General features: G+C 42.1%; 1 long non-coding RNA gene, 1 other non-coding gene and 2 pseudogenes across 3 annotated transcripts; all 4 read left to right on the top strand.

The window, feature by feature from the left end:
• The first annotated feature begins 3,932 nt into the window (after nt 1-3,932).
• On the top strand, nt 3,933-5,059 carry LOC122905420 (annotated as a pseudogene).
• Nucleotides 5,060-19,214: 14,155 nt separating this feature from the next.
• On the top strand, nt 19,215-22,448 carry LOC122904065. 2 transcript variants are annotated; one of them, XR_006384139.1, is made up of 3 exons: nt 19,215-19,231; nt 21,023-21,056; nt 21,669-22,052. It is a non-coding gene; the product is annotated as an uncharacterized LOC122904065 (long non-coding RNA). The 2 variants fall into 2 exon arrangements; XR_006384140.1 differs by lacking the exon at nt 19,215-19,231 and adding an exon at nt 22,300-22,448 and having other exon boundaries at nt 19,254-21,056; nt 21,669-21,721.
• On the top strand, nt 21,113-21,183 carry LOC122905799. Its single transcript, XR_006384472.1, has one exon. It is a non-coding gene; the product is annotated as a small nucleolar RNA SNORD93 (small nucleolar RNA).
• An 8,935-nt stretch (nt 22,449-31,383) lies between the features above and the next one.
• Nucleotides 31,384-31,500, top strand: LOC122905683 (annotated as a pseudogene).
• Nucleotides 31,501-72,089: the final 40,589 nt, after the last annotated feature.

Consider the following 72,089-nt stretch of genomic DNA (forward strand, 5'->3'; position numbering starts at 1 on the left):
GAAATATGGGTCATCAAAAAACATCAGACAGCACAACCAGGCATTCTAGAAGAACAGGACCATTCCTTTGAATATCTATCTCCACATTAGTAAAAATGGGAAGAGTAATTATCATTATGGACCGAACTGTACATAATGTCCACCCCACCCCAGCAAATTCCAATGTTGAAGCCTCAGCCCTAGCGAAGGGGTTTGGAGGTAAGGCTTTTAACGATGTAATTAAAGTCTGGGCTCCTCGTCTGATAGGGCTGGTGTCCTTCTAAGAGGAAAAGATGCCAGAGCGCTCTCTCCACGTGCAAGTGTAGTGGAAAGGCCACATGAGGACATAGAGAGAAAGGAGCTACTGGTAAACCAGGAAGAAAGGCCTCACCTATTTGACCCTTGATCTGGGATGTGGAGCCTCCAGAACTATGAGAAAATAAATGTCTGTTGTTTTAGCTGCCCAGTCTGTGCAAATGGTATGGCAGCCTGAACGGATTAATACACTACCTAATTGGGTTGTGTATGAGAAAAATTAAATCAGATAGTATAAATGTATTAATTAAGTACCATGTATTGGGTTCCTCCCCATGCCAGGCATTTCACAGACCTCCTTTGTAGTCTTGCAAAACTCCCCCTCCCATACTGCCTGGTACATAGTTGGTTTGTGGAATTTCAAATCTTAATATCAAAGTCTTATTCACATCACATTTATAAGCCATAATTGTTTTTTATATACTTTCCATATATTTTTTCCATATATTTTTCTGGCATATTGAGTACAGACAGTGTACAGTAACCCCTGCTATGGATAATTATGTGTGGAGAAACAGGAAAATAAGGTATAGCCCTCCATTTAAGACTTTATGATCTAGTTAGACTAAGACAAAAATATTAACAAGTTACTTGTCCATGTGGCTAATTTTTGGAAAAAGAATAACATTGAGTCAAGATTAAATATAAGGACCCAGGGACCACAGCTCTGCACTTGAATCCTGGCTCTATCCCCTGGCTGTGTGATCACCTCTTGTCTCTTATCTCATTTGCAAAAGAGGGTCGCAAGAGTGTCCACCTTAGTCAGTTATTGCAAAGATAATATGAGAGACAAGATAGCTGAAATACAGTGTCTAGTGAAGATTTCATTAAAAAATAAGCTACTGAGGAGGCTGGGTGGCTCAGTTGGTTAAACATCTGCCTTTGGCTCAAATCATGATCCCAGGGTCCTGGGATCAAGCCCAGCATTGGGCTCCCTGCTCAGCAGGGAGTCTGCTTCTCCCTCTGCCTCTGCCTGCTGCCCTGCCTATTTGTTCTCTCTCTCTCTCTCTCTGTCAAATGAATAAGAATAAAAACTTTAAAAATAAAATATAAGCTATTACTGTTTGTTTTTTGTTTACTTCCTCATTCATACTGGCTTCAGATTCAAAGATCCATCTTCTCTAGAAGCTTTTTTTCTCCAACTCTAAGGCCTCCTATGAGGAGCCTCATGAGAACTGGCTGCACCTACAACATGGGCAGCCCTAAAGTGGGCAAGGGACACATGGATGCAACACGCCGTAGAGCGCAAGCTCCTGGAGGAATATGTTGTACATTGCATCTCCATTAAATCTAAATACAGTGCTTTGTAATGAAGGGAAACTAACAAACATCTCTTGCTATGAAGAGAAGAATGTAGGCGAGAAGTTACGCAGCTCCGAGCTGCGACCTGCCAGGATTTGAATCCAACTCTGTCACTAACTCAAAATGAGAACCTCAAGAACCAGTTGACAACATATCAGAAAAGCTAATTAATTCACCATGGTTACCAGGAAAATAGGGCCTGTTTTCCAAAATGCAGCCAAATATATGAGCCAAAATGAAAAAGAAAAACCATTTTTTATCATGTATCTTGTCTTCCAGAAACGTTATATTTAAAAATATATCCATATTTGGGGCACCTGGGTGGCTCAGTCAATTAAGTCACTGACTCTTGATTTCAGCTCAAGTCATAATCTCAGGGTTGTGATATCCAGCCCCTGCAATGGGCTCCATGTTCAGCATGGAGTCTGCTTGAGATTCTCTCTCACTTCCTGAGTTCTCTCTCTCTCTCCCTAAAATAAATACATAAATCTTTAAAAAAAAAAAACAGAATTAAAAAAAAAAAAGAAAAGAAGCATCACTAGGCCATCCCCTTAGTGTAAGACTCTGCCTGGAAAAGGGGATTTCAGAAAACTTACATACTTAGACACTGTCCTCAAAGACTTCATAATCTTATTTGCAAATGGAGTATGCATCCTCTTGATAAGATAAGAGAGTATGGGTTAAGAGCAAAATGTGGGGGTGCCTGGGTGGCTCAATTGTTAAGCATCTGCCTTGGGCTCAGGTCATGATCCCAGGGTCCTGGGATTGAGCCCCACATAGGGCTCCCTGCTCAGTGGGAAGCCTGCTTCTCCCTCTCCCACTCCCCCTGCTTGTGCTCCCTCTCTTGCTGTGTCTCTCTCTGTCAAATAAAAAAATAAAATCTTAAAAAAAAAAAAAGGAAAATGTGTAGGGAAGACAAAACATTGTTATAGGAATTTGGAAGAGAGAGAAATCCCAGAAGGCCTGGACTATTGGGGGACAATGCACCAGAAGTGAGCCAGAGCTGATTTCTGATGGCTAGGGAGCAGGAAGAGAAGAATAAAGAAATGCCAGAAAGTGCATGATTATGAGGAGAGAAAATGAAACACAGTAGGTGAAACAGAAAGCTTTAGGCAGGAAATAATGAGACCAAGTTATAAAAAGAACCTAAATGTCAAGTTAAGAAGTTTGGATTTTAGCCAAAGAGTAGCTGAAAAGCTGCTAAGCATTATAGAGGGGAAAAAAATTACAAGGTAAAACCATTTTATTTTTAGGGTTTTTTTTTAATTTCCTTTATTTTGTCGCAAAGGAAATAAATTCACACAGTCTAAATTTGAAAGGTACAGATTTGAAGGTACAAAAGGTCTCCCTCCCACTTCTGTCTGCCCATTTTAATCCCTGGAGGCAAACCAATGTTATACCAGTTTCATATATATCCTTCCAGAGAAATCTGTGCACTTGGAGGCAAAGACACACAGCTCCTCCCCTCCCCTTTTTTGTAGAAGGGATGCATACACACTTATCTACCTTGTGTTTTTCTTTTATTTTTTAAGTATTTTATTTATTTATTTGTCAGAGATAGAGAGAGAGCATAAGCAGGGACAGCAGCAGGCAGAGGGAGAAGCAGGCTCCCCGCTGAGCTAGGAGCCCAATGTGGGACTCGATCTCAGGACCCTGGGACCATGGCCTGAGCTGAAGGCAGATGCTTAACTGACTGAGCCACCCAGGAATCCTTACCTTGTGTTTATAATTTAAAAATGTAACTTAAAGATTATTTTGTATGAATATACAAAAATATTTCTCAATCCCTTTTTAAAAATAGATGGATTGGTATCAAAGAACACACATTCAAATCCTCTACCTTTTGGGCACCTTACTACCTACCCAGTTCCTCCTGGAGGCAACACAATGTGTCTGATTTTACATATAACCCTTAAGAGATATTCTAGGTATTTGGAAGCAAATAAATACATACACATCCTTCCCCTCTCTTTTAAAATAAACAGAATACACTATACTATACTATACTATACACTTACTATCTCAGATATTTAAAACTATTTCTTAGAGATCCAAATGAAGTATCTATATGAATTGATAGCATTGTTCCAATGTCAATTTATATAAAGCTATCATTTACAGTTATGTATAATGCTATCATTGGGGAAACTGGGTGAAGAGAGAGTTCCTGGCACACAGGAACTTTCTGTATAATTTTTGAAACGTTTTGTAGTCTTAAATTATGTCAAAATGAGAAGTATTAAGAATATTCCTGAGATACGTTCACTAGATAACTCCCTTCTGTCTGTGGACGCTGCCAAGTAAGCATGGTTAAACTCTCCACTCCCACCGCTATCATGTCTAAGTCAGAGTCTCCCAAAGAGCCTGAACAGATGCAGAAGCTCTTTATCAGAGGTCTGAGCTTTGAAACAACCGAAGAGAGTCTGAGGAGCCATTCTGAGCAATGGGGAACATTTATGGACTGTGTGGTAATGAGAGATCCAAACACCAAGCGCTCCAGCCACACAAGGTGGATGGAAGAGTTGTGGAACCAAAGAGGGCTGTCTCAAGAGAAGATTCTCAAAGACCTGGTGTCCACTTAACTGTGAAAAAGATTTTTGTTGGTGGCATGAAAGACATAGAAGACCACTACCTAAGAGATGATTTTGAACAGTATGGGAAAATGGAAAGGATTGAGATCATGACTGACAGAGGCAATGGCAAGAAGAGAGGCCTTACTTTTGTAACACTTGATGACCATGACTCTGTAGATAAGACTGTTATTCAAAAATACTTGGGTGGCTCAGTCAGTAGAGCTGCGGACTCTTGGTTTTTGGCTCAGTTCACGATCTCAGGATCTCATAGGCCTCCACCCTGAGTGTAGAGCCTGCTTAAGAATCTGTTTCCCTCTGCCCTTCTCCCCCACCACTCCTGAGTGCTCTCTCTCCGTCTCTTTCTCTCTCGCAAAAAACAAAACAAAACACCATACTGTGAGTGGTCACAACTGTGAAGTAAGGAAAGCCCTATTTACACAAGAGATGGCTAGTGCTTCATACAGCCAAAGAGGTCAAAGTGGTTGTGGAATTTTTGAGACATCTCTGCAGATGGTTTTTGGTGGGAATGACAACTTTGGTCATGGAGGATACTTCAGTGGGCGGGGTGGCCCTGGGTAAGGTGGTGGTGGCTATGGCAGCCGTGGGAATGGCTACCACGGATTTGGTAATGATGGAAGCAACTCTGGAGGTGGCAGAAGCTGTCATGACTTTGGCAGTTACAACTATAAACTTCAAATTTTGGACCCATGAGAGGAGGAAAGTTTGGAGGCAGGAGCTTGGGCCCCTGTGGTGGTGGAGTCCAATACCTTGTTCACACCATGGAACCAGGATGGCTCAGGCAATTCCAGCAAAGCAGTAGTGACAGCAGTGACAGGTTTTCATTGCTGTCAGGAAGCAAAGCTAAGCAGGACAAGAGAGCCAGAGAGTGACAGGGAAGCTCCAGGTTACAGCAGATTTGTGACCTCAGCCAAGTACAATGCCAGCTGGGCCTCAATGCTGCAAAGAAGACATGTTTCAGACAATACTCATGTGTACAGGCAAAAACCTCGAGGACTGGATTTGTGACTAATTGTATAACAGGTTATCCTAGTTTCTGTTCTGTGCAAAGTGTAAAGCATTCCAACAAAGGGTTTTAAGGTAAGTTTTTATTTTTTTTTTGCACCCATGCTGTTGATTGATAAATATAATAGTCTGATCATGAGGCTGAATAAATGTCTTAAAAAATATTTCATAGTGATCATTGCATATCAGTACACAAATAACTTTCCTTTTTATAGAGGCATAGTAGCATTTTTTTAAAGACTTTATTTATTTATTTGACAGAGATCACAAGCAGTCAGAGAAGCAGGCAGAGAGAGAGATGAGGAAGCAGGCTCCCTGCTGAGCAGAGAGCCCGATGCGGGGGCTCGATCCCAGGATCCTGGGATCATGACCTGAGCTGAAGGCAGAGGCTTTAACCCACTGAGCCACCCACGCACCCCAGCATAGTAGCATTTTAATAATTTATTTTACTTGTCTCTAGGAAGGCTAAATATTTCAGATAAAATTACCAAAAAAAGTGTCCATCTGAGTGTGTGCAGTTCTTGGCTCCATGGTTAAGAGGGATCTATATACCCTATGTAACCATGATAAAGATTCTCTGGGAAAGGCCCAGCCAGCCAATGAGGAGCACCCAGCTCTCATCCTAGTCCTAGTGGTTTGACCTTGAGCAGGTCCCTTAATCCTCAGGTCTTGGCTCTCTTATCTGCAACATTGGGATTACCTGCCCCCGGTTACCTCCCAATTATCTTGAGGGCGAGATGAGATAATAGATGGGCCCCTACTTACTTAAGTCGAACCCACTGTGCAGATAAAAGGTTTGGCAAGTACAACTATTACTTACAGCCCATATCATAAACCTTTGTCTATAGTCAGAAGGAATTCTCTCATGGCTGATTCAATCTCTGAGTATCAAACAAAGCTGCATCCTAAGTCACCTTATTTTTCATTTAAGACAGAATGACTTCCTGGGCTCTTCTGTTTTCTAATCCAGTCATTAATCATGGGCAGAAGGTGACCCACACAGGAATAACAAGAAGGGACAGAATGCCAGGACAAGAACTGAGTGGGGAACACTCATCGTAAGCCCAGAGGAGAGCTGCAGCAGGTCCACGATGGTGGGAAAGGGCATAATGGAGAAAAAAAACAGTGCTCAAGAGCCATTCAGGGCCTAAGAAGCAACTTGGTTGCCTAGCAATACCAAATGGTCCTCTGGAGTTAGTGTCTTGGAGAGGACACTTGCTAAGAACTGTGCAGGTTCTGAAATTAGTTCTGAAGTTAGTCTTTCATGAATGCTGGCAAAAAGTCAGGAGATCTTTGGGTCAGAAACCAAACTTTTATTTATTATATGTGGCAAAAGAAGTAGCCAGAGCCTTGTGTTGGTTTGCAGGGGTTCCCTATGCCCCCCAAACTTCATACTGATGACACAATAGACCCATCTAGGATGCCTGTACATCTTATGGGAGAGGGAGGCTGAGCTGGGGAAATCACTGTTATTACATGAGCAGAAGCAAGCTTGGTCTTCATCTGGGAGAGGGCATTACATCCTTCCTCAAGGCTCCTTGCTATAAACATAGCCCTGAATGGCTGCGGTGAAGAGCCATTGGGGCCATGCATTCTTGGCGTACTCAGAACATGCAGAGATGCTCAATGCTATGCAGTCTGTCTCTCTCAACAGCACTTTTAAAGTAGGAGGGAAACTTTAGACAAGGCTGATTCACAAATGAGGCTGAACTATATCAGAGGGAAAGCAATTCCAAGAAGTCCAAAAGTAAGGAGCTGGAAAGAGCACGTAAGTCAAGGGCCAAAGAGAGACTGAAGACAGGGATGTGGGATTTATCTACGGTAGAAGTCTAAGAAAAGAGAAAACCTGTGAGGGAGACAAGATGGAGAGCTAATGTGCCCAGAAAAGCAGTTGGGAAAAGTGCCTGATCAATAGAGTAGGACAAGATGGTAGAGGCGGGCAGGTGGTGCCGAAAGTCAGGCAAGGACAAAGACCAGTGCAGTGTGAAAGTCGAGTCAGCACGCTCACACTCAGATGTCCAGGGAAGTTCTGCCAGCTCCAGCCCCACGTCAGGCGAGGAGCCCCTCCTGCACACTCCCGTAGCACCCTCGGCACCCCCAAAGGCCACCCCACCGTGGCACCTCTCCGTGGCTGGCATTCAGTGCAAGCACTTAGAAATAATGAGTGAGTTATTCATGGGCTAGTCTGTTTCCGGTGGCATTATGTGGCCCATTATGACAGATTCTGCAGATAAATCAATGGAAGACGAGGACGAGGAACAAAGGCAAGTCACTAGAAAATTGGCAAGTCATGGGACAAATCTGAAGGCAGACTTGTCCAATTAAAGGTATACAGAGCACATCTCCAGCAACTGGCTGAGGGCCAGGAATAGCCAAGACAATGTGCTGTTATTCTCTGTGACCCCCTGTCCCACCTTCTCCCTTGTATGTGGCTACAGACAGCGAGGCAGAGGCATCCACACTGCCTCAAAGAGAAGCAGGATTGTTACAGCTGAAATGAAAAGACATGGAAACAATTTCATCTTTTAATAAAATGTCCACCAGTGACCTTATGAATTAAAATTTTAAGGGTGGAGAGGAGGGTAGAAGCAAGGTACAGAGCTCACACCAAAGCAGTGGCATCTGGGAGAGAGAAAAGGAGGAAGAGGCCCCTGCTTCCCAAAGATCTGGGGGAGTACATGGAGTAGGAAAGGAGGTCAGAGATGGGGGCATAGAAACCTGATTTGGAGAGAAGAGGGCCTGCTCCAAGGCTCCAGGTTGGGGGAGTCATATCAGGATATCTCCATGCTCCCACCTTTTCACCTCAGGGTCTTTGCATTTACATTGCCTCTGGCTGATTTCCCACGGCTCAGCCTCTCACTACCTTCACATCTCCTCAGGAATATCAGCCTCTCATAGCTGACATTTCTATCTAAAATACTAACTCAACGCCAATCTCTCTGATTTTACTTACTTTCCTAAAGCATACAGTACACATCAGGGGATACTGACCACCAGAATTCCTATGATTTTCTTTTCCTGATGAAAATGGTAAGAGAAAGAAACAAAAAGGTTAAACGTTCTGCCATATCTCTTACACCCTTTGCTCTCTTCTAAGGAATTTTGTAAGCTTGCTACAGGGTTATGTTTCCACTGGAAGGTAGAAGTTCCCCTTTCAGGACCTCAGATGAAGAAAGAAAAGCTGAAATTAGATGTCACTGCAGACAGTAACTTGGGTTTTAAAAGACAAGGCTGGGTCACCTCGTCCTTTTGCAAACAGTGGCCAAATCACATCCACAGACCTACCCCACGGAAGACCCTCTGTTAGCCGCTCCTGAGAAAGGGGTCTGATGGAGAGCAGCGATTCTCCACTGTCCAGACTTTTGAAACCAAAGTGACCTCAGCAAAGGGCAAAGAATCAGTGTGGTTAACATCTTATTAAATAACCATTACTCTGATTTCTAATGGAAGTAGTTCACCGTAGGAAGTATGTATAATCCCTCAGGGGGGAAAAAAAAAAACACATTTTTAATTGCAGAGAATTTTAATTCATGAGGCCATTAGTGGAAATTTTTTTTAAAAGATGAAATTTATTCTCTCCCAGAGAGAATCCCTCTCTTTACTGCCTTTTAAAAAGAGCCAATTAATGAATGATTTTTTTAAAAATCTGGCAAGGAGAAGAGATGTTCCCTATCTCTGGCCACATGAACCTAAACACCAAGCCAGCATCTACAGATCAGCCTATGCCCTTGGGAGCACAGGGATGGAAAAATCAATGTAATCATTCTTTTCTGTGCTGTGGGGGTGAGAGTCTTCTGTCAACAGGGGCTTGATGGATGCCCGTGGTTTTCCCCAGCAGAAGAAAATCCACTTATACCTCAATAATTTGCTGAGCCATTCCAAATTTTCACATAGGAACACATCATTGGTGCCCCATGTTCACTCCTGACCAGAATCAGGACCCTTAATACCCAAAAGGGTGGAGCCTAACACTTCACTCAGGTGGGATAAATAGTCAAACCCTCCTGGGCTGATTACAAACTCCTACTTTATTTTTTTAAATATTTATTTATTTATTTTGGGGGGGTGTAGAAGAAAGAGAGTCTTAAGCAGATGCCGCATTGAGCTCAGTGCCTGCACGTGGAGCCCCATGTAGGGCTGGATTTCACAACCCTAAAATTGAGTACGGGACAGGCAGGGCTAGGTAGGCAGAGACAGATAGAGGGCTATGAGTTCAGGCTCACAGAAATCCCAAAAATGCAGAGGTGTAAGGAAACCAGAGATAAGAGAATACACCAGACCACCCTGCCCCTAGGTGTCTGGGTGGGGTGGGGGAGGGTCTTATTTATGACAATCTCCTGTGGTCAACAGTACATAAACATACCCTAAAAAGAAGTAAGCCATTAAAGATGTTATCACCAGCCCTGCATACACAAAGGAGCTGTCAGTCAATAAATTAAAAAGATTTAAGTTCCCTGGTTAGCTTTCAATAAAAGACCAACCCTAAAAGCCCTCAGTGGCAACCCTACTGGGACCCCTCTCCCTCCTGATAGCTTTTTTTTCTGTACTCTTGCTTAGTAAAAATCCAATGGCTTTACTCACTCTCCTTTGTCCGGAAGATTCATTCTTCAACTCCATGAGACAAGAACCCAGCTCTTCCGCTCCAAAGTCATGTCCTGAGCCCAAACCAAGCCTGCACCCAACTGCCTGTGCCACCCAGGAGCCCAAAAATTACATCCAAGTCATCGAGAACAAAGTCGTGCAGAGGGGAGCGCCAGGCCCTGAGGAAGCAGCCCAAGGAAAGCCTGCACAAAGAAGACTGAGGAATGATTAAAGGATTCGTCACAGTTCAAAGTTGGTTCAAATTCAGTGATTCCTTGGATTCTGAGCCTCTTAGCAAAAAGGAAGCTCTTTTCCATAAGCAGCGACTCTTGCCACTAATGGGGTGACCTGGGGCATATTCGGAACAAAGCCTCCAGCCCATAATGCGGTAGCTAGGATGTTCTGAGGGCACAGGGGTCGGTGCCACCAAGCCAAGGGGGGAGAGCTAGCGCGCCCAGAACCAAATCTCTCTCTAGTTTGATCCAGAAGACAGAAAGCAGCTAGAGACCATGGCAGGGAGGAAAGATGGCATGGTTGGGAAAATGGGGGCTGATAAGCAGTGAGAGCTGCTCGTTGTCCTCTGCCTTCCCTCCCTGATACACAGGCGCAGATGTGCACGAGCAAAGTGTGATACTCTGAGCACTACGCACCCACCTCCCTCGCAGTAGGACAGAACAGTGCTCACGCTGTGTGAGGAAATGTTAGGAGTTATTTGGACCATGAGATAGTCAGGGCCAGGGTGCCCAACAAGGACAGCTAAGATCAAAGAACACTGACATCCTGTTTTGCAGCTTAAACAAGCCCGCACTAGCATTCTGTTTTGCAGCCTTTGCAGAAATGACTTCTGCAAAACGTCCTAAAATAAGACAACCACAAAGCATTTGTCCCTATCCGGGGCAAAGGGCAGTTAAGACATCAGCCCCCAGATGTCAGCAAAAAAGACCATCAGCACATAGACATTAGCCCAATAGGTAGACAGATACATGACCAAAGCCCTGATTGGCACAACTCAGCACACCCTGACTGCTTAAGATAGTTCCACAAAGGAGCTCATAGAAACCCCTAAACTTAGAAACTCCAGTGGTAGCCCTCTTAAGTGGTCCCCTGCCTCTCTGGAGCCCCTGCCTCTCTGAGAGCTTTGTACTATCACTCAATAAACTTTGCTCTGCTGCCCACCACTCTTCGCCTGGTCTACCTCTTCATTCTTCCTAGTGGCATGACCAAGAACTGTGGGCACTAAAAGCTGAGAAATGCTGTAACAGAAAGAGTAGGGCTCAGCAGGAGGGGGTGGGACTTCCCCAACCCCAGGCTGCCCAGCCAGCTAGCAAGACCCAGGGAAGGGTAATTTGGAGATAGAAAAATTCATTAACCTCTAAAACCTAGTTCTTGCCTTCCTAGGAGAACCATAAGCAGGGTAAATAATCTTGAGGGTGACATATATCTTAATGGAGAGAGTGTGATAGGGTGGTAATATTTGGGGGAATATATTGTGTTTTTCTCTTTTTTGTTTCTTTTTTTTTTAAGATTTTATTTATGTATTTGACAGACGGAGATCACAAGTAGGCAGAGAGAGGAGGAAGCAGACTCCCTGCTGAGCAGAGAGCCCGACATGGGGCTCGATTCCGGAACCCTGAGATCATGACCTGAGCCGAAGGCAGAGACTTCAACACACTGAGACACCCAGGCACCTCCTCTTTTTTGTTTCTTGATATGTTCGTTTATTCATTCATCCAAAAAGAGGTAATTAAGTGTCTCTCTGTTCCATGGGGATCTAGAGATAGAGAGATAAAAAAGACAGGCAAGGCTCTGGCCTGCCCAGACTTTACTTCCTAATAGGAAAGGCAGTTGGTAAAACAGCCACGAATACTTCCTTGGTGCCTTCCGTGTGTCAGGCCCTCCATTTAGGAACTCATGTGTTTCTCACAATGTTCCCATTGTAGCATATGTAGTATAGATATAGTATGCTACTATTATCCTCCCCATTTTACAAATTAGGAGAGGGAGGCATCAGTGGGCTGAGTAACCTGCCGGGTGTGCACAGCTAAGAGTAACAAAACCAGGATTTGAACACAGGAAGGTTTTAGAGTCCATGATCTTAATCGATACAGAATGGCACATATCTGGGCTGGGGGGATAGAGATAGACAGAACTAGAGAAGGCTGTAACCATTCACATTCCCAGGGGATGGGAGACTCCTAAGTAAGTAATCTGGAAAGGGACTTAATGTTTTAGTAGAGAAAGCCAGTCAGTCAAGAGCCAGGTAGAGGGGCACAAGAGTACATGCTATGAAGAAAGCAGTGGGGCAGGCATGGGTTGGCAGGCTGCCCAGGGCAGGTGGCGTTGGCATCACCCAGGGCAGGTTCCCAAGGCCTGCCCAAGCCAAAAGCAAGTGTGTGCATGAGTGACTAGGCCCCAGGTTTCAGCCACAAACCCCAGAGAAGAGCCAGGACTGGAGCAGTCACATTTCAGCCGTCACTGTCCCAACACAGCTCCCACCACGGCAAAGACCAGCTGCACTGAGTCATCCTCAGTGCAGGATCAGCCTGTCTTCCCTCTGGTGCCCTAAGTACCTCCCATGTACCCTCACCAGATGCCATAAAGAAGGGAAGGGAAGGGGAGCAGGAACCCCAAAGACTGGGCCCTTTACAAAAACAGACTAAACGTTTACCTCCAATGTCTATTTAAATGATGGAACCTGAATAAATTTACCTGACTTACTAAGCATAAAGCCCTCTGGGCACCTTAGGCCCTATCTAGCAGCACGCACAGATGTTGGTGATGTCACTGCTTGCCGTAAAGGCTACATCTGGTGCGCAGAGAAGAAAGGACGAAGGGTGATCACAAGAGAAGCTAAACAGATCCTGTCACTTCCCTTCAAGGCGGAACAGTTCCGGCTGCACAGATGGTTAGTTACATCGAGGGCTAGGAATAAAACGCATGTATTAGATGCATCTCTGGAGAGAACAAAAGGATTATTCATTGTTTCATTATAATTTTTTGGAAAGCTATAAACGTGATTTAGGAGGAGCCATTTGCGGTATTGCTGCATGCAATTACCCAGCACAAATTTGGACGAACCCGGCAGCTATTTCCAGACTTCCTAATGTGGGTCATGAACACACGTTCATCAAAATGGACAATGCGACTGAGTGGCTTCCCATATTCATCATTGTTTCTCTGAAAGGCATTTATTAGCAACTGCCTGCATGAGGTTCAGGCAGCCGGGGTTTTATATACAGAAATTAAGCAGTCATAGTCCCTACCCTCTTGAAATCTACGCTTGCCAATGCTAATTTGAGCAATCACCTAAAAATACAACGAAACGAGACTCATCTGCAATTATTCTCTGTCCCACATGCTCCTGTTCTGTGGCTCTTTCTCACTGTCCACTTGGGGATTCTGTACCTGCTGTTCTTGCTACCTAAAACTCCATCTGGGTTAAAGTAGGAACATGGAACATCAGGTTGGGGCTATACTCTTTTGGGACTGAATACTGGGAAGATTGCTTTTCTTGTGCAAAAGAGGCTCACACTGTTGAATACCTACACAGTTTCCATTATTCTGCCATACCCAGCTTTTTTTTTTTTTTTTTTTAATGCGTTTCCTACTATCATTTGCAGCTAGAGGAGGGCATGTAACACATTTCTGGCCAATGAGATGTAAGTGGAAATCACCACACAGGGCTTGTGGGAAAGTACTTTTTTAAAGAGCTATTTTGTTGGCCTTTGCCTTTGCCTTCTCCCCTTCCAGTCGTCTTGCCTGGAAAGGGGGTGAAATGCTGGATGTGCAGGAGCCATCTTGTGACAACAAGGTGTCATTCAGAAGGGCCAAAGTCACAGCCTAAGGATGCTAAACAGATACATAGAAAGAAATGAGGTCTCTTTGCACCAGTTTGAATTGATATGTGAGGAAAATAAGACTGCCATAAAGTTGACCCCTAGAACCCTAACTGGTTCTAAGCATTGTGCAGGTGAGGTTGTATAAGTTAGGGCATCACTGTGACTAAAGCTCCCTTTTTGATAGTATTTTCTTCCTTTTTTGAGCACTGGCAGTTCTCTGGGGAATTTGGAGCAACGTTAGCACAGGCGGAGTTTTGCCCGAGTTCAATCTTGAGCATCAAACAACAATTTTGTGAGGGTCTAAGATGCACATATTAGAAGAACAACAAACAAGAAAGAAAAGGAGGCTAGAGTAGTGTAAAGAACAGACAGAGTAAGGAGGAGAGGCTCGAAGGGTGGAGGAAGGAGGGGCAGCAGCACTCTGCCGGGTCGGGAAAGGCCTCCCTTCTAGGGGGTGCAGTCACTGGGAGGACCACCATAACCACCTACCACAGGCTGGGGAACTTCAACAACAGAAATGTATTTTCTCACAGTTCTGGAAGGTCCTTGAAAGTCCAAGATCAAAGTGCCATCAGGGTTGATTTCCAGTAAGGCTATAGACAATGTCTTCTTGGTGTGTCCTCCCAAAGCCTTGCCTCTGTTCATGGAGACTTAAAGAGAGAAAGGGAGACAGGGAGATCTGGTGACTTCTCCTCTTCTTATAAGGACACTAGTCCTTTTGGATTAGGGCCTCATCCTCATGGCTTCATTTAACTCATTTATCTCCCTAAAGGCGTTACCTGCAAATATAGTCACACTGGGGATCTGAGCTTCAACATGGATCTTAGCGGGACACAATTCAGCTATGACAAGCGGCTTATGAACAGAATCAGAAGGAAGAGACAGTGAAGGCAAACTGAAGCTTGGAGGAAGAGCATTTGAGGTGGGGAACAGCAAGCACTAAGCTGTGTGGCAGAGAACGCTGGCATGGCCGAGGGGCAGCAGGGAGATCAGCCCAACTGTGCAAGTGAACAAGGGGGAGATTGCCTGGGAGAAGGACGGGGAAGAAATGGAGGCCACATCCTGGATAGTCTTGTAGATCGTTAAAAAACCTGGCCTTCACACTGAGAGAAAGGAGGAGCCACTCAAGAGGTCTGAGCAGAGGAGCAACATGATCTTACTAATGTTTTAAAGAGTTCTCTCTGGTCATTGTGCGGAAATGGACTCTAAGTGCTGAGATGGAAGCAAAACATCAGTTAGAAGGCTGTTAAAATAATCAGGAGAGAGATGATGGTGCTTGGACTTGTGTAGTTGAGAAGTGGGCAGATCTGGGATTTATAAAGGGAGAGATGATGGGATCTGCTATCGATCAACAAAGGTGCAAGAGAAGAGAGGAGTTTGGAACACCTCCAAGATTTTTGCCATAGGCACTGGAAGAATAAAATTGCTATGTACTCAAGTAGATTAATGGTGAGAAACTCAATTTTGAGGGGTAAGATATCAAGAGTTGAGTTTCAGGTAAGTTAATTTCAAGACACCTTTTAGAAACCCAAGTGCGGGGCATCTGGATGGCTCAGTTGGCTGAGCACCTGACTCCTGATTTTGGATCAGGTCATGGTCTCAGGACTGCAAGACTGAGTGTCATGTCAGGCTCCTGATCCTGTCTGGATGCCCTACAATTTATTTATCCATTCATCTGTTGAAAGACATCTCAGTTGCTTCCAGGCCTTGGCAATTAGGAATAAAGTTATTCATATTAAAGTTTTTGTGGACATAAGTTTTCAACTCCTTTCAAGGATCATGATTGTATCATGTGGTAAGAGTATGTTTAGTTTTGTAAGGAGCTGCTAAACTGTCTTTCAAAATGGCTATGCTGTTTTGCATTCCGACCAGTAGCGAAGGAGAATTCCTGATGTTCTACATCCTCACCAACATTGGGTATTATCACCATCTGAAATTTAGCCATTCCAGTAGATATATAATGGCTTCTCCTTGTATTAATTTGCAATTCCCTAATGACATATGCCACATGCCAACCCCTAATTTTTGCTGTATCCTATTCAATGGAAGAAATTCACTAGGTCCAGTCCACACTGAAGAGGAAGGTACTATACGAGGTCATGGATAGCAGGAGATGTGGCCACTGGGGACCATCTCAGGGGCTGACCACCATAATTAAACTAAGAAATGAGGGGAGGAGAGGAATTAAAGACAAATACAGACACTTTGGAGGAGTTTTATTATTAAAGAGAAGCAAAGAACTGAGAAGTTATTTGTAGAAGTATGTGGAGTCAATGTTTTCCTTTTCTTTGTTTTGCAACAAACCAGATCATTCTTACCAATAAAGGTGACACTTTGGGGGCGCCTGGGTGGCTCAGTGGGTTAAGCCACTGCCTTCGGCTCAGGTCATGATCTCAGGATCCTGGGATCGACTCCCGCATCGGGCTCTCTGCTCGGCGGGGAGCCTGCTTCCTCCTCTCTCTCTCTCTGCCTGCCTCTCTGCCTGCTTATGATCTCTCTCTGTCAAATAAATAAATAAAATTAAAAAAAAAAAGGTGACACTTTGGATATATTGCTATATAACCAAATAAAATTCTATTTTATATCTTTATTCATATACTTCCTAGAAGTATGGTGAAAATTGCTACAGTTTGTAAATAAGAACCCTGAAAGGAAATTTTTTTCTTTTCAAGATTTTATTTATTTATTTGAGAGACAGAGAGTATGAGAGAGAGAAAGAGAGAGAGCATCAGAAGGGGGAGGGTCAGAGGGAAAAGCAGACTCCTGCTGAGCAGGGAGCCAGATGCAGGGACTCTATCCTCGGACTCCAGGATCATGACCAACTGCGACATGCAGGCACCTGGGAATTTTTTTTTTTTTTTTTAAGATTTTATGTATGGGATGCCTGGGTGGCTCAATCGGTTAAGCATCTACCTTTGGCTTGGGCCATGATCTTAGGGTCCTGGGATTGAGTCCTGCATTGGGCTCTTTGCTCAGCAGGGAGTCTGTTTCTCCCGCTGCCTGCCACTCTCCCTGCTTGCTCTTGCTCTCTCTCTCTCTCTCTCTCTTTCTCGCTGGCTCTGATAAAGATTTTATTTATTTGTCAGAGCAAATGAGAGGTGTCCCGAAAGAGGATTTTTTAAAATCATCTGTTTTGTACCCACATGGGGATCAGAAAGAAGCACATCCACACCCCAGTGCTCCCAGGACACATACAGGTTCACCTTCTAATTGCCAAAATCAGCCACACAAGTTTATTTAGGCAGATGAAACCAATAGACTTCAGCATGGGCAGACATTCTCTCTTGGCTTGAAAACAAGTTACAGCTGCTTGGAAAAGGCAGGCTGCTGGGCAGAGACCTGCAAGTGCCAAATGGCCCAATGACCAATTAAATTGTTACGGAACTGGAGTGATCATTTAAATCATGACAAATGTCTGCAGTTCCTTTAGCTTCTGACTCTCCACTACAACAACACAATAAAATATGCACTCAACACAGAGACAAAGTAAATGAATGGGCCAATTAATTCATGAAAGCAAATGCCCTAGATCTGTGTCTGATGTCAGTTCATTGAGAACAAATGAGTCTTAGGATCTCCTGGGTATAGGGACTGGGCAACAGCAGGGTTTGGAGGAAGGTGATAAACAAAGTTCTTTCTTTCCCTTCCACATCCAAAACCAACACAGAGGTAAAACACAAAATGGAAATTGAAGTGTTCCCTTTACTACTGGTAACACTGTATCCTCGGTGTTCAGTCTGTTCTAGTCCCATCCCAGTCTAGACCATGAGTCGCCATAGCCTTACACTGATCCTGTGCAGTGAGGGAAGCAAGAGAACAGGAATCCTTAGTTTATAGCCTTCCAGTGGATTTGCTCTTCTTTGAGGAAGATGAGCCATTGGCTGATCATCTACATCATCCACCATGATGTACTTGGGGGCCAAAAATTTTAAATGAGTAAAATGCAGAATCATGTTTTTGCAGTTAATGAGAAATACTATTTCATTTAGTTAGGACTATGGGGAAACCACAGAGATAAAGGTAATGACACTTACAATGTACCCAACTGCGTACTGAACCAAGAAAACCCTCAATGGCTTCCATGTGGTCCCTTCTTCCCTCCCATCCCCCTCTCATCAGAGAAGATAATCTTAGCCTCTTCTATTGAGAAGAGGGGGCAGGTGGAGAATGGACGGTCACAAGCCTACCTTGGATTGCATACTCTCAAAATTCATGTTAGCATTAGATTTTATTGAAATTCTTTCCTCTTCTAGAAGGCCATGGGGAAATGGTGGGCAGAGGCATTATCTAGCAGAAGTTCCTTCACAGAGAAACGTGGCGGGGGGGGCAGGGTAAAGTTCCCCACTAGCAGCGGCAAAACTAGCCAGAGAAATGACCAACACCTGCTGAGGCCCCAGGATGCCTTCTTTGCAGGTGTGTGAGAGGTAGACCAAGAAAGGAAATCCAGCAGGTTTTTTCAAGTCCTTACCATGCCCCAAGGCCTCAGCCAGGTACTGCAGGGATAAATTCACACTCAAGGTGACCCAGGAAAGTTACAGCCTGGGATAAGTCCCCATCACTGCCACCATTATGAGCCTCTGAGACTTTGATAGCATGAATACTCAACTACGTTGGGGGGTAAATGGTGAGTATCTTTTTCTGCAGTCATTTTATCCTTACCAAACATATTTCAGGCACTATATTGAGTTCTGGGAGCCAGCAGAGAAGGAAACAGAGTCCTCATGGAGCTTATATTCCACCACCATGACAACTCTGCTTTTGGGGAACACCCTAAGGTTGGTTCTACTCCACCAGAGAAAATTCTAGCTGATCTATAAATTACCTTCTACTCTAGAATTCCACTTTAATACTCTCCACCTCTGATTTTTACCTCTCCGCTACTTGATGTGCCGTGAGCTTCCTGCTGGTGATTCTAGATTCACTGCAGGTACCCCTCCTCTAAGGAGCCTTCCCTGACCCTTTAGCTGGCTGGGCTCAGTGGTTCCTGCTGTGCCCTTGGCACACTGTGTGGTCTTCCATCGCCCAGGAGAACGGCACTTTCCATTCCTTGAGGGCAGGTGCAGTTTCTCATACCACTTTATTCCCCCAGCACCAATCACATTGCCTGGGACAGTCGGCACTCAGAAAATACTTATCACGCTAAACACTCCCTCCAACCAAAATAATCTCAAGTGTCCCAGTTTCTAGGAAGCTCCAAATCTCAAAATTCCAAAAGCAGGTTAAGGACAAGGCTGGAGAGAGCGGCTCCTGGGCAGCCGTGCTTCTGTGGCTTGCAGACCACCCTGAGGGAAGGCATGGAATACTTTGGTGGTGGGAGGGGTGGTGTATGTACCTAACATTATCTGATGCCAGGAATTTCATCTAAAATACCCCGAGGTAGATGCCACCACACCGAGAGGTGTTCCGGCAGGTGTGCCCCAGAGTCTGCAGGCTCCTAGCCCCGGGCGCCGGCAGGGGGAGTGCGAGAGCTACCGGGCGCCCCCAGCGGGGCGGGTACAGGGCCGGGAGGGGCGCTCGGGTAACTTTTTGGTTGGTTGCCGCAGGGTGCCCCATCGCCCAGACTGCTTTTAAACTTGGTCTCTCCGACGCCCTCTCTTTTCCGCCGCGGCGCGCGACTCGGTAAGTACCGTAAGACCGGCTCGACGCCGAAACAGACCACGTGGGGGTCTCTGGTGGCACTTACTAGACGCTTCCCTCCTTGTCCCCGTGCTCGCCCCGTCCGGGTGTCCGTGACCCCGGTTCGGCCTCAGCTAGGCGCCCCTTGGGAAAGACCCCCCGCCCCCGATCCCGGGGAAGGAACCCCCGGGGGGGGCACCACCTCTTAGGTGGGCACGTCCTCGGGGATCCGGGGACCCTAGTCCCCGGGAAGCGCCCTCGTGGCGCCTAAATACACCCCCCCCCCAGTCCCCGCACGTCTCGTGTTTGTGGCCCCGACGCTCAAGGGCTCCAGGCCACAGAAGCTTCAACCTCCTATTTCAACGAAAAGAGAACTATCGGAGAACGCAGCTGGGGGCCGGGGGCCGCCGAGCCTGCTGGGTATCCGCGTTGCCGCTGCACTCGGGACTCCAGTCTGCCGGCTCTTGGCAATGACCCCTGACACTGCCAGTTTGGAGAGTGAGCGAGATGGTGGATCTGAGCGCTTGAGGTTTCCGTGCAGAGCAGCGTGGTTACAGTGCCAGCCACAAACCGAGGGGACGGCAGCCGCTCACTACAGACGCCTTTGCCTTGCCACTTTGCAGGGTAGTTGGGCTTTTCCAAAGGTCTGGGATGAGTCTTGCCAAAGCTGGTAACTGCTGTGAGCCCTCTTCAAGGAGCCTACAGTGTTCTCCCCCAAAGTCATGGTTTTCTGTCCTGGGGGAAAAAAATCTGAACCATTGGGGTTCTGATCTGTGTCCACTAAGACATTGGCACACCTTGCTGTAGAAAGGGTTAGTCTCCGAATTTTGTAGAGATCTAAATTTAGAGTTGAATGAAGAACTCCTTGTAGATATCCTAGGTATCACTTAGGAATCTCCCCTTGAAATATGAGGCTTGTGAGGTTCACATGTTTGTCCTAGAGTTATGAAAGGCTTTAGCACTTATTAGAAAATAATTCAATTTTACTGATTAGGAAACCCAGTGGGACATCCATTTTATCATGCTTTTAGAGGAGGGTGGGTAGTTTTGCAAGCTGTGCTGTAGGGACCCTTTTGCTGCCATATATACGAGTCCAAAGCACATGGCCAGGGTTCCCTGCCCTGCATCCCCCCATCTGGTGACTAGCACTGCCACACCAGCAAATACAGTGGTCAGGCTTTGTTTTACAATTGCTTTATATGTTGGGGCTTCCTCTTGAGCCAACATTTCAACATTTCCATCTGAGACAGAAACATGGGCCCAGAGAGCCAGGCAGCATGACAAGGAAGCAGCAGCTTGAGCCAGTGTCTATTTAAGGATTGTGGAAACTGAACAGGAGCTGGAAACTTCTCAACTTGCTAGCTCTCTGCCTCTGGGTAAACAAGTTCCAGGCTTCCTTTGGTTTTTAAATCTGTTTGGAGTTTGTTTCAATGTCTCCTATACAAACTGTTGCCAGTAGTATTTACTTTTTTTCTAAAATTGCTACTATTCCAGGCTAATATAACAAAGAGATCAAGCTGTCACTGCCATGAATTCTGTGGAATCCCAGATGATAGGAACTTAATTCACTGTTCATTTTACTCCTGGCTGAATGTTACCACGGAGGTTCCCAAGTGTGAGGAAATTTTGGAGGATGTCACCTTTTTACAGAAATTCTATTCAAAAGGAAGCTTTTTCTTCATCAAATGTAGCTAGTAGATAACTACAATTAAAGACACTCTACAAAACAAAAAGCCCCAACCCATAAAAAGGGACATGATATTCCTAATGTTGTTGTTCTCACTTTTCTCCCAGGCTCAGTCCAGTTCAAGATGTTGACAAACTTCAGGTATGGACCAAATGGAGAGAATTTGGCTTGAGTTATTAAGTGCTGAATGGAATTCTTGGCCAAGGATGAGAACCCTAATCTGATTAGATATGCTTCTCTGATGGGTTAAAGGATTTACCTGAGGCCAACAAAATAGGACTTGGTTACGGTTACATGATCACATCCCTTCTCCCTGCTGAAAGTATGTTTTAATTAGAAAGGGAGAAAGCCTCTAGTATATAGGCAATACTTTATTATGCCAAGAAAGGTTATTTTTTAAGTGGATTTTTAAGTATTTGGAAGGCAGCTATGCTCACCACTATACCACCAACGCATGGATTTTTAAGTATTTGACATTTAATCTTTGAAAGTATCTTTTCCAGTGGTGGCCATTTTGCATTAGAGTCTTCCAGAAGGTTGAGGTAGATTGTTAGCTTTAGTAAAATAGGGTTTGAGTTAAGCATGCACTTTTATATCAGAACATTGCTGACTGGACAACATATAGTATGTTGGGGAGTTCTATTTACTTACTTGAAAATTTTTCTAAGCATGATCTAGAAACCACTGGTTATTTCTTACTAGCACATTTAGTACTTGCTGCTCTAACTACCTGCTGTGATACTTCTTTTACAGGGCTGCTGCCTGAAGGAAGCTTTTCACGTAGATAATGTGTATTTGCACATGGGGTAATTTATATATATATATATGTTTTTCCTACCTTTGTCCCTTTCATGGTAGCAGCAGAGGTGAATTTTGAGCAGGTGCCAAATAGCTTTAAGAACATCTACCTGTCCCATAGAGAATTTCATAGAATATAGTTCCATGTCTACCAGCCAACTATCCCCAGCCTAAAGCTTGACACCACTATCTTGACAAGTTTGTCAGTTGTGCTTTATAATTTGCAAAGCTTATTTTTAAATCTCATTCTTTTGACAGTCCTGAAGATACATTTCAAAGTACCCTCTAAAAACTTGGTTTCAGGGGTGCCTGGGTGGTTCAGGCGCCCCTAAAACCAAGTGGTTCAGTGTGTTAAAGCCTCTGCCTTTGGCTCAGGTCACTATCTCAAGGTCCGGGATTGAGCCCCTCATTGGGCTCTCTGCTCAGCAGGGAGCCTCTTTTTTCCTCTCTCTCTGCCTGCCTCTCTGCCTACTTGTGATCTCTATCAAATAAATAAATAAAATCTTTTAAAAAAACTTGGTTTTATATGCTTATAAATTTTTCCATAATAGATCATTTTAATGATTACACTTGATTCCTTTGACAGGAGACATGGATTCTTAAGGATCAGTGAGGGTCTGATTGCAAAGGAGCATGAGGGAGTTCTGAGGAAATGTTTAATATCTTGTTCATGGTGGTGATTACATTTGTCAAATTTCAGGGTGAGTTTTGCTAAATGTAAATTACACATCAATAAATGTGACTTTTTAAAAACTTCTCTGGCATCTAAATGACCTTCCCAATGAAATCTATGGCAAAGCAGTTTGGATCAGTGTTGAATGATTTCCTGAGGGGTTAAAAGGCAAAACATCAAAATCATTTTGGGGATAGTCACGTAAGTAACTCGTGCACACAATAGATACCCAAGTAAAATGGAATCAAAAGGTTTATGTTGGCTTACTCATCGAGGATATAAAATTCCTCTATGGATATTTCAAGCAACAACACATACCCTGGTCTTGACAGCTGAATTTTAAGTCAGCTGCCAGGCACTTTGCCCTCAGTCTCGACAGTCCATTCTAGTGGCCACATGGTGGCAGAACACAGGAGTGTGGAATTTCTGTTACCTTTCTTTGCCCTGTGACTGGGTTCGCACTGCTTTGGGTTTCTCGTAGCTTTGTTTTCCACATCACCAGTTTCCATGTCCCAAGAAAATTTAAAATGGCTTCAACTGACGCCAGCCTGGGAGTTCGAGCAATGAGGTGAGGTTTTAGCTGCTGAGTAACTGGGCTTGGGTAGATTTCAAAGCTTGATGCATCAGCCACATGGTTTCCTCCTGAAAAAAATCAGCCTGAACTCAGGATATTCAAGGATGCTTTTACAAGGAAGCATGGACCAAGTTTGATTGTGAGTCATTGTTCTCTACTGTAGGTAATAAGTAGGTCTATTTTTTTTTTTTTTTTTTTTTAGTAAGTAGGTCCAACCACAGAGCCTGTTGAACCCTGCCCTGTGACCATGTGTTCTGATGGCTGCATGATGCCATCTTGCCGCAGGCGCAAGCAACCCCCTTCAGATACCTCTGTGCTTCCGGGTAGGATATGTACCCTGGTCCATCTCCCCCAATCCCCTTATACTGTTGCCGGATACCTTGGTTAAATTAAATCCAGCAAACGCCAAAAATGGGATTAGGAGTTGGAGCCTGCCCCACAGTCCCGCAGTGTAAGCTTGCCCTCCTGGACATAGCTCATGCCCACATGCTGAGCAGAGCTAAGGGGAGACTGGGATGATGCCAATAGGACTATTCCACTACTTATCATTTTGTGCCCAGGTACCCTGAGAAGTGAAGCAGATCTGGAGTTGAATGAAATGTTTCCAAAGAGGGTTTATTAATTCTAAGTGAGGAGGTTGGGCTTAAAGAGAATCTTTATGACTATAAAAGAAAATGTGATTGCAATGTGACTTTATGCTAATGGTTATGATTTCATTGAAAATGTAAAATCTTAAAAACTCCAGTCACTATCTTCCCCAGATGTGACTTGCCCATGGTTATGCTCTTGCTCATGTTGGTTCAGGTAGATTGAGTCACATAATTAGAGGTCAAGAATGGGCATATCCCATTTTTGACAGAGGTACTCTACAGTATTCTTAAGACCTGACTACAAGTAGTTTATGGTTCTTAAAAAGCAAGCGAAACTCTGTAGTTCAAGTGACTATTCCAAACTAAAATAAGTATTTTTTTAAAGATTTTATTTATTTATTTTTAATAGAGACCGCAAGAGAGGGAACATAAGCAGGGGGAGTGGGAGCGGGAGAAGCCCAAGCTGAAGACAGACACTTAACAACTGAGCCACTGACAATTAATGGCTGAGCCAGCCCTTAAAATAAGTATTTTTGAGGTTTGTAAAACCTTAAAATTTCATAATTTGGTAAATATTCACTCTGTTTGTTTCTCTTGTGTGTTAAGTCTGTGATAGACAACTCCTGCCTGTACAGCACTTGTGTGGTGTGACTTACACATATCACTATGTAAGATGAAGCCAGGGACAGAATATGCCCCCATCAACTTCTGTTAGAAGGAGTAACTTCACTTAGTATCTGAGTCAGTACATGAAAGATCCAGTTGTTAGGACAAACTCTGAAGAGACTATTTTTACACACACACACACACACACACACACACACTCACTACTACATTCCCAGAATGATTTAGGGCTTCTAACAAACAGTAAACAATACAATAATTACAAGAGGGGATAAAAGCTCAGCAAGAGGAGAGCAGGATTATAAAACCAAGCCATTAGACCTCGTGCATTAGGCTCTTGCCAATTTGGCTCTGAGCCTCCTGGGAGCTGACAAAAAGAGCCTGTTGGTAAATTTGTCATTAGGCCCTTGAATATGAATTTAAAATGGAAAAGGAGGAGGAAGTGGGATAATTTGCATTCTGAGCACCCTGGAACCTAAGTGGAAAGAAGTTTTTTTCCCCCCTTCATGATCTCAAGCACCTTGAAGGAAGAAGTAGTACAGAAAAGGTGTCCATATGACTAAACAAGATCTAAAGATCATGGAAACTGATGGACTTGACACAGAATAGTGAGGTTGGTCTTCCAGTGACCCCAGCTCATTATCAAGGCAAAGGGATAACACCTCTTGAGAAAAAAGCCATGTTGAGATTGTGTAAACAAATACCAGATATGTGTCTGAAAGGCTTATTTTCATTTTGCACTCAAAGTTTGTCTTTCCGAAATTTACCACATATTCATGAACCGAAGAGTTCTGATTCCATTATGTTATATTATCACAATCTGGGACTATGCAACCATGAGTAGAAGGCCCCCAAGTGGAGCTTATCTACACTGCAAGGGGCCAATTTCTTATACTCTCCACCACTGCCATCCGCATTTTCAGAGGGACAGCTCCACATCAATCTGTTGCAGAGATAAAGAGATAAAATCCAGTCAAATCAGTTTGATCTATGTCATAATGATTTGTTCCTAGGAGAGAGCCTGATACCATTGATTTTCCCTTGGACAAATACCCTAGCACGTTACCTCCATGTAGAATAGAGTGTTGGGGCCGATTCCATGTTAAAACCTATTAAACCCTTAGGGCCTGCCTGGGCCTGCTTAACCAGAGTGACTCCATGTTGCCTAGATAGCCATTTTGTTGCCATGTTGCCTAGATTGCCATTTTGTTGTTTAATAAATGCCTCAGCAGTTACTGATACCGGTTCAGGGTAACCGTTGCTAAAACACATGCCTAAAACAAGGCCATTTTGTTGTTTAATAAACGCCTCAGCAGTTACTAGTATCGGTTCCAGGTAACTGTTACTAAAACACACAGGTAGAAGACATCCAATCAGTCAAAGCCACATATATAGATGTCTGCGATTGTGCCCTATAAAAACTAGTCTGTAAGACCAAGGGACATCACTCTCTTCGGAGGGGGCCCTGGCCAGTCAGTCTGACTTCTAATGCTTGGCATAGAATAAAGCTTTGCGGAACTTTGTCTCAGTCTCGTTCCTTTGATAACAGACCCAACATAGAGCACACTGTATCATTTACAGACCTTCTCCAGTAGAGAAATATGTGCAACTTTGGGAATCATCATAGGGTCAAACTGCACTCTTTTTTTTTTTATTGAAGATTTTATTTATTTATTTGACAGAGAGAAATCACAAGTAGATGGAGAGGCAGGCAGAGAGAGAGAGAAGGAAGCAGGCTCCCTGCTGAGCAGAGAGCCCAATGCGGGACTCGATCCCAGGACCCTGAGATCATGACCTGAGCTGAAGGCAGCGGCTTAACCCACTGAGCCACCCAGGCGCCCCAAACTGCACTCTTAAACACAGTAGGCACTGACCACAAGTCATTGGAGCACTTGAAACCTGGCTACTCCAAACCAACATGCACTGTGGTGTAAAAAATACCCACTTTGAAAGAATTAATATAAACAAAGAATGGAAATATCTCAATTTTATACTGACCATATATTAGATAATATTTTGGATACTGGGTTAAGAGAAATATGAAAATTATATAAATGAAATTTGCATCATATTTCTGTTGGGCAGTACTAATCTAAAACAAGAATCAAAGTATTCATGGAAACTGGCAGGTAGTGGTTCCAATCCATAGAGTGTTGCCATCCTACTATAGGACCTGAAGGAGAAGCAAGAGTAAAATTAGATTAGCACTCACAATACAGCATTCCCAGGTAAACAGCTCTTCTTTTCAGGATGCTTAGGAGACATGACATAAATTCTACCCTCAAGCAGCTAGCACTTCTGGGGATTGTAAATAAAAGGCTTCAGGGGGTACCTGGGTGGCTCAGTCATTGGGCATCTGCCTCCAGCTCGGGTCATGATCCCAGGGTCCTTGGATCCAGCCCCACATCAGGCTCCCTGCTCAGCGGGAAGCTTACTTCTCCCTCTCTCACTCTCCCTGCTTGTGTTCCCTCTCTTGCTGTGTATCTCTGTGTCAAGTAAATAAATAAAATCTTTCTTTAAAAATAAATAAATACAAATAAAATAAGAGGCTTCAGGATGTATTTATTAAACACTCTTTTGTTTTAAGACTATGTGCAAGTACTTGTATGTTCATTAGAAGAATCAGGGACCAAAGGACTTGGTATTGCTACATCTCATCAAAATACAGCCTCCTTAGTGAAGAATCCATATGAAAAACAGTTCTGGTTTCCTGACCTATTTAGTTTGGGGGGTATGTGTGTGTGTCTGTAGTAATCTGTCTTTCACACTCAATGGGAGGTAAAGACTGGGGAGGTGGCACCATAAGTATTACCAGAACTTAAATAAAAAAAACAATTTTTAAAAACTACCTTATGTTAAGCAAAATGTTCCACAACATTCTTCCTTTCCCTCATTTCACTTAGGTCTAAAAAGCAGGTCCGTGTAAAATCCCCTTTTGTAGTTTCCTTACTACTAATAATGACTTTTTATCATTTTGTCTTTTTAAAAAATTATTTATTTAAATTCAATTTGGTTAACATATAGTGAGTGTATTATTAGTTCCAGGGGTAGAGTTTAGTGATTCACCAGTTGCATACAACACCCCGTACCCATTACATCAAGTGCCCTCCTTAGTGTCCATCACTCAGTTACCCCATATCCTCTCCAGCAACCCTATTTGTTCCTTATAGTTGAATCTTTTATTATTTGCCTCCCTCCTTGCTTTTATCTTATTTTTCTTTCCCTTCCCCTATGTTCATCTGTTTCTTAAATTCCACATATGAGTGAAATCGTATGGTATATGTCATTCTCTGACTGACTTATTTTGCTTAACATAATGCCATCTAGTTCCAGCCACATGGTTGCAAATAGCAAGATTTCATTCTTTTTGATGGCTGAGTAATACTCCCATATTCCCTGAATTGTTAATTTTAGCCATTCTGACAGGTGTGAGGTGGTATCTCATTGTGGTTTTCATTTGTATTTTCCTGATGCCAAGAGATGTTGAGCATTTTTTCATCTGTCCGTTGGCCATCTGGATCTTCTTTGGAGAAATGTCTGTTCATATCTTCTCCCCATTTCTTGACTGGATTTTTTGTTTTGTTTTTTGGGTGCTGAGTTTGATAATTTCTTTAAAGATCTTGGATACTAGCCCTTTATCTGATAAGATATTTGCAAGTATCTTCTCCCATTCTGTTGGTTGCCTTAGTTTTGTTGACTGTTTCCTTTGTCATGCAAAGGCTCTTTATCTTCGTGAAGCCACAGTAGATCATTTTTGCTTTTGTTTCTCTTGCCTTTGGAGACTGTCTAGCAAGAAACTGCTGAGGCTGAGGTCACAGAGGTTGCTGCCTATGTTCTCCTCTAGGATTTTGAAGGATTCCTGTCTCACATTTAGGGCTTTCATCCATTTTGAGTTTATTTTTGTGTAGGGTGTAAGAAAGTGGTTCAGTATCATTGTTCTGCATGTGGCTGTCCAATTTCCCCAACACCATTTCTTGAAGAGACTTTTTCCATTGGACATTCTTTCCTGCTTTGTCGAAGATTAGCTGACCATAGAGTTGAGGTTTATCATTTTGTCTTTGAACAGTAAGTGGTGGATTTTTCCCTTAGTTTTTACATTTCTCTTAAACAGTGATTCTTTAGAGGGTATGGGGTATTGGAGGCCATTTTGCTATCCTTGAGGGACCTTTGTATTCCCTGAACACATTGGATTCTCACAGTTGGGTGGGTGAGGGGTGTTAATGGCCTTTTGAGAGCAGAGGTCAGGGATGCTGCAAAATACCCCCAATCCAAAGGCACAGGACACCCCCACTCCAAAGGCTTATCTAACCCCAAATGCTAGTAGTGCGGAGGGTTAGAAACTCTGTCTTAGAAAATGCTGTTCCCAACAATGCCCACCTGTGAAGGTGGTACGGAGTATGACCAGGCCAGTCCCAAACCGTGACTTAACCACACACAGGCTTTGAGGCCTGCAGAGGCTTATTCACTAGCTTTGTTGTTTTCTCTGCCATGCGAACTTATTTATCACAGCACTTACAAAATAGTAGTTCATTATTATCTTAAGCACAGAGCTGTATGTATATGGATTTTCTTCTAGGCCTCTCAAAATTCTAGTTTTAACATTGATTATAAGTGGCCAGAAACTCAAAATTTGCTCATCACAAACTTGTGGCTTGCTTTTTCTTTTTTCTCTCGTTCTTCTTTTTTAAAGATTCATTTATTTTAGAGAGAGAAAGAGTATGTGTGCGGGGAGCGGTATGGCAGGGGCAGATAGAGAAAGTCTTAAGCAGACTCTCTGCTGAGCCCAGAGCCTGACACAGGGCTCAAACATACAACCCATGAGACCATGGCCTGAACCGAATCCAAGAGTAAGATGTCCAACAAACTTCACTACCCAGGTGCCCTAGATTTGTGGTTTTCTTAACCAGAGTTGGTCGAACTACAAGTCTTCACTCGATCACTGAGGCAGAACTTGCCCAAGTCTGTTGGGGGGACTATCAGATCCCTAACCAAGCCTTAGAATCCATAAATCATCCCAAAAGGGTCACAATTATCTACTTCTGCGAGAAATAACTCAAGACTTCTTGAGGAGCCCTTAACACGTCAAAAGAACATTCTCGATTCACTTGTAAAACAAAAACCCATACCCAAGGAATTGATATCAAACATCACTGACCATGCTCCACCCTCTCTAATTTTAACCTTGACCAAAATATTCTGTCTAATGTTAGAACCCAGAGAACAAAAAAACCTGAAACCATTGAATTACTCTCCTGGCAAAAGTGAAGCCAGACCCTTTAAGTTGTCTGGGGTGGAATCTGGGTTCAGTTGATGAGCCTGCTATAAGCCAGAGCCCTTTCAAATTACTTGTCACTGCAAAGACGCATTCAACACAGTTGCTGTGAGATGGAACAGCAGAACAAGGCTCCCAGTAGCAATGTGGGGCTAAGGCTGCGAACACTCCATGCAAGATGGGGTCAGGGTTATTGGAGCTCTGAGCAGTCAGAGGAGCTGCCTACCTATCAGATTCAAGTAACCTCTTTTGCTGACTTTGGAGAACAGCCATTTGTAATCTGATACTTTTTCACATAAAAGAAACAAAGTATGTGCCCTGTGGCTACAGACAGTACAGAGATAAAGAGCAACATGCCAAACCGCTGAGTCCGTAGGGCCAGTATGACAGGGACAAGATGGATGAGGTCCATGAGGTAGTTCAGGGAGCAATGCACATGGTTCACAGCCCCTCGCTCTGCCTCTGGAACGTTCCTGGGTCATGGTCAGGTCAAAGGACCATAGACCTACAGGGCAGCAGTGTTGGGCTAGAATAAGTATAAACAGGTATCAGAGACCTTGGTGAGAATTTCAGCTCTTGCACCTAATGGGCACTGTCAAGTTGGGTAAATGAAGCTTTCTGGGGCTCAGTTTCTACATCTGTGAAATGGGAATATTTAGAGAACTACCTTGGGGCACCTGGGTGGCTCAGTGGGTTAAAGCCTCTGCCTTTGGCTCAGGTCATGATCCCAGAGTCCTGGGATCGAGCCCTGCATCGGGCTCTCTGCTCAGTGGGGAGCCTGCTTCCTCCTCTCTCATTGCCTGCTTCTCTGCCTACTTGTGATCTCTCTCTCTCTCTCTCTGTCAAATAAATAAATAAAATCTTTAGAGCACTACCTCACTGGAGAATTAGATGAGACAGTGTTGTGAAGTGTGTAGCATCATGCCTGGCCCTCTGCACATGGTAGTTACTGTCATAATTTGTGGTATTATAAGTTTATAAGTATTTTTTTGAGTTACCATCACCACAGCATTACTACTTAGCAATATAACTTCATTCAGGGTGTATTTTTGCCTCCACTCCTAAAATGTTTAGGACAGAGAGCAGTATCTTGAGCTTCTGATCTGGTTCCAATTCCAGACTCTCTGTTTTTGCTCCCGGTTTAGCACAGCAGGAATTAGCCTCCTCTCTCCCTGTATCCCCATCCCCACACTTTCAGCCACATAAAGAGGCTCTGTTTATTTCAGAAGACAGAATTATTTCTATATTGAAGGCATAAAGAGGTACGGCTCTTAGATTAAAAAAAAATACCTATGCATCTTAGAGAAAGAGCATGAGAAGTAGGGGCTGAGGGACAGGGAGACAGAATCTCAAACAGACGCTGCACTGAGTGTGGAGCCCAGTGTGGGGCTCAATCCCAGAATGCTGAGATCATGACCTCACTGGAAACCAAGAGTCAGATGTTCAACTGACTGCACCACCCACGCACCCCTAAAGTTCTTAGATTTTAAAAGGCAAAGTGACTTTTGGGCAATATGTCAAGTGTTGTTGTCACCAGAGTTCTATCACTTAGGTTCCCTCAAAATGGAAACAATTATTTACTGAGCCAATGCCCAAGATGAACCTCGCCTGGGGATGCCTGGTGGAATGCCAAGGCAGGCCACAGGCCACCCATCCTGAGGAGAGGACTAGTCACCACCACCACCAGACTTGACCATGCTGACCATGTCAACACAAGATATCCTTATAGGCACTGATGCTTTGGACGTGTGCAGTGTCAACAGCACACAACCCCAAGATCATGTATAATTCTGCCAGGGATAAAGATAAAGGGCACCTGCTGGCAGTGGGTGTGTGGGAAATATGCAGTATCCATGCCGCTTGGCATTGTGGTTCTGTGTCACTGCCACACCCACACTTACATGAGGGTCGTGAAAGCATCAGAAGTACAGCCAAGAAGCTTTGCACAGTGGCAGTATCGTAGCCAATGAGGTTTATCCGAGGCGCGATTATTGCTAATAGAAGTACGGCCAAGAGAGAATAATGATGACAATTGGGGATGAGAGTTAATATTCACCCTAGCAAGGAGCCCCAGTGCTTGTGACTTCCCTGACTGGCAGGCATTCTCATTATGACCCTGTCTTACAGAGAAGGAAATGGTGAACAGGGAACTTAGGTGACTTGTTGACATCATTAAGCAGCCTGGCTCCAGGTCCTGAGCTGTCTCCTTCATTCGTGTTCTGTGTCTTTGGAATCCTCATCAAGGATCAGCAAAAAGAACTACTATTGCAGTAGAGAAAAGCAAGAAGCTTGTCATGCTGAATGCTTCTCTGAATTACAGGCATTGCCGATGACATCCTGTGTTCTCCATATGTGATCATTTCCTTTGTGTCAGGAAGCGTGGAGGTGGACTTTTCTCTCCTTTTGAACTAAATAGTTTATGATCACACTGTGAATTGCATAAATCATAAATAGCCAATCTGCTCCCAGTTGCTCATGCAATTAAAGGCTGGAAGTACTAGTCAAATACCCTAATAGAAAATAATCTACCTGTCAGGTAATTCACTTAAAATATTTTAGAAGTGAGATGAACTCCAGATGAAAGAACGTGTCTCTTTTAGTCATTTAGAATTCAGAGCACAATTTCTCTCTCCTACACACATACTTCATCAGAGGAATGAGTGTCCTAGGCCAACCCATGGTTCTATAACCTCTTGAATCTGGATCTACAAAACTCTCATTTATCCTCTCCCAATGTTCCAAAGCTTCTGTGAACCAAGGGGTTCTGGGTCTCCATGACAGAAATAAGGAAAATACTCTTCTACCCCCATGCTCTCACCCCACTGTGCTCCAACAGTGAGAAGGTAGAGCTCTGAGCCCCTAGAGGTCAGGGACCTTGCCAAAGCCCAGGACATAGAGCACAGAGGAGATATACAGGAAGGATTATTGGATGAATGAAGAAGATAGATTTGGTTGTTGATCCACACCTCCCACCACTCACCACCACACTTTCCACTTCCTCCACTTCTGACCTGGGACTGGGGAATCCATTAGCTCTGAGGCCTCAGGGAGGGGTTTTGAAGGTGGTGACTTTGGATTTGGGAGAGGGAACAAGGCTTGGGTTGAAATCTGATCTCTGGGTTTCCATGTCTCAGAGCAAGGCCCAGATTCTGCCCAGGTGGGGAATCTTAAGGTCTAATACTGGGGCCAATAAGCTGTTAAGGGATTTCTATTGCCATCACCATTGATTCCAGCATATCACTGTTAGATTCACCATGCATCAACTGACCAAACTTAAAACAAACAAACAAAAACTCCAGAAACAATTAAACACCCTTACTAAATCAGGTAAGTTCTCATTGCTATGGATGAATGACACATAGTTAGTGGCAAAGTTCCAAAACCAAGCTCCTAGGGCAGACAAGCTTGTAGACCTTCAGAGTTAGGCACCTCATCCTGGGAAATGATTTCCATCCCCTCCCCTAAGGAGCTGAGGAAGGTTTGGGCCCCATGGAGCTCTGTCCTCTTTCCTGTCTCTCCATCCCAGTTCCATAGAGAAAGGATCTAGGTTAAAATGCTCCTTTAACTTAGATGCCTTCTGTAGCATTGACATGCTCGACTTGTAGGAAGTAACTACTTTCACTTCTCCAAATTTCCATGTCTTCACATTTTTGCCTTTGTACAATTATCTGTCTAGCCTAGAGAGCTTTTTCTTCATGTCACCTGCTCTGTTTGTTCTTCAGGAATCTCTTAGTTGTGCCTCCCTCTAGGAAGGCTTCTCTAACTATCCAAACCAGGTTTGGTGTCCCTCTTATACATTCTCAATCTTCTGCTAACCCTCCCCCACCTTGCTCCTCTCACTTTGTATTACTGACAGTTTCTGACTATTTACTCAATGGCCTGCCATCCAGACTCTATGCTCCATGGGGCTAAGCCTTTGTGTGATGAAACGACTCTCTTATCCTCAGTGTCTAGGACAGCTCTTTTCATATACCATGTTCTAGGTGAATGAATGATAAAGACTCACAATGAGGGCGCCTGGGTGGTTCAGTGTTTTAAGCCGCTGCCTTTGGCTCAGGTCATGATCTCAGGGTCCTGGGATTGAGTCCCGCATCGGGCTCTCTGCTCAGCGGGGAGCCTGTCTCCTCCTCTCTCTCTCTGCCTCTCTGCCTACTTGTGATCTCTCTCTGTCAAATAAATAAAATAAAATCTTTAAAAAAAAAAAAAAAGAAAGACTCACAGTGACACCATGATGAGACCATCAAGATTTCTTAGCATCATCACAGTCTGCAGAATGCCATGTCACACCGGACTCACTACTCACCGATTCTTGCCAGGATCACACCCGAGAAGAGCAAGACAGTGGAGATGTAAGGCTCAGGAGGCTTGGGGTCCTGCTCGCCTTCAAAGAAAAATGTGCTATTGGATCGGTGGACAGAAGAGCCATCTGGGAGGAAAGACTGGTTCATGTTTCTTTCAAAGACATAAACATGTACCTGGTTCTCTTTTAGCAACACATGGTTTGAAGAAGAGTTTTTGCTTCATGAAAGTGAGAGAACAGCCACATCAAATGGACTTTCAGGAGCAAAGACAGAAAAGACGCAAAGCATCAGGCAGCCTCCATGGAGCCAGCTGTATACAATCCTGTGGTGACCAAGCCGGAGTGCTCCCTGAGCCTGGGGAAGAGCATGGTACCCATCAGGCCAGATAAAGCTGACAGGGCCGTGAGGAGGCTAAGCAGGGAGACTCCAACCCCTTGGTTGTAGGTGTAGCTAATGGTGATGCAGTCAAAGCCCAGTACCATCTTGTAGAGGAAGGCCAAGTCCAAGCCCGCCAGGAAGACAGTCTGCCTGGAGTACGCCTCCCACCCATCCCAGCATGTGCGCAGCTACCTTCAGGGGTTTGGGAGGCAGAGGGGAAGCCCTGTGGCTCTGGCCTGTGGTCCTTCAAGGTTAGACTTGTGATCCTTGAACCTTCCCAAAGTTTTGGGTTTGCTGATGAATCCATCTGTGGTTTCCTGAGAGTCCATTTCACCTAAAATAAAATCCAATAAGCTTGACGTCAGTGTCCTGCCCCTATACCTTCAGCCCATCCCCACCCTCATCTACTTCTCTGCTGAGAAGTTCCTGTGGGTGACAATGGCTTCCTGTCCCGAGCAGCCATGTCTTTTTAACAAAGAGTCTCTCTTCAGCCCCAGAAACACAAGGGCAGGCTACACTGAATGTGCCCAGGCATCAGACCTCTGGGAACATCACTTGGTAGAGAAATGCCCTAGGTCCTTGGTGGGACAAATCTGAGGTAAACCCTATACAGTGTCTTACAGGGCCCTAGCAAGACTGAGTGCCAATCGCTGTAACCTGTAGGCCAATACATTCTTTATTGGTCTTCTTCCTTCCCTGCCTCATTTCCCATCCACCACCCCCCACCCACTGCCTTGCTTCCCAGGATCACCTGCCAAATAGATTACTTTTCACCCCGAATCTTCCTCTCAAGAATTGCTTTTGAGAGAACCCAAACTAAGACACACAGTGAGGTCAGGAAGGTGGTCACTGACAGGAGAGAAAATACAGCAGAGAGTGAAAGACAAATTTTCACAGGCTTGAAACACGGTAATGAGCTTTTATTTTTTTATTTTTATTTTTTTTAGATTATTTATTTATTTATTTGACAGAGAGAAATCACAAGTAGATGGAGAGGCAGGCAGAGAGAGAGAGGGAAGCAGGCTCCCTGCTGAGCAGAGAGCCCGATGCGGGACTCGATCCCAGGACCCTGAGATCATGACCTGAGCCGAAGGCAGTGGCTTAACCCACTGAGCCACCCAGGCGCCCCGGTAATGAGCTTTTAAAAACAGTGATGGATACTTCCTTTGGTTAGGTTTCTGAAAAAAAAGATACTCATGAAAAGAAAATGATAATAGCATTTGGTCTTCCAGCATGGAATCGGCAATGGCTGTAAGATTTAAAAAGAAAGAAGCCTTTGTGAGAGGTGTTTAGCACAGATGAAGACAAAATCTGGGGGGAAAAACACACACACATACAACAAAAAACACGGGAATCAAAGAGGGCTGTGAAGGAAGGAGAGGGAGTCAGGCCAAACCCACTGTAGCCCAAGAACTAGCTCTCAGTTGTAGAAAAGAATTCATTGCCAGATCCTCTTTAAAAAAAAAAATAAAATAAAAATAACAATTACACTGATGAAAAATCAGCCAACACTGACTTGTTTCGCTACATGTCAGGGAGTAAAATGGGGTTTTTGCAGAGGCGATCTTTTCACCACAGCATTCCGGCCATTGTTACCCCCACTGTACAGACAGTGAGACATGGTCTGAGTCAAATGACTCTGCCTGGTTATACAGCTAAAAGGGACAGATGGAAAGCTACAGCACAATTTATCTACTTATCTCTCTTTCTAACTACTTACCTACCCATCCGTCATCTAAATGCATGTATCTGTCTCTATAAATACACATATTTTATTCATACAATGAGATCTGGTAGGCTTCAATTGCAGAACAGCTTGAAAGAAAGGATAATTAACTATAAGAAGTCCAGAAAAAGAAACTGATCTCAGAAGCAAGGCCTGAACTCTGCCGTGCCAGGCAAATGGGCAGCACTGTTAGCGGACAGGGAGAGCTCTTCATCTTAAGTTCATGTTTATTGGCATGTCCCCCTTCCTCCCATCTCACCCTAATGTTAAGGAATCTCTTTTAAAAAACACTACTGAGGGGCATCTGGTGGCTTAGTCCGTTGAACATCTGACTCTTGATCTGAGCTCAGGTTTTGATCTCAGTGTTGTGAGTTCAGCCCCCACATTAGGCTCCAAGCTGGGTGTGGAGCCTACTTAAACAAACAAAGAAACAAAAACAAAACAGGAAAACCCCACTGCAGATAGCAGAAATGGTTGGTTTATGACACTGTCTTGGCTAAAGAGCAGCCCATACTCTCTGGCATTACTGTCTTTCTAACTTAGCATCTTTAAGGAGGAGAACTATGAGTGAGAGAGGAAGAAGAAATTTGCCCCCAGGACCATGAAATAGATTGTAGAGGTCAAATACTGCACAGTCCCATGGGAGTGCTACTCACATCGGAGTCTCTCTAAAGCCCCTGGAATGGGGCAGTGTACAACCTGTGTGACTGCACATGATGGCCCCTTCTGCCCACACCAATGAGATCAGCCATATGAACTATATGACCAATGGCACAGTTGGAACCTTCTCATTTTTTCATGGTTTCTAAGGCACATTTGCAGACAAAATGTAGAAATTAAAATCAGACACAAGCTCTGGAAAGAAGAAATGAAATACTGACATAAAGGAGAAAAAAGGACAATTGCTGTCTCTGAGTTCATCTGACTTTGAATCTTCACAGCTTCCTGTTGCCTTTCTTGGAAGTGCCCCCCTCTTTGTTGCTGGGGTTTTACAGCCAATTGGGGAGCTAGCTGATATACCCTGGACAGAAATAGAAACTCCACTAGAAGTGAAACCAAGTTCTATCCAAGAATGAAACCACAACTGATCACATGAGATGCCCATGCCATCACCTGGCCAACGGACAGGGGAGCAGATATACTGATGATCTGGTCCAGCTGTCAGACCACTGCATTCATCCCCGAAGTGAGGGGAAAGGGGATATTATAACTCAGTGGTTGAGTCCTTCCTTCCTCCTGGTGAATTTAACAGGATCCATTTGCTAGACTGGCTAGCCTTGCAAGGGGTGAACTGTGGTGGAAACAGAAAGGATTCTTTTCAGGCTAACTATGAATTCATCACAGGATTTTTAACCTGAAAGAAGCCTTCAAGATCAGTTCTGTTGAACTTGAACAATTAAGAGACGAATAAATTGAGGACAAGGTTACTTGGAGCTAATTATTCTAACTCCTGTCTCTTGTCTTCTCTTTTCTATCACATCCCGCTATCCTAACAACAATAACAATGATATTAACTAGTCATAATGTTATCATGGCTAACATGTTGATGAGGGGGAGGAGGATGAAGGACAGAACTAGTTGAAAACTACCTAGTGCCAGGTGCCTAGTTCTAAGCCATCTCCATATATCCGACTCACTGACCCCTCCCAACGACTCTAAGATTCTGACAGTAGCTTCCTTTTATGAATTAAGAAGTAGAGGCACAAAGAGGTGTGTTTAATTGCTCAGGGTCACAGAGAGGGTAAGGGGGGAGCTGAGATTTAAATCCAGGTAGGCTGACCTCAAAGCTCACTCTCTCAACTGTTCCAAAATTGCTGAAGAACATATTTGCAGGATCACTTAAAAAAATCATAGTGAGTTTCAAAACAGAATCTATATTTTATTTTAGATTTTTTTAAAAGCAAGTGACAAAGGCTAGGAAGATTTTCTTTTACCTAGAGATAGAGGACACTTTCAACACATGTTAACTAGCTTTTATCCACAGAGCTGTTTTATTTTGGGTAGTGTTATTTAAACCATAGGACATCCAAATAAGTGTAGTTTAAGAGAAGACATGATTATAAGGGGTTTCTACTATTTGTTAAGGAGTATATTTTAATAGACTTCCCCGTGATAGCTTCCTTTATCTTGGCTACCAACTCAAGAACGTTTTCTAGCAGAGACTACCAATTCCACAAATATAGGGTTGGACAAGATCTCCAGTTTTTAAAGTTTTTAAAGTTGGCAATTTGAATATATCAAAATGTGAATGATCCAAGTTTTATAAATGGAAGAAAAAACAAAGAAGATGCCAGATTCCTCCATTTAGCTCCATTGTTGAAAAAAATTCTACCTCTCACTATCTGTGATAAGTGATAATCCATAGTCAAGTTTGCAAATGCATTTTTTACAGGGAAACTAGAAGCTTATCATTGGCCAGAATTAAGAAATCTTTTAATTCACTTATGTTCAAGTCTAACATTGCCATGGAACTTCTGTACCATGTTCTGAAAGTGCAGGTTATTTATCTTTTTGATAACAGCAACGTCATCTGTTTTTTCCTGTGTACAGATGTAGGGCTGAGTGCTTTACAAATCCCATATCTCACAGAGTTCTTCAAACTGAGCAGGCATGGGTGACTCAGTCCATTAAGCATCTGCCTCTGGCTCAAGTCATGATGCCAGAGTCTTGGGATAGAGTCCCACATTTGGCTCCCTGCTGAGCAGGGAGTCTGCTTCTCCCTTTGCCCTCCCCCCACACCCCCATGCGCATGCTCTCAAATAAATAAATAAATAAATAAAATCTTAAAAAAATATATACATATATGGTCAAAGGACCAACTTTACGTAAGTTAGCTTTTCCAAAGGCATGGCTTCAGACAATGTCTTCCCAAGCCTCCTAGCTGGAATGAAATGTTGATGAGCAATCAAAATAGGAAAAACTTGAAAAATCTTACATTCTTAAAAAAAAATCCTACATCCTTACTTGCTATAAGAGGGTTAACAAGATATTAAAGCCAAATGCTAAAAATAGTCTACATTTGAATGACTAAGTCTCCAGATACTAGTTCCTAATTTAGACTACTTGGTACAAAAGATATCTTTTACACATAGAAACTGCCTTTAATTAAAAAAAAAAAACACAAGTATATTATACATAGGTAATATCAGAATATTAAAAAGAAAGTGTATTTTCAGAAGTTTAATATTAAAAATCTGTGATGGGCAAGAATCTAAAAACTACAATGTCTTAAATATAATACTGAGGAAGGGTACAAAGCTGTATGTGCTTTTTCTAGTTTTTTAAAAGTTACGCTCTCTTTCTATTAAGCTTCTATCTGCATTTTATTTCACTAAATAAATCAAAAAAGCTAGTAAGATCATAAATTTCCTTATAAGTATGTGTCATAGTTAAGAACATTACCTTTGTGGGACGCCTGGGTGGCGCAGTTGGTTAAACGACTGCCTCCGGCTCAGGGCGTGATCCTGGAGTCCCGGGATCGAGTCCCACATCAGGCTCCCAGCTCCATGGGGAGTCTGCTTCTCCCTCTGACCTTCTCCTCGCTCATGCTCTCTCTCTCTCTCAAATAAATAAAATAAAATCTTAAAAAAAAAAAAAAAAGAACATTACCTTTGTTTCTTGGTTCCCTGACAATCCAATCACCAATTAAGACCTCAAATATTAAAACAGAGCCAGCACCACTAAGCCAAATATTGCTCAGGGTCACAGAGAAGGGAAGGGAGGAGCTGAGATTCAAATCCAGGTAGGCTGACCCCAAAGCTCACTCTCTCAACTGTTCCAAAATTGCTGAAGAATTTAGAAGAAGACTGTGTCCATATAATTCTATCAGGAACACAGAAATGGCAAAGTGCCGCATTCCATCCCCCTGCAAGGTGATGAAGCAGAGCATGTTTTAATTATTAACCTAAAAGATGGAACAAACCTAAAATCCAGGAAGATGCCTTTCTCCCAAAGGACATGTAGTGTGCAGGATGTAGAATCTGAATGTCAAAATTCTACATTTATGCAGTGCAGCTGCAACATTTTTACAATGCAATGTAATTATATTTTAAAAATCTGGACAGAATATATTTTAAAATCTTAAAAGCTTCAAAGAGCCAAGAATCCCATGACAAAATATCAGATAAATACTTCTGAGAACAGGATAGCCCCAAGAAGCAAGCCCAGGTCACGCTGAGACATCTGCTGACTCCAAAGAATGAACTGAAAATCTGTAAGATCTGCAGTTTGGGTCATATCAGAAAGTCAGGTGCTAGAAATCCATGCCCATCAAAGATGAAACAGAGACAAAATAGTTCCTGCTTTAAGCTGAGATCCTGTACAACTCTACCCTAAGGGTAAGACAGGGTAAACCACAAGTAAGCCAACTTGTAGTCCAGCCTTACATCATCAGGATTGCCCAGGAAATCACAATCCTTGAACTTGGATTAAACTGGTCCCAAATGGCTGGTGCCCACCATGTATCTGGTAAAAGTTAAAATCTTCTCTAAAGAAAGACACTATCATCTTAGGCTTCAAAATTTTTAAATACAATGCCCAGTTTTTGAAACAGCTTCAGGAGAAGAGGTGTTATTTCTTCTTTGAAAGTTTGGTAGAATTCCCCAGGGAATCTGTTATGTCCTGGGCTCTTGTTTTTTGGGAGGTTTTTGATCACCACTTCAATCTCATTACTAGATATTGGTCTATTCAAGTTGTCAATTTCTTCCTGGTTCAATTTTGAGAGTTTATAGTTTTCCAGGAATGCATCCATTTCATCTAGGTTGCTTAGCTTATTGGCATATAACTGTTGATAATAACTTCTGATGATTGTTTCTACTTCCTTGGTGTTAGATGTGATCTCTCCCTTTTCATTCATAATTTTATGAATTTGGGCTTTCTCTCTTTTCTTTTGGATTAGTGTGACCAATGGTTTGTCGATCTTATTGATTCTTTCAAAAAACCAGTTTCTAGTTTCATTGATACGTTCTACTGTATCTCAGCTCTAATCTTGATTATTTCCCTTCTTATGTGTGGAGTTGGTTTGATTTGTTGTTGATTCTCCAGTTCTTTAAGGGGTAGAGACAACTGCTATGTTCTGGATTTTTCAATTTTTTTGAGGAAGGCTTGGATGGCTATGTATTTCCCCCCTAGGACCGCCTTTGCTGTATCCCATAGGTTTTGGACCAAAGTGTCTTCATTCTCATGGAAAACTTCCAGACTCTTTCTATGAAGCCAGCATTACCCTGATCCCCAAACTAGGCAAAGACCCTACCAATTTAAGACCAATATCACTGATGAATATGGATGCTAAGATTCTCAACAAGATCCTAGCAAACAGGATCCAACAGCACATTCAAAAGATTATCCACCATGACCAGGTGGGATTCATCCCTGGGCTACAAGGATGGTTCAACATTCGCAAATCAATCAATGTGATACAACAAATTAATATGAGAAGAGAGAAGAACCACATGGTCCTCTCAACCGATGCAGAAAAAGTGTTTGACAAAATCCAGCATCCATTCCTGATTAAAACGCTTCAAAGTATAGGGATAGAGGGAACATTCTTCAACTTCATCAAATCTATCTATGAAAGAGCCACAGCAAATATCATCCTCAATGGGAAAAAGCTTGCAGCCTTCCCGTTGAGATCAGGAACAAGACAAGGATGCCCACTCTCACCACTCTTGTTCAACATAGTATTAGAAGTCCTAGCAACAGCAATCAGACAACAAAGAGAAATAAAAGGTATCCAAATTGGCAATGAAGAAGTCAAAACTCTCTCTTTGCAGATGACAGGATTCTTTATATGGAAAACCCAAAAGACTCCAACCCCCAAACTACTAGAACTCATACAGCAATTCAGCAACGTGGCAGGATACAAAGTCAATATACAGAAATCAGTGGCTTTCTTATACACTAACAATGAAAATACAGAAAGGGAAATTAGAGAATTGATTCCATTTACTATAGCACCAAGAACCATAAGATACCTGGGAATAAACCTAACCAAAGAGGCAAAGGATCTGTATTCGAGGAACTACAGAACACTCAGAGAGTAATTGAAGAAGACACAAAAAGATGGAAGACCATTCATTCCATGCTCTTGGATGGGAAGAATAAACATTGTTAAAATGTCTATACTGCCTAGAGCAATCTATACTTTTAATGCCATTCCGATCAAAATTCCACCAGTATTCTTCAAAGAGCTGGAGCAAATAATCCAAAAATTTGTATGGAACCAGAAGAGACCCCGAATCGCTAAGGAAATGTTGAAAAACAAAAATAAAACTGGGGGGCATCATGCTATCTGATTTCAAGCTTTACTACAAAGCTGTGATCACCAAGACAGCATGGTATTGGCATAAAAACAGACACATAGACGAGTGGAACAGAGTAGAGAGCCCAGATATGGACCCTCAACTCTACGGGCAAATAATCTTTGACAAAGCAGGAAAAAATATACAGTGGAAAAAAGACAGTCTCTTCAATAAATGGTGCTGGGAAAACTGGGCAGCTATATGTAGAAGAATGAAACTTGACCATTCTCTTAAAGACAATGCCCAGCACATGATCAAATATAACCCAGTCATACATGGAAATGAAACACCATGAGCAAGATCTACATAAATAACAGACAACAGAAACAGACCTATGGAAACTTCAGACATTTAAATTATCAGACATAGGCTATAAAATAATAATCATTATTATATTTAAATAAATTAATGCCAGGTCTCATCATCTGAGCAGGGGACTGGAAACTATAAAAAGTGGCAGAGCCAGTTTGAAAAAGAACTACATAGAAATTCTAAGACAGACAAATATAACCTAGAAATTAAAATTTAAAATGCAGTTGAGGGGGAGGAGCAAAATGGCAGAGAAAGAGGAGATCTAAATATCATCGGGCCCCAGGAGTTCAGCTAATTATCAAACCATTCTGAACACCTACAAACTCAACAGGAGATTGAAGAGAAGGAGCAGCAATTCTAGGAACAGAAATTGACCACTTTCTGGAAGGTCGGATGTGCAGAGAAGTGAGTCGAGGCGATATATGGGACCTTGGGAGAAGGGGCCGGCTCCCAGCAAGCGGTAGACCAGTGGAGCACAAAATCGGAACTTTCAGAAGTCTGCTCCACTAAGGGACACTGCTCCAGAGGCTAAGCCGGTGCGGGGTGGGGAGGGGGGGTTGTGGAGCCCTCGCAGGGTCAGTGTGGTCTCAGGTCCCTCAGGGTCACAGAAAGACCGGGAGTGTCTGAGTGTGGCAGAGCTCCCAGGTATTGGAGTAGGGAAGCTGGCTGCAGAGACAGAGCCAAAGAGTGGGCTATCAGCTCAGGGTTACCTTAAACCATGATCTGAGGCACAGTTGGGTCACTGCTCTTTGAGCAGGGACCCCACAAGTGGTAGATCCGGGGAGACTCACCTTCCTCCTCTGCGAGGAGTGGTGCGGGATTGTGCTGCAGGAATCTGCTGGGTTTGGAGACTCCAAATGGGGCCCTGAGCCAGAGACAGAAATGCTCGGTCACATGCCAGGTGAGCAAGGAGTGTGGCCGGAGACCAGGGAGATGGGAGAGATTGACTGCTTTTCTCTGAAGGCACACTGAGGAGTGGGGCCCCAAGCTCTTGGCTCACATGGGGCCAGAGATTGGGAGGCCGCCATTTTTATTCCCGTACTTCAGAGCTCTACAGAAAGTGTTCAGGGAACAAAAGCTCATGAGAGGAACCCACACCAATTACTTAGCCTGGCTCCTGGAAAGGGGAGTGCAATTCCACCTCCAGCAAAGACATTTGAGAACCGTGACAACAGGTCCCTCCCCCAGAAGATCAGCAAGAACATCCAGCCAAGACCAAGTTCACTGATCAATGAGAACTTCAAGACTTCAGAGCTATGGGAAAACAGCACATAAAATTCATGGCTTTCCCCCCCATGATTCTTTAGTCTTTCAAAATTAAATTTTTTAAATTTTATTTTTTCATACTCTATTTTTAAAACTTTTCCTCTTTCCTATTTTAACATTTTTAACTATTTTATCACTATCTTTTTAAAAATCTTTTAAAATTTTCATTGTTATTGTCATATTCTAATCCTTCACTGTATTTAACCCTATTTTTTGTATACATATGGGTTTTTCTTTCTTAAAAATTTTGGGATACAGTTTCTTCTAATTAAAATATACCCTAAATCTAGTGCATGACTTTGTTCTAGTCTCCAGCCTGATCACATTCTTCCCTCTTTTCTTTTTTCAACCAATTTCTTATCTTATCAATTCCTTTTTTAGAATCTTTTTAAATTTTCATCTTTACAGTCATATTCCATCCCTTCAACTTAATTAATGCCATTCCAATCAAAATTCCACCGGTATTCTTCAAAGAGCTGGAGCAAATAATCCAAAAATTTGTATGTAACCAGAAGAGACTCCGAATCGTTAAGGAAATGTTGAAAAACATTTTTACCCTTATTTTTCAATATATATAAGTTTTTCTTTCTTTAAAATTTTAGGAGGCAGTTACTTCTAACAGACCAATATACACCCAAAATCATGTGTTTATGTATATATTTGTGTGTGTGTATATATATATATATATATATATATATATATAATATAACTTATTATATATATGTAAATATATATGTATTTTTTCCTCCTTTCTTCTCCCCCTGGTTTCGGGTCTCTTCTGATTTAGTTAGTGTATATTTTTCTGGTGTCATTTCTACCCTTTTAGTATTTTGTTCTCTCATTTATCTATTCTTATCTGGAAAAAAATGACAAGGCAGAAAAACTCACCACAAAAAAAGAACAAGAGGCAGTACCAATGGCCAGGGATCTAATCAATATGGACACTAGTATTATGTCAGAACTAGAGTTCAGAATGACGATTATCAAGGTGCTACCTGGGCTTGAAAAAAGCATGGAAGAGACCAGAGAATCCCTTTCTGGAGAAATAAAACCCCTTTCTAGAGAAATAAAAGAAATAAAATCTAACCAAGTTGAAATTTAAAAACTATTAATCAGGTACAATAAAAAATGGAGGTTTTTACTGCTAGGATAAATGAGGCAGAAGAGAGATAGTGATATAGAAGACCAAATGATGGAGAATAAAGAAGCTGAGAAAAAGAGAGATAAACAACTACTGGACCACAAGGGGAGAATTCGAGAGATAAGTGATAACATAAGATTAAGCAATATTAGAGTAATTGGGATCCCAGAAGAAAGAGAGAGAGGGGCAGAAGGTATATTGGAGCAAATTATAGTAGAGAATTTCCCTAATCTAGGGAAGGAAACAAGCATCAAAATACAGGAGGCACAGAAAACACCCCTCAAAATCAATAAGAATAGGTCCACACCCTGTCATCTAATAGTAAAACATACAAGTCTCAGTGACAAAGAGAAAATCCTGAAAGTAGCTCAGGACAAGAGGTCTGTAACATACAAAAGTAGAAATATTAGATTGGCAGCAGACCTATCCACAGAGACCTGGCAGGCCAGAAAGAACTGGTATGATATATTCAGAGCACTAAATGAGAAAAATAGGCAGCCAAGAATATTATATCCAGCTAGAAACTAGAAGGAAACTAGAAGGAGAGATAAAAACTTCCAGGACAAACAAGAACTAAAAGAATTTGCAGACACCAAACCAGCTCTATAGGAAATACTGAAAAGGATCTGAAAAGCAAAGAGAGAGCCTAAAAGTAAAGACCAGAAAGGAGCAGAGACAATATACAGTAACAATCGTCTTACAGGCAATACAATGGCACTAAACTTATTATCTTTCCATAGTTAACCTGAATGTAAATGGGATAAATGCCCCAATCCAAAGACACAGGGTATCAGAATGGATAAAAAAACAAGACCCATCAATATGCTGTCTGCAAGACATTGCAGACTGTCTCATTTTAGACCCAAGACACCTCCAGATTTAAAGTGAGGGGGTAGAAAACCATCTACCATGCTAATGGACATCAAAAGAAAGCTGGGGTGGTAATCCTTATATCAGATAAATTATATTTTAAGCCAAAGACTATAATAAGATATGAGGAAGGACACTATCTCATACTTAAAGGGTCTGTCCAATAAGAAGATCTAACAATGTTAAATATCTATGGCCCTAATATGGGAGCAACCAATTATATAAACCAATTAATAACAAAATCACAGAAACACATTGACAATAATACAGTAATAGTAGGGGACTTTAACAGCCCCCCTCACTGAAATGGGCAGATCATCTATGCAAAAGATCAACAAGGAAATAAAAGACTTAAATGACACACTGGACCAGATGGACATCTCAGATATATTCAGAACATTCCATCCAAAAGCAACAGAATACACATTCTTCTCTAGTGCACATGGAATATTCTCCAGAACAGATCACATCTTGGGTCACAAATCAGCTCTCAACTGGTACCAAAAGATTAGGATCATTCCCTGCATATTTCAGACCACAATGCTTTTAAACTAGAACTCAACCACAAGAGGAAAGTTGGGAAGAACTCAAATACATGGAGGCTAAAGAGAATCCTGCTAAAGAATTAATGGGTCAACCAGGAAATTAAAGAAGAATTTTAAAAATTCATGGAAATTAAAATGAAAACACAACTGTTCAAAATCTTTGGGACACAGCAAAGGCAGTCCTGAGAGGAAAGTATATAGCAATACAAGCCTTTCTCAAGAAACAAAAAAGGTTTCAAGTATACAATCTAACCCTACACCTAAAGGAGCTGGGAAAAGAACAGCAAAGAAAGCCTAAACCTAGCAAGAGAAGAGAAATAATGAAGATCAGAGCAGAAATCAATGAAATAGAAACCCAAAGAACAGTAAAACAGATCAACTAAACTAGGAGCTGGTTCTTTGAAAGAACTAATAAGATTGATAAAACCCTGGCGAGACTTATCAAAAAGAAAAGAACCTAGATGTCCATCAACAGATGAATGGATAAAGATGTGGTATATAATGGAATACTATGCAGCCATCAAAAACCACCCCCAAATCCTGCCATCTGCAACAACATGGATGGAACTAAAGGGCATTAATTATGCTGAGCGAAATAAGTCAATCAAAGAAAGACAATTATTATATGATCTCTCTGATATGAGGAATTTGAGAGGGATGGCAAGGGATCGTGGGGGGAAGGGAGGGGAAAAAATGAAACAAGATGGGATCGGGAGGGAGAAAAACCATGAGACTTTTTTTTTTTTTTTAAGATATTTATTTATTTGAGAGAGAGAGAGCATGAGAAGGGAAGGGTCAAAGGGAGAAGCAGATTCTCTGCTGAGCAGAAAGCCTGATGTGGGACTCAATCCCAGGACTCCAGGATCATGACCTGAGCCAAAGGCAGTCACTTAACCAACTGAGCCATCCAGGCGTCCACCATAAGAGACTCTTAATCTCAGAACAAACTGAGGGTTGCTGGGGGGTGGGAGGGTAAGAATAGGGTGGCTGGGTTGGGGATATTGGGGAGGGTATGTGCTATGGCAAGTGCTGTGAATTGTGTAAGACTGATGATTCACAGACCTGTATCTCTGAAGAAAATAATATACTATATGCTAATTTTAAAAATTAAAAAATTAAAAAATGCAATTGATAGGTTCTATAGCAGATTATAACAAGAAAAATCAGTTAACTGTAGATATGTGGAAAGAAAAATCCACAATAGAACACAGAAAGATAAATCGAGGGGGGAAATGGTAAGAACATAGGATGAAAAAGAAGAAAAAACCATAATAAGCCAGACAAATAAAAAACACAAAATAACACAGTATGTTTAGCTTAAGTATATAACTAGTCATCATTAAATATAAATGAATTTAAATGTTCCAGTTAAAGGATAAAGATTAACAAACTGGATTTTAAAATACAACTAGAGGGGTGCCTGCATGGCTCAGTCGGTTGAGCATCTGGCTCTTGGTTTCAGCTCAGGTCATGATCTCAGGGTGGTGGGATAAGCCCTGCATTGGACTCAGTGCTCTACGCAGAGTGTGCTTAGGACCTTCTTTCCCTCTCCCTCCATCCCTCCCTGTCCCTCTTTAAAAATAAATAAAAATAGGGACGCCTGGGTGGCGCAGTTGGTTAAACGACTGCCTCCGGCTCAGGGCGTGATCCTGGAGTCCCGGGATCGAGTCCCACATCAGGCTCCCAGCTCCATGGGGAGTCTGCTTCTCCCTCTGACCTTCTCCTCGCTCATGCTCTCTCTCACTGTCTCTCTCTCTCTCAAATAAATAAAATAAAATCTTAAAAAAAAAAAATTTAAAAAATAAATAAAAATAAATCTTATAAATAAAAAAAATTAAATAAAATACACAACTAGGTGCTATTTACAAGAGACATATTAAAACAAAAAAAATCAGATTGACCCAGGGGCAAATAATACATTATATATTAATAAAAATAATTAATAAAAAATCAGATTGAAAAGATGGTAATGATATATACTATGCCAACACTAACCAAAAAGAACTCACTGAATTAGTATCAGACAAAAATAAAGTTTAAAGTGGGGGGAAAAAAAGCATTGCTTAAAATAAAAGGATCATTTCATAATGGCTAAGGCTCAATCCATTAGGAAGATATAAAAATACCAGTTTTGTATGTACTTAATAACAAGGAATCAAGATACATGTCTCAAAAATGTGTAGAATTAAAAGAAGAAAAAGATAACCATTGTGGGAGATTTTAACTCACAATCTGCCTCTTGGTAACTGATTGAAGAAGAAAAATATAGTGTGTGGGTGCGTGGGTGTGTATGTGTGTGTATTCCACTTAAAGATTATTAAAAATATTGTACCCAGCAATATCAGAATACGTAAGACTTTTAAAGTATGTGAAGCATTTGTAGGAACTGGCCACCTAATAGATCATATTAACAAATCTTAATTTCAAAGTATTGAACTACACAGAGGACATTCTCTGACCTCAAGGCAATTAAGCTAAACATCAGTAAGAAAAAAATTTGAAATTCCTCATCTGTTTGTAAATTTTAAAATATATTTTAAAAAATCCATTGGTCAAGCCAGCAATCACAAAGGACATAAAATATTTTTAACAAAGCATATCAAAATATGTCAGATGCAGCTGAAATACTGCTTAAAGAGAAATTTACAGTCTTAAATACAGATACAGAAAAGAAAGGCGAATTTGATGAGCTAAGTATCTATATTAAGACTTCAGAAAAGGAACAGCAAATTTAGCCCAAAGAAAATAGAAGAAAAATGATAAAGAGCAGAAATTAATAAATGAGAAAAATGGAGGTACAATAAAAATGCTTAATAAAGGCAAAATTTGACTCCTTGGAAAAATGAATAAAATAACTTGTGGTTTATTATATAGTGAAATACTATATGGCAATGAAAGGTACCAACCCAGTAACAACATGGATATCACAAAAATAATGTTAAACAAAAGAAGACACAGTACAGTATATATGGTAGTACTGCATTTACAGAACGCTCAAACCAAACTTGAACTAAACCCAACTCATTTAGGGATGCCTACAGCAGTGGCAAAATCACACTGAAGAGCAAAAAAGTGAAAAGCAAAGAAAAGTGAGGCTCATGGCTATTTCTCGTTGGTGAGGAAGGAGCATGATTGGGAAGGGCTCCATGAGGGATTAATCTTAGGTGTGGGCTACATCCTTGTTTTTTACTTGGGTGGTGGTTTCATATATTCACTTTATTTCTTATAAGCATTCCTGACATATGTATGTTTTGTGCACCTTTCTCTCTCTGTGCTAGAGTTGGTAATTCAAAACACTTTTTAACGAAAATATACAGGCATCTTGTATCAGATATGTTGAGACATTCGAATGGCCTATTCCAGTTCTCATAACAATTCAAAATACATTAATTTCAATTTGAATGATCTTACCTATTATTGACAAAGCACAGCTTACATAAATCAAAAATCTTTGACTCATGGGTCGCCTGGGTGGCTCAGTGGGTTAAGCCGCTACCTTCGGCTCAGGTCATGATCTCAGGGTCCTGGGATCGAGTCCCGCATCGGGCTCTCTGCTCAGCAGGGAGCCTGCTTCCCTCTCTCTCTCTCTGCCTGCCTCTCCGTTTACTTGTGATTTCTCTCTGTCAAATAAATAAATAAAATCTTAAAAAAAAAAATCTTTGACTCATGAGGTACATCAAAGTTGCTCCTGAAACACATATATCCAAATGATAAATGTTATTAAGTAGTAATATGTATATATATTTCTTTAAATAATATTGGCCATTAACTCAGAGAAAGTAAATTCCTGGTGTGAATTTGGTGTGAATTTTCTTTGAGAGCATAGCCCCGTGCTAACTAAAAATACAGGCAACAGAAAAGCTCATGGTTTTACTAAACACATTAGGGGATTCTCCGGGCTTCCATTTTGTTTTTCAAAGCAGTCTTCATTCTCCTGAGTGACCACCACGGGAATAGTTAGCCACATCCCATTTATTAAGTCTAGAAATGGAGGCAGAGAAGGAAGCAAGACTTCACACTGCAATCCAGGCTTTAAAGGGAGTAGCCCAGAGTGTAATGGAAGAACATGGCAACGGCAGCACCTCCATTTAGGAAGGCAGAACAGCGGCTTTGAGTGGATGTCACTCCTGAGCGAAATCTGAGTGCCAAGCGAGAGTTGAGCTCATAAGGAGGTTTGGGGTAGAAAGAGCTTTCTGAGCTGGGCATGAGAGTCTTGCCAACAAGAAAATGCAGAGTTTGGGGTGCAAAGCACAGAAGTTAGAGTAGCAAGTAAGGAGGATGGAGCAGCCCAAAGGGAGGCTCCCTCCTTCCCAAAAGGAACAGGGAGGAGGAGCAAATCATCCACTGTGCCCCACTGTGGACTCTCACCTGCAGGGCACCTCATGTTGGGCCTTTTAAACATACCCACTACATCCACAGAGCTGGAGGTTGGAGTTTCTCTCAGCTGTTTACCCAGTAACTCTCTCCACTTCCCTTCTACCCATCTTGACCGTCACTCTTCATTCTGGCCTTGCTGACACTCTCACCAAAATGGCACCTGATCCCCCAGCCCAGCCTTCATGGTCTCCTCCTGCAACCTCCAGTGTGTCTTCTTTGTTTTAGAGAGCTCTTTTGAACTCCCACCAGCCGTCTACCTACCTGCACTGCTGTATTTTCTATAGATGCTACCACCAACTCATCTGTCTTTGCAAACATCACCCAGAGTATACAGATACAGTGTAAGGATTCCACATCTATTCCTGCCTGCCTGCATACCTGCCCTCTTTTATGTATTCATGCATTCAAAATGTAATGAGCATCTACTATCTTTCAAGTATTTTGCCAGGCACTGGGGACAAAGTGGTTAAAAAAAAAAAAAAAAAAAAAAGGAGTTCTTACTCTTCTGTTATTTAGGGATAACAGACAATAGGCAATGAATTATAACCCACTATGATGAGTTTTGTGTTAGATGGGACCGGGTACCATAGAGTCACCCCACAAGCTAATCATGGAGGAACTATGATAGGTCACTTCAGAGGCCCTCTGGAACCCAAAGGCAGCATACGGCACTGAGAAGACATCAAAGTTCAACACACCATCTCCTGACACAGGAACACTACCCAGCCATACACCCCAAAGCTGGAAGACTAGTACCTTAGCCTTCACACCTCAGAGACCACCAGCCCTGCTGCCTCTCCCCAGGTTCATCCCAGTCCTTCAACACCTCAGCAATGCCTGAGGCACCAGGATTTTGGTGCTCATATCCCACCCCAGCCCTGGACAAATCTTCTAGTGACAGGAAATGCACTGAAGAGCAAGGTCTCTGGCTGGTCCCACAGCCTTTTCCAAGCCAGGCCCATGGCCCTGAGCTGGTAACAAGAACTTCTTCCTAGGAGCTGACCTGCTCTCCCATCAGGAATTCTCTGGAATGTTTGCAGATCTTCCATCTGGCCCAGCCAGGAGACAGAGTCTGTGCAGTGGTATATTACCTGTGCCTGGCTGATCTCACTTCAAATTCAAATCACTAAACCATAACCAGGTCCACTGGCTGCCTCAACCTCATACGGCATTTCTCTTGTACATTTAATTTCCCACTCTCCTAACTTCTCCTTTTTCATTCCCACCCTCACTCTGAGCTGGTGACCTTGCTTCCTATGTCATTAAAGATACAAAAGCTGTGGAAGAGGACTTCCTCGAGTTCCCAGCACCACACCTGCCCACACCTGTGCTCTGCCTTCCTTCCTATTCCTATGAATGCCTGTCAGCTCCCAGCAAAGTCAACTCCTCACCACACCCCTCTACTCTCCTCTCTGGGACATCAACCCTTAGTTAAAAAGTGATATATTTGTATTATATTACAGTTAAATTAAAAGGAAATGTTTCATATAAAAGATTGGGGGCTAATCACTTAAAGTATCTATCCTATGGGTTAAATCTAAGTTTAGAGGTAGAACAGTCACATGGCTTCTATCAGAAACAGGACAGCTCCAAGGGGTCACTGCAGGGAGATGGGCAAGCCACAGGCTACAGTTGCAGCCCCAATAAGATCCTTGAGTCAGGGCACCTCGCAGGTCTGGTTGGTGTAGCAGAGACGGATGCTCTTGGATTGCTCCAAGCCAGCCCCACAGCAGAACCCTTGTGTAGCTGTCAATGTCACAGTCACATGGCAGAGAACACCCAGAAACAGGGGACAGCCAGGCATGGTATGTTTGAGCACAGTGCCAGCCATCAATATCAAATGTTAATCACCAGACAAATGGGCTGTTGTAGTGGAGAGGGACTTCTGGACACTAAAAACCTTCTGAGCCCGGGCCATACAATTCTGCACCTTCCAAGGACACATGACGATTGAGTGGATATCACTGGTCTGGGAACTCATTCCAATATGTTTACAATGAGGATTACACCCATCCTTCCTAAAAAGAAAGCTTACTCTTGTACGACAGGATAGGGAAGGGGACAGGAGGGAACTCTAGTTATGACTATTATTTGCTATGGCCAATAAATGGGCTTCCATTTGAAGAACCCAGATGTAAAGAGCATCCTATTATACTGGCCTCACAAAGACTGGGAAGAAAGTAGAAATGAGAAGAGTTGCAGAAAGCTTTCAGTTTTCTCTTTCTTTCTTAAGCCTGGTAACTTGGACTCAATTAGGACCTTTCATAACAGCCAGGCATATCCTTCCCTCATGAATGAGAGAACATGGGGCCCATCCATTATAGAGCCTGCCACGTGGAGGATACTGGATCAACCCTGGGTAATAACACAACAAGTAGTCAATACTCTATTCTGCCGCAGTGACTATCCAATGAGAACAACCTATAAAAGTCAACTGTGCATTAAAATTCATTATCAAACTTGAAAATGAAACAAAAGATAGTTTTCATGTATGGTTAAAATGTTTCTATCACACTGGGCTGAAGACAGCATGTGCAGAAAGATAAGAAACCTGAAGTCTCTTTTTAGACACCAGTCATCTTTATCTTAAATAGCAACACGATAGAGTGAAGAGTGAGTTGTAATTTTACTTTCATCTCAAATCATTTCCGTTACCTACTCAGAGCACTTTTCCCTCTAGAGAAAGAGGGCATCTGTTTAACAAATAAAGAGTTGCTGCCATCTTCCCTTTTTTCTTGTTTACAGTATATCGGTTTTGTTTAGGGAGATAGTGCGTCCATAGCCAAGGGGATGAATTACAACAGATGGAAGTCACTCACTGTGATGCCATTCCCCAGACCCCCTGCGGCTAGGACTAGTCTCTGACCATTCCAGCTGCTGAGCTGTAAGCTGAGGTTTCTTGGGGGGGGGGGGCGGTTGCTTCTGGGAAAGATTCAATATGCTGATAAAAGAGGCAAGTGCAAGAGGAGAGTTTGTGTTTGCTGCTCCCACACACCCCCTTGCCTTTGAATGTGGCTGTGACACCTAGAGCCCCAGCAGCTGCCTTGCAATCATGAAGTGACAGTGTTGGAAACCAGCTGGCAGAGAGTCACAAGGCAGATGGGCAGCTTGGATTGTGCAGCCATTGCTGAGTGGCTGGACTTCTGGAGTTCTTATTCAGTAAGGAATAAATGTTCTCAAATTTAAACCTTTGTCAGTTGAGTTTTTTTTTAAATGAGCAGCCAGAAACATTTTGAGTTGATACACAGATCTTTAATGGGTTCATGACTGCCCGTATACTGGGTATCTACATTTCACTACTGCTAATATTTGCGTTTGCTTCATCTCTTGGGTATCTCCAATATGTATTGAAAATAATTTGTTATAACATCATAACACTTTACCCCTTCACCACATATCTCCTAAAAATAAGCACATTTTCCTTCATGAGCACAATACCATTATCTCTCCTAAAAATTTTACCAATTCTGTGGTATCATCTGAGAGTTCATCCATATTTAGTTTCCACTATTTTCTTCTTGTAGTTGGAGAAAACTTCCATCTAAATGGTACAAGTGGGGGCACCTGGGTAGCTCAGTCAGTAAAGCGGTTAAGCATTTTGGTTTCAGCTCAGGTCATGATGCCAGGGTCCATCTAAATGGTACAAGTGGGGGCACCTGGGTAGCTCAGTCAGTAAAGCGGTTAAGCATTTTGGTTTCAGCTCAGGTCATGATCCCAGGGTCCTGAGATAGAGCCCTGTGGTCAGCACACAGTCTGCTTGAGTCTCTCCCTCTCCCTCTGCTTCTCCCCCAACTCGCTCATGTGCTCACTCTCTATAAAAGAAATAAACTTTAAAAAAAAAATGGTACAAATGGAAACTGGGATTTTGTTTTACTTTTTCTTCTTTAAATAAAAAAGATTTACCACTTCCTTCTCTTGTAAAAACAAAGTTTCACTGTTTCGCCCATTATGGCTTCTGAGCCCAGGAGATATGAATAAAGTCTAGAAAGATGCAAAGAAAGCTCTGGAGACTATAACCAATCACCTAAAAGCCTCAGCCCAAAGTGTTGTAAGAATTCCCATTAGGTAACTTATTTGGGATTGAGGTCCTGGTGAACTAATCCTCTTCTCAATTAGCGAGGCAAAGGACTAGAATATTTAGTATGGAGTAAAGCATCCTCTCTGTGGGGCAAGCTTCTCTAGTTTGGGGACTTAACTTTAGGCCCCCTCTCCTAAATAATCCTACACATCCCCTCCACAATTTACATTTAACTGTAAAAACTGGACAGGAGATGACATTTTTTTTTTTTAATCCACGGTGCTGGTAATTATAACACTAATTGTGTACTTGAAATATCAACATTCTTTATAAACATGATTAGGAAAAATTAAGATGCACCCACACTCTGGAAGAGAGAGATGGGAAAGCAAAGATAATTGTTTTGTGACATTTAAATTAGGGAAATCAATTGAGATTTTTGTAGAACACTCTTAGGACAAATATTGCTTGATTATCTTTGCTTATTTTCTTAACCTCCCATTTTAACTGAAACCACTATGGCTCAGAGGAACTAAGCAATTTCAGACTGATGACTGCTCTAGTATTCCCCATCCCCCACTACAACCCCCAGAGGCAATGTGCATCCTTTCTGCAGCTGAGCTTAGTACGAGAACATCTAACCAGAGACTTACCTAAATGACTCTTCTCTGTCTTCATTCATCTGGTGCTTGCAGTTTTAATCTGTTCCCCCTCTTCTCTAGAATTTTCAGTGTCATTTAATTCTTCCACCTTTACCATGTGCTGCAAGAAAAAGATTTCAAATAATGAAAAATACACTTAAACAAGTATAGTATGGTCATAAACTGAAAGAATTTAATGTGCTTTAACTTAATTCCAATTAGATTCTATTAAACCACTAATATTTCATTTATTTCAATGGCAGAAAGTTAATTGTATAATCTATTATTATCAAGGCTTTATTGCATATGAATAAAGTCATAGCAATTGCTGTTGACAGAGGCTTATTATTAATGCCAAACCAATTATTTGGGGGGAAATATTCAGCCAGCTATAATCAGAGACTCACAAATTTATCACACACAAAAAAATGGTTAAAGCTATGTTTGACTATATTGTGCTGCTGTTCAACTCAGAAACAATGGCATAAATAATTCGTCCTCCTTGAACACGTGATTTTTCCAACTTAAATTTTTCAAAAGGGCAAATTTACGAAGCTTGGTATAACTGATGCAAATCATAAAGAAATGCTTTGATACATTTTCACGAACACATATCCACTGTAAGGACCTATTTAGAAACTGTCCCTACTCCCCTTCCCCCAGGGGATCTACTTGGAGACAAGTCCCTGAAACCAGCTTCAGGTAACAAAGCCCAGATACAAAGGTGGGTCAGGTCAGGTGGAGACATCAGATCAGTGGGGGAATGCATACTGTCTCCCTGGTTACCAAGGAGTATGGGCCCCGCCCTTCAGGAGCCTTTTGGGCACCAATCCCAATCAAGGTGTAATAGGCTGGTTCAAATGTCTACTAGGGTAAATTGTAACTCAATTGGTCACCTAGCATCACTGTGGATTTTCCTTGTGTGTTACAATCTCATTGGCCACCTGTGCATGGCCAGGCCTGACTGCATGGCCTTTTCCCTTAAAAGCTAGTCTGTGAAACAGAGAAGGGTCGCCCTCTCTTGTAAGAGGTGCGGCCCCAAACGTTTGGTTAGATTCTTGATGCTTGATGTGAAATAAAGCTTTGCTTGACCTTCGCTTTGTATCAGTCTCTCTCCTTTAATCACGGACCCATTATTGTGGCATAACATCCACAAGAGCAAATGCTGGCTTCTGCTAATGACTATTATATTTCTAAAAAGACTTAAAAAAAAAAAGGAATTTCTAAAACTTCAACATCTTGCTTACTGAACAGAGACAGCAGGAAGGTTTGGATCTTTCACTGGACTCACAGAGGCCTTATAGAAAGGTGAATTACAAAGCAGGGCAGGGAAGAGCTTCTGTACTCCACACAAGCATTGCTACTGTGGACTGCTTTGTGCAGAAAGTGCTGGAGGTGCAAATGTTCCCTGTGGGCTGTTGAAAGAGAGGCCAGCAGTTTTGGCTACCTGTGACCTCCCAATACAATATGCTCTGCCCAGGCCCTTTCGGACCTATAGGTCATGGTACCAAGAGAAGCAGACACACCACCTCCCCTACCTCAGCTTGGATAAGGACCAGAGACGTTCAAAGCATCCCTGAGGACACATGCAGGAACCTGGGACAAGATGCATTAACATTCATTAAGATTCTTAAAGAAGGACATTTTATTTTCCCTTTGAAATAGGTCATAAATCACTTAGAAGCAAACAAGAGCTGGCTCCCTGCAGAGCTGGCCCACCTCCCCGCTAGAGAGCGCCCCTCAGGGCTGTGGCTCTCCAGACCTTTCTCCCTCCAGGCTTTGAGGCATTGGTGCCCATCTGTGGTGCCTCATTCCCTCAGCAAACTGCTGGCCAGGCCAGCACAGATGAATCCTGCTGATGGTTAAGGCCAAGTACAAGTTTGGGGCTGGTCCTCCTAGATTGATTGAACCCTCTTTTCTTTTTTTTTTTATTTTTTTAATTTTAAGGTTTTTTATTTTTATTTATTTCAGAGAGAGGAAGGGAGTGAAAGAGAGCATGAGACAGGAGAAGGTCAGAGGGAGATTGCAGACTCCCCGGGGAGCTGGGAGCCTGATTTGGGACTCTATCCTGGGACTCCAGGATCACGACCTGAGCCAAAGGCAGTGGCTTAACCAACTAAGCCACCCAGGTGCCCTCACTGACCCTCTTTTCAACAGCAATGCCAACCTAACCAGAAGGGTTCTATTTTTTTTTTTTTGACAAAGAGAGAGCACAAGCAAACCAAGTAGCAGAGAGAGGGAGAGGAAGAAGCAGGCTCCCTGCTGAACAAGGAGCCCAATGTGGGGCTCAATTCCAGGACCCTGGGATCATGACCTGAGCCCAAGGCAGAGGCTTAACAATTGAGCAACCCAGGTGGCCCCAGGGTTCAATTTTTTAGTAAGAATTTCAGGAATCAGTCTTTCATTTGGGGTAGAGAAGGGTAGGATCAGGCAGGTTTCCAGTTCTTTGGTTCATAACATAATGGGTAACATTTAGCAGCAGCTGTGGCCCAACAAAATCCTTTTTTTTTTTTTTTTTAAGATTATTTATTTACTTATTTGACAGAGAGAGCAGGCAGGATTTGACAGAGAGCGAGCACAAGCGAAAGAGGGAACACAAGCAGGGGGAGTGGGAGAGGGAGAAGCAGGCTTCCCACTGAGCAGGGAGCCCAAGGTGGGGCTCTACTACAGGACCCTGGGATCATGACCTGAGCAGACGCTTAACCCACTGAGCCAAACAGGGGACTCCACCCGCGCTGACAAAATCTTTTCTTCTGTTTCTTCAGTTCCAAGAACTCAGAGTATCGGTTAGCCTTGAGGCTCTGATTCACTTCTGTGATGATCTAAAATATTTCTCTCAGATAAGCTCAACTTCTCCAGCCTGCCTCCATGTTTAGCCCATACATCTTGTTCTAGTTAATGGCACTCAGTTGAGAAATCCGAGATAACAAAGCTTTTACTTGATCAACGTTCTACCGAAGAAAGCCAAAAACATATCATAAAACATTCAATCTGACACATTCCAGATACATTATTTAAATTTTGCTGCAAATGCTTCAGCCTAAAATAAATGGCTTTGCTTGTAGAAACGTGTATGGGACCACATATTTGTCAAAACGCTCCACCCCTCGGAAAAGTGCTTGTCGTCCCGGTAACTGGAGAGCTCAGCAGAGCTGAGAGTCCTGCCGGCCTGGGGGCGGGGCACCTAGACCGACCCCATGAGGGCAGGGCTCGTGCCCACTGTGTTCGACAACCCCCATCCCAGGTGCGGGGCACAGAGAGGCCACCGAGAAACGAGCCCATTTGCTGTATTTACAAGTGTAATACGGCAGCATATACATACGTCGTATAAGCACCAGTGTACCCGTATATATTTAAACAAAGATGCCTGTGACTTACCTCAAACTGTGATCAATTAGAAACGCTTCAGTCACCAGCAGAGAAAGAAGGGCATCATTCCCGAAGTTTGGACAGAAGTCAGGGGAGGGGAGAAAAATGGTTCCTGATTCAGAGGCAGACAACTCGCTTCCTGAGAAGTACCTTTCTCCCCATAAATTACAAAAATCATCCCCAAGTTTACCACTCGCTGGCTTTTCACACCTTTAAGGAACAAAACTGACATAAACACAGTCAATATTTTAAAAGAGAAACAAGGGGTTATTCACTGACCCCCAGAAAGCCAGCCCTTCTCTCTTCCCAGAGAAGTTTCCGGTTGCTGCCATTTTAAGTGAGAGGCGCTGGCTATTGCGAAATCGTTGCGAGGCTTGTACGTGGTAGCGGATGAGCTTTTCCTCTCCACAGGAGATTATTTCCCCGCTCACCACACACTGCCCGACAGCATCACGCCCTTCGTGTGGTAACCCACCTCAAACGGAAAGGCTCAAAGGAGCACGAGGTGGAAGCCATGGAGAACCAGACCACACTGAAGGTCTGTCCAACGTCAAGCACATTCTCGTTCAGTCCAGTTAAATTTCCAACCTGGACGCCCTCCTCGGGCAGACACTGGCCCTCGGCGTTCCTCCCAGTGCGGGAGCCTCAGCACAGACTCAAGGCAAACAACCTGCGTTTCCGTCCAGCCTCCTCCACTCACCAGCCAGGCTACTGCCTGGGCTCCCTCATTTCTTCGTCAAGCCTCAGTTTCTCACCTCTAAAATGGGGATAATAATAGTACTTAGCTCAGTACCTCAGTGGTGGTAAAGATTAAAAAAAAAAAAAGTTCGTGTTCAAAAGAGTATAACTATTGTCATTTATTATTAGCAGGATTTGCGTTATTCAGTTATCATCATCATCATCATTATTATATTCAAGGAGTTTGGTCTGACCTGAGGTAAAGGTGTGTAATGGCAATCATCAGGAGGGAGAAGGTAATGAGTAGTTTTGAGGAAAGTTAAATTAAATCCACACGCTCTCCTTCCCCACGTCAGACCATCCTTTCTAAAACGTTTCTAAAACGTTTGGATTAATCTAGGTGTTCCACTGGGGTTAGGGAAACAAACTAAGTCCCTCTGAGCATGATCCCTAGTGGTAGAAACAAAACTATCAAGGTGATGTGGAGTACAACCAAAAAATGTAGTTTTACTCTTCGGGATTAATTTTTAAGTACATCTTCCCTAAATAGTCTCTCCTCAGAAAAATTCAAACAATACGTTTACGGAAAGAAAAACTTTCCTTTAACCACTACCCAGAGGTAACTACCCAGAGGTAAGTACTATTATCAGGTAAGTACTGTTATCACCCTTCAGACTTTTGTCCATAGAGAATACACTATTCATTCTGGTTCCCATAAATGAACTCATAATCTGTGTACCATTTGGCAACTGTTTTCATTCAATAATGTCTAGAGATATTTCCATGTTAGCACATATAAATAGCTCTACTTTTTCACTCTTCTCAGTGTGTGTCTGTTCCCAATAACTGAATGGATTGGTCTGAATGACAGCCTGAATAATAGGTCTGATGACAGCCCATCTCTTGCCCCCTTCTCTGTTCTTTGTGGGAGACATGAGCCTAGCTTGAGAGTCTGGAGATTTGTTCTTTGGTTCTAGTACTTCTAACTAGAAGTGAGACCTTAACATAATTATTAAGGCAATCTAAATTTCAGGTGCCTTATCTATCAAATGAAAGAATTTAATTACATGGGTTCTAATTTCCAGTATAGCTACAATCATCAGGGTTTTGGGCACGGGGACAGAAAAACTATTTCTTCCAGTATCAGAATGAGAAAAGTTGTGGGAGTGGGCAAAAGCTGATGATTTCTGAAGAAGTTCTTCCTGCCAACAGGTATATGCTTTCCACAAAGTTAGGTCCCTTCCTAAACTAGAGTCTAGTTTCCCTCATTCTTTTATTTTATTTATTTATTTATTTATTTATTTTAAAAAAGATTTTATTTATTTATTTGACAGAGAGAAATCACAAGCAGATGGAGAGGCAGGCAGAGAGAGAGAGAGAGGCAAGCAGGCTCCCCGCAGAGCAGAGAGCCCGATGTGGGACTCTATCCCAGGCTTCTGAGATCATGACCTGAGCGGAAAGCAGCGGCTTAACCCACTGAGCCACCCAGGTGCCCCTCCCTCATTCTTTTAATGAACACATGTTACTCAATGGTATGTGGGCTTTGTTTGACATCACAGGAGTCAAGATATTTTTGAGTAGTCATGCGTACACAAATTATTCTGGTAGAATTTGGTTGAAAGTATTTTTATCTGGGTTGCTTATTGGGGATGGAATTAGGATGTGAGAGGCAGGTATGGGGAAGTGAGATCTAAAAGGATGAGATTCGAGTACCCTAAAAAGGTTTGTTCATTTAGTCAAGAGGTAATGAACACCATGTCCAGTGGTGAGGAGATTAAAGCAAAGAACCAAGATTGTTAGCCTTTGTGCTTCCAAAATCTTAGCCAGTGCCTGTTCCTCACCTGAAAGGTATGTGTATTATGGAGTAATTCTCTTGCTCTCCAGTTCATCACCAAGATACTCTCCTGCTAGATGATTCAGATGAAACCTCAAGCATGTCTTTTTTTTTTTTTTTTAAGATTTTTATTTATTACAGACAGAGACTACAAGTAGACAGAGAGGCAGGCGGGGCAGGGAGGGGGGTGGCGGGAAGCAGGCTCCCTGCTGAGCACAGAGCCCGATGCGGGCTCGATCCCAGGACCCTGAGATCATGACCTGAGCCGAAGGCAGAGGCTTAACCCATTGGGCCATCCAGGTGCCCAAAGCATGTCTTTTTTTTGGGGTTCCCTTCAACTCAACCATCAGTGTTTAAATCAGTAGAGAAGAGAGGGATGGTTGACAATAACCATTTTATTACTATCAGGGTTTCTGGAATGCATAAAGCAAATATCATTATTAACACCAAAAAATATTATATTTCACTGGAAAACAGAAAACTGGGACCTACAATGGCCTGGATGAGCAGTGATAACATTTGGAGTATGTGAGGAGGTTGAATATGAGGGCTGCAATGTTAGATGACTGGGAGAGAAAGACTCAGCAAACCATCACGTATCTTCTTCCCTTTATCTTCTGAACTGCAGCTGGTTGTAAAGACTTAGGGTGTCTTTAGTATAACCTGCCCAACACCCCCTGGTGCTGAGCCCTCAGGGAAGCTAAGTTCCACCCCTTGGTCCCCTACTCCTCCAGTATTCTGTTGGACCAGCTCACATCCCCAACTGTGTCCCCACTCCCTAAATGTAGTCCCAAAATTCCAAGACTAAGGTCTCCAGAACTTGTTTCTTACTTTATTGCCAGGATCAGCCTCATCAGTGGAGATAGAAAAACAAAGCACAGAACCTGTCAACCCCATCTTCTCTAGTTGACTAAAGAATTCATTTCTTAGCCTTCAGCCCGTAGACTCCCTGCATCAAACAGAGTTATAGTTAAATGAGCATTGGAATAAACCCTCTTTTTTTTTTTTTCACAGAAGGCTAAATAAACACAAAATCCATAAAAACTAAGCAAACCTTTCCTTCCCCTCAAATCCCCCCACCATCCCTCAGCCTCCCCACACTATTCACAAGTTTAGAGCCTGCAGAGATCAAGGCCAGTCTTAGGCAAAGCAGTAAGGTAGCCCCATAACTGGATAGTTTTTTGTAGCTCCTTTTCCTTTGCACTGACTTCCCTTTGTGCTGTCCCACTGCCCCTGGAGGTAGAAGACCCCTCTCAGCCTCGCAAGTCATCACAGTGCTTCTTCCCAGGGCCCTTGATCATGTCTGGACCACAAAGAAAAGGAAGACACACACACAGACACCCAATTCTCCCAGCCCTGGGAATGGAGGCCTTCTCTACACCCCCATAGGAGTGCCATTAAAGAGGAGGGTCCCCAGAGGCAACAGTGTTTTCTAAAATTTTTTCCTTAATTGTATATTTCAAACACTAACAGGTACAAAAGACTTGAGAGTTTTTTAGGTGGTGAAACACTGCAAATCTCCCCATATTGCCCTGCTAATAATGGAAATTCATTATTCTGTAAGTTTCCCTGATAAATCTTTTCATTCTCAAAACTTGAGGGCTAAAATCAGGAAATGAAATTGCTATCTGCTGGTAGTTCCCCAAGATAGAACGGACTACAAGCTCTAAATGATCTTTTATGTAAACTGAAAGCAAATCATTAGCAAATTAAAATGGGATTATTATGGGAGCACCTGGGTGGCTCAGTCCACTAAGTGTCAGACTCCTGATTTCAGCTCAGGTCATGATCTCAGGGTCTTGAGATCCAGCCCCCTGTCAGGCTCCAAGCTCACCGGGGCAGTCAGCTTGGGATTCTTTCTATCCCTCTCCTGCTCCCACTCCCCCCACTTGCGCTCCTGCTCTCTCTATCTCTCAATAAAATATATTTTTAAAATGTATTATATGGACACCTTGGCAAAAATACTCGGGACTTTAAAAAGCAATCATTAAAACTACTATGTCTGTGTTAGACTGATAATCTCAAAAATACTCCATATGTACACTATGCACTCCTTTTCTGAGAAACCATTCTATTCATATTAACTTCATGTTAGAAAAAGCTCTGACTGGCTTTTTTGATATTTCCCTTCTAAGTGAAACCATTTGAATTACTGAAAACAAATTTCATTTTAGATTGTTAAAAATGCATGTTCATATTGTGTGTTGTGCATTTAATAATTTCTTTAGAATTACAATTCATTTCTCCTGTGACTAAGTAGAGCATTCTAGGTATGATGGAAAGACGAACATGTGAAATTAACCAACAGGTCTAATGTTTCTTCTTCCTCATTTTTATTCATTTGCAACCCTTTCCACAGTACCAGTCTGTTAAAATGTAATTCTATTTGAGGCATTTATTTAGGTAATTTAAGTAAATTTAGGTAAAAAAAAATTAGGCAAAAAAAATTTAGGTAAATTGAGGCATTTAGGTAAATGCTATCTTGCCAAGACATCTCCAGAGGTATTGGGGAAATGACAGAAATGTGAGAACTCTGCAAACAGTCCCACAGGTGCTGAAGCCCACCAGGTCATCCCTCTGGAAACCCAGACCCCTGAATCCCACAGATGTGTGGGCCACCTCAGACCAAAGGCTTTCCTTACTTCTTTAACCCTCCCTATGAACTGCTCTGCATTTTGGTCTTAAACACTCTGTGACTTTCAGGCATTCTTATCACTTTTTTTTCCCCTCACATAAACTTTGCTTCCCACCCCCCCATCCCGCTCCAAGTGAGGCAAACCCTGGAAGCAGCATTTCCATATTGCAAGTCCTCATACTGTGAATGCTGAAATCCATTCATTACTTCTGAGCCAGTCATTGTGACTTAATATCCTACCCTTTAGTTCTCTTATGATCACTGCTCTTTCTCTAAACAGTAACATGCAGGAGACGGTGTAGGGCAAAGATAGTACCGAACACCAGCAAGGTAGAGAGGCTGTTTTTATTATTTTGTTTTCCTTATGTTGTACACTCTGTGATATCCAGCCAGATGAGCTCTGTGGTTAATATTATATTTGAAATGAAAAAGTTTCCAAGTTCTTCAAAATTTGCATTCTCAGAGGCTGTCTTCTTGAATTTCTACATTTTAAAAGCAATCTTCTGACAACTAAGATCATATTTAAATCGGCTCTGCAAATTCCAGCAAGAAACTGAGTCCACATCACTTGAGGATTTATTCTGTCGACTTCCCTTGCTTCCCCCTAGCCAAAAAGATAAACCATTTAAAAATTCATAAAATTAAAAATTAAAAAATTTTTAAAGTATTCAACATAGAGCTACTTAGACTCCCTGGGATTTATGGTATAAAAGGAGAAAGGGACAAAAAGATACAATGTCAAGAACTAGAAGAGAAAAACTCATAAACTGAATATAACTCTAAAGCAATAGAACAAAGCAAAAATTAATGGGCAGACTGCAATTCTGGTTTGGTTATTCTTGAACTAAGCCTGAATTAATTTGTTCAAAATGACCCCTACAGAGCTGTTTTAAGGGCACACGGCTCCCAGTTGCATGCATTCCTTTCATATAACAATTAAGAAGCAAGGCTAAAGCATACAACCATCTAACATAACGCGCAGCCAGAGAGAGAAATGGGCTTTAGTTTCAGTTTACCTGCAGACTCCTGACTTGAAGTCTCTGAAAGTGTCTGCGCCTTAGTTTTGCCTTTTGTAAAATTCTCTTGGGTTATTGTATGGACTTAAAAAAAAAAAAATTCCTCTGAACATTCCCTGGCAGAGAGGAGAAAGACCTTGTTCTTGTTCTGTTCTCATCTCCCATCCTAAGCTTCTCTGCCATCTGTAGTTTTTCCCCTTCCCAAAGAAGAGTCTTCTCTGACATTCTAGGAGCTCACAGTATAAATCCGCCCCTGATAGCTCTATCTGGCAAGTGACTTGACTTCTCTAAGCCACATGTACTCAACAAATACTGAGTTATACACACACACACACACACACACACACACACACTACTACTAAGTACTAATATGCCAACTAATTTTCTTTTTTTTTAAAAAAAAGATTTTATTTATTTGACAGAGATCACAAGTAGGCAGAGAGGCAGGTAGAGAGAGAGGAAGGGAAGCAGGCTCCCTGCTGAGCAGAGAGCCCGATGCGGGGCTCCATCCCAGGACCCTGAGATCATGACCTGAGCCCAAGGCAGAGGCTTTAACCCACTAACCCAATTAGCCCCGCCAACTAATTTTCCAAAGGGTGAGCAAGACAAAGCCCCAATTTACTAAGCTCCCATTCTTACGAAAGGAGAAACAATGGGCAGCTGGATAAAGAAGCAGTTAATATAATGTCAAGTGGCATCGAGAGCCATGAAGAAGATTAAAGCACACAATGGGAGGAGCGTGAAGAAGGGACACCATCAGGAAAGGGCTCTGTTGGGTATGAGGCTGGGTTAGAGTCTAAATGCAGTAAGGGAGGTCATCAAGTCTTGGGGAAAGAACAGCAACTGCGGACAGGAACAAAGCTTTGAAGAAGAAGCTTGTGTGGCTGGAGTGCGGTCCGTGTGAGGCAGAGCAAGAGGTGAGGACAGGGAGGGGTGCGGGGCAGGCATATGTGCCCATGGATCACTGTGGGACCTTAGATTTTATTATCTCAGGAAGTAGTTAGAGAGTTTTATCAGAGGAGTGACATGATCTGATTTCATGTTATAAAAATGGCTCAGATTGATTTTGTGGAGAATGAACTACATGGGAGTGATCATGGAAGCAGAAAAGAGGAGAAAGGAGGTCATAGTAATGGCTAAGGCAAGAGATGATGGTAGTCCACGAATCTATAACACGAGGATAATGGCAGCAACAACTGCGTGGCACCTCTGGGAGAATGAAATCAGAAAATACATCTAAGTGGCTCACCACAGCACCAGTACATAGCGATAACTCAATGCCAGCATTATTGTTGTCATCATCAGGATTATTTGGGGGCAATTCCTCAACTCCAACTGCCAGCTCCTTTTCTAATCTTTGGCACTCCCTTTGCTTGAGGGATTTCAGATACTTTTTATCCCCTCTAATCGTGTCCTCCTGTGTCCTAGAGCAGTCTTGCATACAGGAGGGTATATGTGTTTGGTCAAAGATGTTCAAAATGCTTTGTCAAGGCTATTTTTATTCATTGTGGTTGCCAGTCCTGCCATTTATAACAGCCGAGAAGCAGCCTGGTGGAGTGTTATGGAACAGTATTGTTTCCCATGGGACATCTGGTAATGTGGGGGTCATTTCTGGATGTCACAATGACAGGGGGACAGTCTTGGCACTTAGTGGGTGAGGTCCAGCAAAGCTAAATAAGAAAGCCCTACACAATAAATGATTTCCTACCCAAACTGCCCATGCTGTTGCTTTGGGAAACACTTAGGTGGAAGGAGAGTCTCCATGCAAATCATAGCAGCCCAACTCCAGGGAAGTTTGCCACTGGGAGGGGTGGCCTGAGGAAGCTGATGTAGAGGATAGAGCATTGGGCTGAGGAGAAGATCTCAGTCTCAGCTAGAACAATGTGGATTTAAATTTTCCATTTATTGTTAAGACTCTGCTTCCATATCCATAAAAGTGGAAGAATTTTCCTTTACTACTTCCTTGGAAGGTGAAGGAAATTCAATAAGATAAGGCCTGTGTATTCATTTATTAAATCGTAAACCATCCTGAGGCTGAACAACCTGTCTCTCTGCATGCACAAATTGCTAATGAGATAGAAAATACAGTCTCTGCCCTAGAGAATTTATAATTCAATCATTATTAATAAAGAGCTGCAAGATCCCATTAGAGAGGAAAGTAGGAAATGTGTTTTCAAAACCACAGGCCTGGTTTTCACAAGTCAAGCATTTTATATTTAATTAAACTTTGCAAATGCCAATTCCTTTTTCCCCAGTTAATCAGGTATATCTATAATGTACCAAAACATATGAAATAAAAGATACTAAAAAGGCTATGTGGCCTTTTTGAAACAAACTCACAGGTAACATTATTTATGACACTTACCTTCCTTTAAAAATGGGAAAGGAAACAACCCACTGGTACAAATTAAGTTTTTTTCCTGTTTTGTTTTAATTATGATTATCTCCTTTATGGCAAAATAATCTCATTGGAAGAAATTCTGATCCTCTAGGATAAATTTGAACTGATCTTTTATCAAATTTTATTTTTACTACTTCTATGCCTTCATTCATTATTCACTCACTCATTAATAGATTATAATTATTATCTACCAAAGGCCAATTTTGTACAAACTTTGTCCTAAAGGGCACTCCTAACACAAATAAACAACAAAATGGGAATGGGAGGTATAGTAGCAACAAATTCTAACGGCTAGAGTCTGTGTGATACTTTGAAGGGGGTAGCTTTCCTTCGTAAAATAAATTACTAATAACAAAAAATAACAAAAAAAGAATTGTGTTAAAAAGTACTGAGATTTAAAATTTGGCAAATTAGGTATATTATATAAGATTAATCACTGTTTCAGACACTGACTGTTGTTTATCCTATATTCACTCCCCTTTTCTCTGTTAACAAATGCCAGTTCATTCAGGTAGCAGGCAGAGACCCCTCTATTTCAGTTTAGATGGATTTCTGCACCATTTCCAGAATATGAATCTTATTTTGTCTAACCCAGTCACTATCTTGCTATAAAGGTAAATATAAGAACCAGTTTTAGACAAGAAACAGTTTTAGTCAATCAGATATAAATGAACATCTGTTGTGTGGGCTTCCAGGATAGCTTTTGATCCACTGTATTAAAAAAAAAATTCTGATTAGAGATGTATATTGTAATGCCAAGAGCAATGACTAAAAATAGCAATAACATAAAGGGGTACAGCCTAAATACCAGCAGATAAATTTATATGAAATACTAAGAAAACTTTTTAAAAACCAAAAGTGTGAGAATAGAAGAACAAGAAACAGAGGCTATAAAAGATGAGATATTCAAATTGTAGAAATAAATCTAACCATATCAATAATTATATTAGGTTTATGATCTAAACATATCTTGTAAAAGACAAAGATTGTCAGAGTGAATAAGAAAGCAAGACTCAACTATATGCTCCCTACAAAAGGCATACTTTAAACAAAAAGACACAAATATGTTTGAAAGAAAACAATTTTTTTAAAAAAATGTGAATTCTTAAATAATGTTTAAGCAACTCAGACTAAGTCGGAAAAAAAGGAAAGAAACAAAAACAAGAAACTGAAAGAAAACAAACAGAATGGCAGACTTAAGTCCCAACATATCAATGATTACATTGAATATAAATGGTGTAAACATTTAGTTAGAAAACATTTAGTTAGAAAACTAAGATTGGCAGAGTGAATAAAAGAATATGATCTATCTATATACTATCTACAGTAGTTGCAGAGCACTGGATAAAGACCAGAAATGCCATTAAAAATCCTACAATGCACAGGATAATTCTTACCTCTTCCACAAAGAATTACTGGGGCCAAAATTTTAATAGTGCTGAGGTTGAAAAGCTCTGAGCTACAGTAATCAAGACTGTTTGCTACTAGCAAAGACATAGCATATAAACCAATGGAACAGAATACAGTCTAGAAATAAAACCATACATATATGGTTAGCTGATTTTTTTAAAGTGTTAAAGTAATTCAATGAGATAAGGAAAATCTTTTCAACAAATGGTATTGGAACAATTATATATCTATATGGAGAAAAATAAACATGAACTCTCTTCAAATTACACACAAATTTAAGTCAAACTGTATCAGAGAAAATAAATGTAAAACTTAAATCTATAACACTCCTAGATGAAAACAAATGAGAAAATTTTTTTACCTCAGGATAAACAGTGTTTCTCATATAGAAATACGAAAATATGGATCATAAGGGGAAAAAAATTGTACTTCAACAACCAAAGAAGATACATCAATGGCTGTTAGGCACATAAAAAGATGCTCATTATTGTTAGTCATTAGGGAACTGCAAATCAAAACCATAGAAAGATACCACTTCACATAAACTGGGATGGTTAGAATAAAAAAAAAAAAGCAATAACGAGTGTTGGTAGGGAGGTGAAACAATTGCAACTCCCATAAACCCCTAGTAAGTGTATAAAATGGTGCCCCCACCGTAGAAAACAGTTTGGTGATTTCTCAAAAGGTTAATCATAGAGTTACCATACAACCCAGCAATACCACTCAGCTAAGATCTAAATGTTTATATACCTCCCCTGCCCCACCCATTCATATGCCAAAATCTTAATGCCTGATAGGATAGTATTAGGAGATGGGACCTTTGAAAGGTGGCTAGGTCATAAAGGTGAAGCCCTTGTGAATAATAGTAGTGTTCTTGTAAAAGGGATGCCACTGAGCTCCCAAGATCCTTGATTGTGTGATGACACAATGAGAAGTCTACAACCCTGAAGAAGTCCCTCACCTAACCATGCTGGCATCCCGATCTCAGACTTCCAGCCACCACAACTGTGAGAAATAATTTTCTATTGTTTATCAACTACCCAGCCAGTGGTATTCTGTTATAGCAGCCCAATCCAAGACATACTCCTATGTATATCCACAAGAGAAATGAAAACATATATTCACATAAACACTTGGATACAAATATTCATACCAGCTTTATTTGTAATACACAAAAACTGGAAACAACTGAAATGTCTATCAACAGGTAAAGAGATAAACAAATTGTCATATACCCATACACTCAGCTACTATTTAGCTATCTTTTTTTTATAAGATTTTATTTATTTATTTGACAGAGAGAGAGTGAGAGAGGTAATACAAGCAGGGAGAGTAGGAGTGGGAGGAGCAGGCTTCCAGCTAAGCAGAGAGCCCAATGCAGGGTCCCATCCCAGGATCCTGGCATCATGACCTGAGCCAAGGCAGAGGCTTAACGACTGAGCCATCCAGGTATCCCACTATTTAGCTATCTTAACTATAAAAAGGATAAACTATTGACTCTCCACCATAACATGGATGAATTCAAAACAATTATGCTGAATGAAAGATGCCAGAAAAAGTATGTACTTTATGATTCCATTTATATAATTCTAGAAAATGGAAATTAATATTTAGTGACAGAAAGCAGACTAGTGATTGACTCCTGATGGAATTGGAGGGAATATATATATTATATATATATAATATATATATATATATATTTTTCGGATTCTCTTTTTTATTTTTAAGTAAGTTCTACACCCAACATGGGGGTAAAACTCACAACCCCAAGATCACGAGTCCCATACTCTACCCACTGAGCCAGCTAAGAATTCCAGGAGGAATACTTTTGAAGAGGTACAAGAGGGATGCCTGGGTGGCTCAGTTAGTTCAGCTGCTGCCTTCAGCTCAGGTCCTAATCCCAGGGAGATTTCTCCCCTCTCCCTTACTGCTTCCTCTGTTTCTGTTCTCTCTGTGTGTCAAATAAATAAATAAAATCTTCAAAAAAATTAAAGAGGTACAAGAAAATTGCTTACATTTCCTTTAAGGGAAAAAAGAGGTGTAGTAACAACATTTAAGCTTCTGTAATAATGGAATAATGTGAATGCAAAGGAATTGATTAAAATAAGACATGTGATTTGGCTAAACTTCCTTTTTAAAAAAGATAAAATATTTCACACCCTTATGTTTATGGCAGCATTATTTATAATAGCCAACATGAAGCAACCTAAGCCTCCATCACTAGATGAATGGATCAGGGCAGCTGGGTGGCACAGTAGGTTTATCACCCTATTCCTGGTTCCAGCTCAGGTCATGATCTCAGGGTTGTAAGACAGAGCACCCCTATCGGGCTCTGTGCTCAGCATGGAGTCTTCTTATGATTCTGTCTCCCTCTCCCTCTATCCCCTTCCCCTTTGCTCTCCCTCCCTGAAAAAAAGATGAATGGATAAATGTTATATATGTATATATACAATGGGATATTACTTAGCTATAGAAAGACTAAGATCTTGCCATTTGGAATAACATGGATGGACCTAGAGGGTATTAAATTAAGTGAAACAAGTCAGACAGAGAAGGATAAATACCATATGATTTCACTTATATGCAGAACCTAAAAGTCAGGCAGAGAAGGATAAATACCATATGATTTCACTTATATGCAGAACCTAAAAAAACAAAACAAATGGCAGAAACAGAACTTTAAATACAAAAAACAAATTGATGGTTGCCAGAGGGAAGAGAGGTGGGAGGATGGGCAACATACGTCAAGGGGACTGGGAGATCCAGGCTTCCAGTAATAGAATGAGTAAGTCACATGGATAAAAGCACAACATAGTCAATGGTATTGTAATAACATTGTATGGTGACAGACGGTAGCTACATTTGTGGTGATGAGCAGAGCATAATGTATAAAATTGTCGAATTTACAGTCTTGTACTCCTGTAACTAATGTAACATTTTGTGTCAACTATACGCCAATTAAAAAAAGATAAATAGGGCGCCTGGGTGGCTCAGTGGGTTAGGCCACTGCCTTCGACTGGGGTCATGATCTCAGGGTCCTGGGATCGAGTCCCGCATCGGGCTCTCTGCTCAGCAGGGAGCCTGCTTCCTCTTCTCTCTCTCTGCCTGCCTCTCTGCCTACTTGTGATCTCTCTCTGTCAAATAAATAAATAAAATCTTTAAAAAAAAGATAAATATCTGGATTAAAAAGAAATCCAATAAATCTGATGCTTTTAAAGGGCATCTTAAAAACAAAAATACATAGACAAACTAAAAATTGGGATGATCTAAATTGAGGATGAAGAAAATTGAATTTTTTTGATATAGGATTACACTCATGATAGTGAATAGATTTCTTACCAAAAGCATTAGGAAGTAAAGAAGCTCCCTGTATAACTGTATAAGGTTAAAAAAGAGAGGGGGTGGAAAAGAGAAGCCAACCAAGAA

Source organism: Neovison vison, chromosome 4 (genome assembly GCF_020171115.1).
Source record: "Neovison vison isolate M4711 chromosome 4, ASM_NN_V1, whole genome shotgun sequence".
In the NCBI taxonomy this organism is placed as follows: domain Eukaryota; kingdom Metazoa; phylum Chordata; class Mammalia; order Carnivora; family Mustelidae; genus Neogale; species Neogale vison.